The 60,948-nt window shown below is 45.6% G+C and overlaps 1 protein-coding gene across 2 annotated transcripts; it reads left to right on the top strand.

Moving 5' to 3' along the window:
- The first annotated feature begins 1,802 nt into the window (after positions 1–1,802).
- Positions 1,803–38,812, top strand: mrpl23 (mitochondrial ribosomal protein L23). Of its 2 annotated transcripts, none has more exons than XM_041196595.1 (5): positions 1,803–1,914; positions 14,660–14,782; positions 15,498–15,580; positions 16,848–16,921; positions 37,997–38,812. In XM_041196595.1, the coding sequence occupies exons 1-5, from the start codon at positions 1,898–1,900 to the stop codon at positions 38,159–38,161; spliced, it is 462 nt and encodes a 153-aa protein (XP_041052529.1). In that variant the 5' UTR covers positions 1,803–1,897; the 3' UTR covers positions 38,162–38,812. The 2 variants fall into 2 exon arrangements, with proteins under 2 accessions (XP_041052529.1, XP_041052530.1); XM_041196596.1 differs by lacking the exon at positions 1,803–1,914 and adding an exon at positions 1,932–2,075.
- Positions 38,813–60,948: the final 22,136 nt, after the last annotated feature.

Raw genomic sequence — 60,948 nt, 5'->3', positions numbered from 1 at the left:
GAGAAAGCGGGCATATAGCATTGAGATAGAGGATCAGCCATGATCATATCGAATGGCATTGCAGGCTCAAAGGGCCTAATCCTCGAATGGCCTAATCCTGCTCCTAGTTTCTGTGTTTCTATGTTTCCTCCACAGTTTCTAAAATAATGTCAGGCTCTATCAAGCCAGGTTTCACTCTGGGATCTGACTTGTTCAGTATTAACGTCAGCTGGGATCATAACACAAGCAAGTCAATTGCTTTGCTAAGATCCTCCAGTGTCAGTTTGATATCTAGCTCTGCCCAGACAAGCAGGCTTTCCATGGTGTCTAGAGTTTCTTCGGTGACAGCATTCTCCCTAGAGTACAACTCAAGGTAGTGTTCCACTCATCTCTCCGACTGATTATTAAAGCTGGTGATGACTTCCCCTGCCTTTAATTTCAACTGAGCTGTTTTATTTGCTGATGGACCTGTTGTCTTTCTGATCCCTTCAAACATGCCTCTGACATTTCCTGTGTTGAAGGACATCTGGATATTCTGGCAAGTATTAATCAGTGATCTTGGTGCACTGCCTAGCATCCTGTTGGACTTTACTTTGAGTAGCTCTTAGTGCATTCCGAGTTTTCTCACTCAGGTCTCTCTTTATTAATGAGAGCGGACCTTTTAGCTTATATGACAAGCTCCATCACAGTGATGTTAACCTTGAACGAGTCAATATTTTTCTGTTTTTACTTCCTATATATTGAGATGCAGTATTATAGGTTATGTCTTGAAGTATGTTCCATTTTCCCTCTGCACTCCGTGTGGGAATGCCAGATAGCACCATTTTTATTGAGACAGGGAACTGTTGATTTTTATCCGGGTAGGCATTATGCCTGACATTGATACAAGGATGGCACATCTACTTTGAATGAAAGGCTTCGAAGGTTGGATCCTCACCTGAGTGCACACCTGTCTATTGCAGTCAGCGATGTGGTAGCTGCCTATATTGAGAATGCTGTTCAGAAAGTTATGTCTGATAATGATCAGGTCCAGCCGGGGCAGATTGCTTGATCTTGGATGTCTCCAGGAAACCATGTTCTGAAAGAAGCTGTTAGTTACACAAAGCTCATGGTAGCAGCAAAACTCAAATAATCTCTGTCCTTTCTCACTTATCTTTCCCAGGCCATGAAGTCCGAGGCAGGATGGCTATGCCTCATAATCTGTGCCCACTCTTGCATTAAAATTCCCCCAGCAAGTAAAGATATTCTGACATAGGAGTCCTAGCAGTGTCAAGCTCCTCAACGGACAAATTATTCACCTGTGTAGTGGAGCACAGTGTTGGACCACAGATACTGATTTGGTCCAGTTTGAGTTGAGAGGTGGATGGAAAGAATGTCAATGGGTGCTGAGAGCTTAACAAATAGACATAACCCATCACACCAGGAAAATGAAAGAAATAAAAAGATGCCAAGTTTTGGGTTGGTAAGCTGGAATGTCAGGACCATGCACAGAGGTCTGACCGACGACTTGCAAGACACTGATTGACAGGATAATGTGCTCCAGACCGAATAATGTAGTCAAGCATGTCAAAAGCTGCAGACAGTTCCAGGAAGACTATGAGGGAAAAAGGAAGACATTTGTGACATTTGTTTGGTAATGTAGCAGGGGGAGAAACTTGATGAAGGGATTCAAACAAAACATTTCGGGAAAGATGGGCATGGATTTGGGAGGTGACTACATGTGTAAGGATTTTGAACTGTGCCAAAATGTTACAGTGTTTGTAAACATTGTTGAATCGAAAGAAATAGATTGGTATATCTTTGAAGCTAGAGATGTAATGCTACCTGGTGCCGCCAGGCTCCGCTGCGTAGGACGGGGGCAGCGGCTGAATGAGGACCTCGAAGCTGCAGCCAGAGTGCCGGGTAGAGAGAGGGAGAGATGGCGCGGAGAGTGATGTGAGTGAGGGTCTGAGGACGGGTCAGAGAGGGGTCGGCGTTGGGTTTCCGAGGTCACCACACGGGTTACAGTTCCAAATCCCGGCCGGTCGATATCCCCTACCCGGAGCTCGGGATGCGGAACGGAGCGGCCCTGGATCCCGAGGCCCAAAATTCTGAAGGTGGCGAACAGTCTGTCCTCCCTCCAACCCGGTCCTCCACCACCCCACTCCCCCCCCCCACCCCCACCGTCCACTAACCCCCCCCCCATCCCCCCTCGCCCCCGTCCCCCCTCGCCCCCGTCCCCTCTCTCCCCTCGCCCCCGTCCCTCTCGCCCCCGTCCCCCCTCGCCCCCGTCCCTCTCGCCCCCGTCCCCTCTCGCCCTCACCCCCCGTCCCCTCTCGCCCCCGTCCCTCTCGCCCCCGTCCCCTCTCGCCCCTCACCCCCCCGTCCCCTCTCGCCCCTCACCCCCGTCCCCCCTCGCCCCCGTCCCCTCTCTCCCCTCGCCCCCGTCCCTCTCGCCCCCGTCCCTCTCTCCCCTCGCCCCCGTCCCTCTCGCCCCCGTCCCTCTCGCCCCCGTCCCTCTCGCCCCTCACCCCCGTCCCTCTCGCCCCTCACCCCCGTCCCTCTCGCCCCCGTCCCCTCTCGCCCCTCGCCCCCGTCCCCCCTCGCCCCCGTCCCTCTCGCCCCCGTCCCCTCTCGCCCCTCGCCCCCCGTCCCCTCTCGCCCCTCACCCCCGTCCCCCCTCGCCCCCGTCCCCCCTCGCCCCCGTCCCCCCTCGCCCCCGTCCCTCTCGCCCCCGTCCCCTCTCGCCCCTCGCCCCCCGTCCCCTCTCGCCCCCCGTCCCCTCTCGCCCCCCGTCCCCTCTCGCCCCCGCCTCCGTCCCCTCTCCCCTCTCGCCCCCGTCCACCCTCGCCCCTCACCCTGTCCAATCTCGCCTCCGTCCCCTCTCGCCCCTCGCTCCCGTCCCCTCTCGCCCCTCGCTCCCGAACCCTCTCGCCCCTCGCTCCCGTCCCCTCTCGCCCCTCGCTCCCGTCCCCTCTCGCCCCTCGCTCCCGTCCCCTCTCGCCCCTCGCTCCCGTCCCCTCTCGCCCCCGTCCACCCTCGCCCCTCACCCTGTCCAATCTCGCCTCCGTCCCCTCTCGCCCCTCGCTCCCGTCCCCTCTCGCCCCTCGCTCCCGTCCCCTCTCGCCCCTCGCTCCCGTCCCCTCTCGCCCCTCGCTCCCGTCCCCTCTCGCCCCTCGCTCCCGTCCCCTCTCGCCTCTCGCTCCCGTCCCCTCTCGCCCCTCGCTCCCGTCTCCTCTCGCCCCTGGCCCCGTCCCCTCTCGCCCCTGGCCCCGTCCCCTCTCGCCCCTGGCCCCGTCCCCTCTCGCCCCTGGCCCCGTCCCCTCTCGCCCCTCGCCCCTGCCCCCCCCTCGCCCCCGTCCCCTCTCTCCCCTCGTCCCCTCTCGCCCCTCACCCTGTGCAATCTCGCCTCCGTCCGCTCTCGCCCCTCGCCCCCGACCGCTCTCGCCCCTCGCCCCCGTCCCCGCCCCCCCCGCCCCCGTCCCCCGTTCATCCTCGCCCCCGTCCCCGTTGCCCCTCGCCCCCTTCCCCCCTCGCCCCCGTCCGCTCTCGCCCCTCGCCCCCGTCCGCTCACGCCCCCGTTTGCTCTCGCCCCCGTCCGCTCTCGCCCCTCGCCCCCCGTCCCCTCTCGCCCCCGTCCCCCGTCCCCTCTCGCCCCCGTCCCCCGTCCCCTCTCGCCCCCGTCCCCCGTCCCCTCTCGCCCCCGTCCCCCGTCCCCTCTCGCCCCCGTCCCCCGTCCCCTCTCGCCCCCGTCCCCCGTCCATCCTCGCCCCCGTCCCCCGTCCATCCTCGGCCCCCGTGCCCCGTCCATCCTCGGCCCCCGTGCCCCGTCCATCCTCGGCCCCCGTGCCCCGTCCATCCTCGCCCCCCGTGCCCCGTCCATCCTCGCCCCCGTGCCCCGTCCATCCTCGCCCCGTGCCCCGTCCATCCTCGCCCCCGTGCCCCGTCCATCCTCGCCCCCGTGCCCCGTCCATCCTCGCCCCCGTGCCCCGTCCATCCTCGCCCCCGTGCCCCGTCCATCCTCGCCCCCGTGTACCGTCCATCCTCGCCCCCGTCCCCCCTTGCCCCTCGCCCCCCCTCGCCCCTTGCCCCCGTCCCCTCTCGCCCCTTGCCCCGTCCCCTCTCGCCCCTTGCCCCCGTCCCCTCTCGCCCCTTGCCCCCGTCCCCTCTCGCCCCTTGCCCCCGTCCCCTCTCGCCCCCTTGCCCTGCCCCCTGTCGCCCCCGCCCCATGTCGCCCCCGCCCCCTGCCGGCCCCCGCCCCCTGCCGCCCCCTCTCTCCCCCCGTCCCCTCTCTCCCCCCGTCCCCTCTCTCCCCCCGTCCCCTCTCTCCCCCCGTCCCCTCTCTCCCCCCGTCCCCTCTCTCGCCCCGTCCCCTCTCTCGCCCCGTCCCCTCTCTCGCCCCGTCCCCTCTCTCGCCCCCGTCCCCTCTCTCGCCCCCGTCCCCTCTCTCGCCCCTCACCCTGTCCAATCTCGCCTCCGTCCCCTCTCGCCCCCAACCCCCGTCCCCCCTCGCCCCTCGCCCCTCGCCCCGTCCCCCCTCGCCCCGTCCCCCCTCGCCCCGTCCCCCCTCGCCCCGTCCCCCCTCGCCCCGTCCCCCCTCGCCCCGTCCCCCCTCGCCCCGTCCCCCTCGCACCCTCGCCCGCTTCCCACCTCGCCCCTGTCGCCCCTCGCCCCCGTCCCCTCTTGCCCCTCGCTCCTCGCCCCCGTCCGCTCCTCGCCCCCGTCCGCTCCTCGCCCCCGTCCGCTCCTCGCCCCCGTCCGCTCTCGCCCCCGTCCGCTCTCGCCCCTCGCCCCCGTCCGCTCTCGCCCCTCGCCCTCGCCCCCGTCCGCTCTCGCCCCTCGCCCTCGCCCCCGTCCGCTCTCCCCCCTCGCCCCCGTTCGCTCTCGCCCCTCGCCCCCGTTCGCTCTCGCCCCTCGCCCCCGTCCGCTCTCGCCCCTCGCCCCCGTCCGCTCTCGCCCCTCGCCCCCGTCCCCTCTCGCCCCTCGCCCCCGTCCCCTCTCGCCCCTCGCCCCCGTCCCCTCTCGCCCCCGTCCCCTCTCGCCCCCGTCCATCCTCGCCCCTGTCCATCCTCGCCCCTGTCCATCCTCGCCCCTGTCCCCGTCCCCGTCGCCCCTTGCCCCCGTCCCCCCCGTCCCCCCTCGCCCCTCGCCCCCGTCCCCTCTCTCCCCTGGCCCCTGTCCGCCCTCGCCACCGTCCGCCCTCGCCCCTCGCCCCCGTCCCCTCTCGCCCCCGTCCCCTCTCGCCACCGTCCCCTCTCGCCCCCGTCCCCCCTCGCCCCCGTCCCCTCTCGCCCCTCGCCCCCGTCCCCTCTCGCCCCTCGCCCCCGTCGCCCCTCGCCCCGTCCCCTCTCGCCCCTCACCCCCATCCCCCCTCGCCCCTTGCCCCCATCCCCCCTCGCCCCTTGCCCCGCCCCCTGTTGCCCCTGCCGCCCCCTGTCGCCCCTGTCGCCCCCGCCCCCTGTCGCCCCTGTCGCCCCCGCCCCCTGTCGCCCCTGTTGCCCCCGCCCCCTGTCGCCCCCGCCCCCTGTCGCCCCCGCCCCCTGTCGCCCCCGCCCCCTGTCGCCCCCCGCCCCCTGTCGCCCCCGCCCCCTGTCCCCCCGCCCCCTGTCCCCCCGCCCCCTGTCCCCCCGCCCCCTGTCCCCCCGCCCCCTGTCCCCCCGCCCCCTGTCGCCCCCGCCCCCTGTCGCCCCCGCCCCCTGTCGCCCCCGCCCCCTGTCGCCCCCGCCCCCTGTCGCCCCCGCCCCCTGTCGCCCCCGCCCCCTGTCGCCCCCGCCCCCTGTCGCCCCCGCCCCCTGTCGCCCCCGCCCCCTGTCGCCCCCCGCCCCCTGTCGCCCCCGACCCCCCTCGCCCCTCGCCCCCGACCCCCCTCGCCCCCGACCCCCCTCGCCCCCGTCCCCCCTCGCCCCTCTCCCCCGTCCCCCCCTCGCCCCTCTCCCCTGTCCCCCCTCGCTCCTCTCCCCCGTCCCCCCCTCGCTCCTCTCCCCCGTCCCCCCTCGCCCCTCTCCCCGTCCCCCCTCGCCCCTCTCCCCCGTCCCCCCCTTGCCCCTCTCCCCCGTCCCCCCTCGCCCCTCCCCCCCGTCGCCCCCCCGCCGCCTGCCGCCCCCTGCCGCCCCGCCCCCTGCTGCCCCCCCCGCCCCCGCCCTCCCCGCCCCCCGCCCCCCGCCCCCCCCGTCCCCCGCCTCCCCCCGTCCCCCGCCTCCCCCCGTCCCCCGCCTCCCCCCGTCCCCCGCCTCCCCCCGTCCCCCGCCTCCCCCCGTCCCCCGCCTCCCCCCGTCCCCCGCCTCCCCCCCGTCCCCCGCCTCCCCCCCGTCCCCCGCCTCCCCCCCGTCCCCCGCCTCCCCCCCGTCCCCCGCCTCCCCCCGTCCCCCTCCACGCAGCCCGCCCCTCCGCACCTCCGCCCCCTGCACCTCCCCTCACTTGCCCTCCCCTCCTCTCCCTCTTCCCTCCTCTTCCCTCCCCCCTTGCCCCCTCCCCCCTTGCCCCCTCCCCCCTTGCCCCCTCCCCCCTTGCCCCCTCCCCCCTTGCCCCCTCCCCCCTTGCCCCCCAACCCCTTGCCCCCTCGCCCCGCTCCCACCTTGCCCCCTCCCCTTTTGCCCCACTCCCCCTTGCCCCCTCCCCTTTTGCCCCACTCCCCCCTTTCCCCCTCTTCCCCCCACCCCTCCCCCTCTTCCCCCACACCTCCCCCTCTTCCCCTCTTCCCCCACCCCTCCCCCTCGCCTCTGCCCTCCCCTCTGCCCTCCCTACCCCTCCGTCCTCCGCCCTCCGTCCTCCACCCTCCGTCCTCCGCCCTCCCCCTCTCCTCCGCCCTCCCCGCTCCCCCTCCCCTCCGCCCTCCCCCTCCGCCCTCCCCCTCCCCTCCCCTTCCCCTTCCCCTCCCCTCTGCCCTCCACCTCCCCTCCCCTTCCCCTCCCCTCCGCCCTCCCCCTCCCCTCCCCTCCGCACTCCCCCTCCCCTCCCTTCCGCCCTCCCCCTCCCCTCCGCCCTCCCCCTCCCCTCCGCCCTCCCCCTACCCTCCCCTCCGCCCTCCCCCTACCCTCCCCTCCCCCCTCCCCCTACCCTCCCCTCCGCCCTCCCCTACCCTCCCCTCCGCCCTCCCCTACCCTCCCCTCCGCCCTCCCCCTACCCTCCCCTCCGCCCTCCCCCTACCCTCCCCTCCCCTCCGCCCTCCCCCTCCCCTCCGCCCTCCCCCTCCCCTCCCCCCGCCCTCCCCTCCCCCCCTCCGTCCTCCCCCTCCCCCCTCCGTCCTCCCCCTCCCCCCCTCCGTCCTCCCCCTCCCCCCCTCCGTCCTCCCCCTCCCCCCCTCCGTCCTCCCCCTCCCCCCCTCCGTCCTCCCCCTCCCCCCCTCCGTCCTCCCCCTCCCCCCCTCCGTCCTCCCCCTCCCCCCCTCCGTCCTCCCCCTCCCCCCCTCCGTCCTCCCCCTCCCCCCCTCCGTCCTCCCCCTCCCCCCCTCCGTCCTCCCCCTCCCCCCCTCCGTCCTCCCCCTCCCCCCCTCCGTCCTCCGTCCTCCCCCCTCCGTCCTCCGTCCTCCCCCTCCCCCCTCCGTCCTCCGTCCTCCCCCTCCCCCCTCCGTCCTCCGTCCTCCCCCTCCCCCCCTCCGTCCTCCGTCCTCCCCCTTCCCCCCTCTGTCCTCCCCCTCCGTCCTCCCCCTCCCCCCCTCCGTCCTCCCCCTCCCCCCTCCGTCCTCCCCCTCCCCCCCTCCGTCCTCCCCCTCCCCCCCTCCGTCCTCCCCCTCCCCCCCCTCCGTCCTCCCCCTCCCCCCTCCGTCCTCCCCTCCGTCCTCCCCCCTCCCCCCTCCCCCCTCCGTCCTCCCCTCCGTCCTCCCCTCCGCCCTGCCCTCCCTCTGCCCTCCCCTCTGCCCTCCCCTCTGCCCTCCCCTCTGCCCTCCCCTCTGCCCTCCCCTCTGCCCTCCCCTCTGCCCTCCCCTCCGCCCTCCCCCCACCCTCCCCTCTGCCCTCCCCCCACCCTCCCCTCTGCCCTCCCCCCACCCTCCCCTCTGCCCTCCCCTCCGCCCTCCCCCTCCCCCTCCCCTCCGCCCTCCCCCTCCCCTCCGCCCTCCCCCTCCCCTCCCCGTCTCGCCCTCCCCCTCCCCTCCCCGTCTCGCCCTCCCCCTCCCCTCCCCGTCTCGCCCTCCCCCCCCCCTCCCCGTCTCGCCCTCCTCCTCCTCCCCCCTCCGCCCTCCTCCTCCCCTCCCCTCGGCCCTCCTCCTCCCCTCCCCTCGGCCCTCCTCCTCCCCTCCCCTCGGCCCTCCTCCTCCCCTCCGCCCTCCTCCTCCCCTCCCCTCCGCCCTCCCCCTCCCCCCCTCCCCCTGCCCCTGCCCATCCCCCTCCCCCTTCCACTCCCCTCCCCCTTCCCCTTCCCTTCCCCTCCCCCCCTGAAAAGATCTCTAACCCAATTGAGAATGTGTTAAGGCCTCTTGAGCTTAGTTCACTTCCTGATATCTGATGTCAACATAGATGTGCCATTTGATTCCATACTTTGGATGTAAGGGATGTGTAGCTGGGGAATGAAGCTCCTTATGTCAGAAATGCATTTTTTGTTTATAGCATAAAATTTTATCTTCAAAGTGCACCAGATGGTGTGCATACATATTTGGATGGGCGCATATGTGGTTCTCTATGAACTGGCTGTGACTTTATGAACTGGCTTGTGGAAGCAGACAGTGTGAAGGAATTAGATTAAAGCAGTGCTGATTTTTGTTTAAAGATTTGGAACCATTTTTGCCCTTGGAGCTATACAAATTTGAACTTTTATGGTATGCTTTTTGTGAGGTTTTGGTTTTAAAGATTATAATTTTTCTGACAGCATGATTGATGACACTAATATATTACACTGACCATTTACAGTCCTTCCCGTAACTCTGAACTAACTGAATTAAGATTAGCCACAAGTGCCTTTGAGCAGTTGTTACTAAAGCTCTTTAACATCAGTAGATACTTTGTTGATGCAAATTAATTTAGTGCCCTCAGTAACTTTGATAGCCATTTTGGCCCCCCCAACCCCCACCCCTTGTATGTTGTCTTTTAGGTGAAAAATGATTGCTGAAGTTAATAATTAAACAAAGGATTGACTTTTTTTTTAAAGAGTCCAGATGGTGAGAGGCCATTGCTCTAATTGGAACATTGCCAACAAAAGCTCTCTGTCTGCCAACTGTTCTGAATTAAACTGTGTGTGAACTGAACCCAACTGGTCTCAGCATGTCCTAAAACTGGAATTGGGCCTATGCTGTCAGTTCACAGTGTACCCAATCTGCACTCTTCTTGAGTCATAGTAGTTGGGTCAACTGTCGATAAAGGTAAAAATAAAAAATGCAGTGTTGTATATTATAATCTGGAATGTGCTGCCTGAAAAGGTGGTGAAATTGGATTTGATCTTACCTTAAGGGAATTGGATAAATACTTGAAAAGGAAACACTTGCAGGGTTATGGGTAAGAGAGGAGTGCAACTCATTGGATAGCTTTCAAAGAGCTGGCACAGGCACGATGGGTCACATGGCTTCCTCCGCTTTGCAATTATAAAAGCTGCAAATTCTCAAGTAAATGGAGCAAATATTGGAATTACACAGTGGCTTTGCCAGTATCTGAAAAGAGAGCAGTTAGCCATTTCTTCTTTTGAAAGTTTATTTATCTGCATTCTTAGACTGTCTACCTGCATTGTTAACCCATCTTTTCTCCCAAAGTATTTTCAACATTTGCTATTTTTAGTAGTGGAATTTGAATTGGTCTTGCAACTTTAAGCAAAACCCAAGAAGTCTGTCCATTTTAAATACTTTTTGCAAAACTTCTGTGAATAATTCCCAAGGGACTATTCCTAATGAACTGGCCAGGCCTCTGCCTCAGCCACACATTTACTTTTTCCATCCTCTCAGCAGCTGGCCAACTTCTGTCAAGGGCACTGAACAGCAGGACTTAATGTAAATCTATAAATTTCATCTTGTTTAGAATGGAATGCGGGCTGGACTATGCTCTGTGAGGCAGGAATATGCTGAGAGATTGATAAATTAAAGCAATATCATTTGAACCTGGAGATGTGTCAAGTTCTTGGAAATCAATTCACTATTGTAGAAATGAAGGAGTATGTGTACTTGTTTTCAGCAGGTGAATGGGACACTCCATTGTACTACTTGGTTTGAACTCAAGTGCAATAATACTGGGCTCCAAGAGTTACTTTTAGTAGGAACTTCTTGACATATGAGAAAGGCCACATTAGCATGTTAATCATCAGACAGATAAAATTAGACCTGCTGCACAAAATAAAAAACTTTTAAAAATATTTTTCATGGGATGTGGGCATTGCTGGCAAGGCAAACATTTGTTACCCATCCCGAATTGCCCTTGAGAAGGTGGTACTGAGCAGCTTTCTTGAACCACTGCAGTTCATTTAGTGCAGGTACACCCATGGCCCTTTGGTTTTGTACAACTGAGTAACTTGCTATGCTATTTTAAAGGGCAGTCAAGAGTCAGCCACATTGCTGTGGGTCTGGAGTCATATGTAGGCTAGGGCAGGTAAGGATGGCAGATACTGTTTCCTAAAGGACGTTAGTGAACCAGAGGGGTTTTTACAACAATCGACATGGTTTCATGGTTGCCATTACTAAGACTAGCTTTTCATTTGCAGATTTTTATTATTAATTGAATTTCTAAATGCATTGAATTTCAATCCCACCAGCTACCGTGGTAGGATTTGAACTTGTGCCGAGAGCATTAGCCTAGGCCTCTGATGTTACCACTAAGCCACCATCCTCCTGTGTTTGAATTTATATAGCCTCTTTCACAATCTTAGGATATACCAAAGCACTTTACATCCAATGAAGTGGTGTTCTCAAGTGTAGTCACTTTTTTAACCTAGGACATGTGGCTTCTAATTTACACACAGCAAAGTCCCATAAACAATTAGGATTGTGACCAGGTAATCTGTTTTAGTTATGTTGAATGAAGGCCAGGATGTTGGGTCAACCCCGCTGCTCTTAACTAATCCAATATTCTGTGCTTTTCCAGAAAGTGTTCAGTCAAATTGGCTAATCTATATGTGTTATATTGTGCATTAGAATAAGAATGAAAGCCCTGACCTAAGATTAGTTTCCTAATTTAAACAGTACACCTTGCATCTTCTAGAGATTGACTGACGTGATCCTGCAGGTTCACTGTGAATAGATTCAGATAAAGTCAATGTTCTTTGGCTCTACCAAGATGGTCTTTAGATTTGAATTAAATGCAGAAAGAAGTAAATGATAAGTGAAGTGCAAGTTTATTTCCAATGACATTAGATATTAAATTTTCAGACCAGGCTGGGTTAGAGGATGGTAGTGCTTGTGGGGATTTGAGGGGGAGGGGGTGGAACAAGGAGGAATGAAATCAGAGCAGGAGATCAGGAAGGAAAGGATGATGAAAACATGGAGAGGCAGGGTAGAGGGAAAGGAGTGAACCAATGAGGGTAAAAGCGTAGGCATAGAATAATTAGCCATCATACTAAGAGAAACCTAGCCACTGGGAGGTCGGGGGAGGAAGTTGAGCAGTTGATTGGGCATATATTTAGGATGGGGTGAGGGTGGAGATGTTACTGTAAAAGGGATAAACTGTTGGTAGAAACTGTAAGCAAGGTGTGGTGGGTAGGAATTAATAGCTTGGGATAGGATTGGAATGAGAAATCCTATTGGGTGGTGGGGGACAGGGGTCAAAGCCTTGCTCGGGTCGAGCCGGGTAATGAGTTGGCTGACACCTCTGATTTGGTCTGAAATCAGAGAGGTAAGGGTGAAATCTTGGTGGGAGGAGCAAATAGTTTTGAGGGAGTCTCAATCTGGTTTGCTTCAGAGTCAGTTCAGCTTTGACACCTGGTTTACAGACCGCAAGTTCAGTCTCGGCAAAACTGTCACTGCTTCACTAACTAAATTTGTTACGTAAATGCAGAATGTGTGAAGCTGGCTCCCCCTCCACTATGTATTACAAATATGTAATCTAATGGATTTCCTGTTGTTTTAATCACAGCAGGTCAAAGGAAATGCATTATTGCTAACTTATGTATGTAGGACGGACTGTCTCTATCTTTTAGTTGTATTCTGATTTGCTGTGGCCTTCTGCATCTTGCTTTGTGTTTTTATTTTTTAATTTAGCTGCAAGATGTTGGGTGCATAGCGTGGCAGCAAAGGAAAGCTCAGGGCCACATAATTTCCTATTAGGAGATCTGGGATAAATGCAGCTTGTTACTGCTTAATGGTCCCCTTCTTCAGTACTGCCCATTCACACCATTTGTTTTGGTGTTGCACCCATCATTTGCCCACAACGTTGATATTCCCACTGTCTAATCATGTTCGATCAATGCTGTTGCTTCATTGCTTTATTTTGCTCTTCATATAAATAGGAAAGTCTGAAACTGTGTCTGCTTCAATTTTACTATGATTTTCTTCTCTGGCACCTTGCCATTTAGTGACCTGCTGCCTGCCTAACTATCTCCTGTCTCGGGTTGGTGCTCTCCCTTGCAAACCCATAACTTGCCTCATGAGCCAGTTGTATTCCCTTGCAGAGTGGGAGCAGAATCAGGTTGAGGGATGGGCTCAGACCCATGCTGGGAAATTAGCAGCTGGAAGGAAGGAGCATGTCAAGATTAGGCTGAGACAATGTGACAGGTGGTGTTGTCACTTGAATTATTTAGCATTGTGGTATAAATACATTCCATTAACTGGGAGGCAAAGGCTAGTGACTTGGAATGTGTGATGGTTTGGGAATGAGTGGGGAAATAACAGAGTTGGGACTAAAGGAGCTGAGTAACAAAAAAATCATGACATGCAGGAATGGGCCAGCCTGCCAACTCGGGGATACAGTGGGGCACATTGGCGATAGGTCAGACGGAGCATGGGAGAGGCACTGTGGAATCCGACAGTGGAAATCTTTTGGTTGCAGACTTAAGTGGGTTCCTGAGAGGATCCTCTGGTTGGAGTCATATGTAGCACAAAGGAAGATGGTTGTGGTTGTTGGGGGTCAATCATCTCAGTCCTAAGACATCGCTGCAGGACTTCTTCAGGGTAGTGCCCTAGGCCAACCATCTTCAGCTGCTTCATCAATGACCTTCCCTCCATCATAAGGTCAGAAGTGGGAACTTTCGCTGATGAATGCACAACGTTCAACACCATTCGTGACTCCTCAGATTCTGAAGCAGTCCATGCCCATCTGCTGTGAGACCAGGACAACATTCAGGTTTGTGCTGATAAGTGGCAAGAAACATTCCTGCCACATAAGTGCCAGGCACTGACTGTCTCCAATGAGAGAAAATCTAACCATCTCCTTTTGACATTCAGTGGCATTAATATTGCTGAATGCCCCATTATCAACATCCTGGGGGTTTATCATTGACCAGAAACCGAACTGGACCAGTCATATAAATACTGTAGCTACAAGAACAGGTCAGAAGCTGGGAATCCTGCGGCAAGTAGCTCACCTGGCTTCCCAAAGCTTGTCCACAAGCCAGGAGTGTGATGAAATACTCTCCATTTGCCTGGATGAGTTCTGCCCCAGTGACACTTGAGAAGCTCGTGACCATCCAGGACAGAGCACCCGCTTGATTGGCATCCCATCCACCACCTTAAATGATCACCTCCTTCACTGATGCACAGTGGCAGCTGTGTGTACCATCTACAAGATGCACTACAGCAACTCACCAAGGCTCCTTAGCACCTTCCAAACCCACGACGTCTACTACTCGAAGGACAAGGGCAGCAGATGCATGGGAGTACCACTACCTGCACGTTCCCCTCCAAGTTGCACAGCATCCTGACTTGGAACTATAATGCCTTTCCTTCACTGTTGCTAGGTCAAAGTCCTGGAACTCCCTTCCTAACAGCACTGTGTGTGTATCTACATCACATGGCCTGCAGCGGTTCAAGTAAGCAGCTCACCACCACCTTCTCAAGGACAATTAGGGATGGGCAATTCAAATGGTGACTTAGCCAGTGATATCCACATCCTGTGAACATAAATAAATAGAGCAAAGAGGTCTAAACTGTCATGGAATGGGGAAAAGTAGATGGCAGGGACTGGAAGAAAAATGAAGAGGAATAAAAAAAAACAGTTGGAGGAAAGAAATTTTATATAAAATTAAGCAGAATGTTAAATTTAAAACTTGGTTACCCTTTCCTGAATTGGGAAATGGTTAAAAAAGCAAAATGGCAGGTGGCATCAGGAGAGTTTTCTGAAATTGAAATTTGCTCCACTGTGCCCTCCGATGACCACAGGCTGCAACTACATCATTACAGGACATATCTTAGTTATAAAAGAAAGAATGTAGATGTATAATGCATTTCACTTCCTTTGGTCATCCCAAAACACTTTGTAGCCAGTGAAGAATTTTTGAAACATAGCTGGTGTTGTGAAGCAGAGAAAGACAGCAACTGATTTTTGCACAGTGAATCCTCGTGATCAGCGGTGAGCTAAATGACCAGGTAATTTGTGGCATCTGTCATGGATAAATGTTGGCCAGGACAATGTTTGGTGGGAGGGATGATGTGGCCTTAGTTTAACATTTCATTGGAAGTTAGAGAATTTCAGTGTGAAATGTTAATGCTGAAATGTCAGAAAAATGTGACAACAGGAAGAGAAATTCTTGAACAAGGATTGTGCACATGCACAAGATTTTTTAATATATGAGCTCAATGGCAACATTGTTCAGTATTAAATATATATATATTTAAATTTCATCTCTCATTTCCCTACAGCTATCCGTTATATCAACTTGGGAACCCTCAGCTTCGGATATTTCGAACCAACTTTTTTATGACCCTAGTGAGGCCTGGAAGGGAGCAGCCAGAGAATACAGTCCAGTTCAGAATTCCTATGGAGTAAGTATGAAGATATAGAAATGAACTTGGCAAAATTGAGTGTTGTTAAGACTTTAAGTGAAATCGAGTGGGCCTGATGCACTTTGTCCTAGTTTAAGGGCATCAATATTCGGCTTTCCTGGCCATCCTGTAGTGAGAGGTTGAGCTAGTCCTTAACCTCCACCGGTTCTGTTCTGTGCTAGCTTCTAAGGAATGTGACATTGGCCCCGATGGCTGTTCTAATGTGTTGTGACGGCTGGATCGATTACACCTGAATTTTTGGGAAGTCCTGAGAGACCTGTGCAAAAGGCATACGTCTTGATGGCTAAAATGTGTGTGTTTTCAGACATTCTTTTAATATTCTCCCATTATTGCTCTACAGTACTAGGTTTCTTCCACTAGAGGCCCTGAGTGAGCTGTGCAGGTACATTGGACATTTCTGAATTTGAAAGTTGGAAAGTTTAAGCCTCAGTTCTTGAGAGTTTGATACTGGAAGCCACTGTGGAAGATCTTGGGTAGAAGCTTTTCGCCATCATGTAATGACACAACAATGTATCGAACCAGTAGTTTGCTGTCAGTCACTGCTAGTCAAAGCCGTGAAACTAGTTTGAAGCTACATAATGGTTAGACTCTGATTCCTAGGTATGCAAAAACATTTGGTCGTTTCTTTATGTAAACCTTAATATTTTAGGATTTTTGTTTCATTTGTCTTAGATTTCTAACCTGTATTTTACAGGATGACACAATTTGACGTGAAGAATTACCTACAGAGCATCTACAGTGTCCCAGTGGCTGCAGTGAGGACCAGAATACAATACTGTAAGTATTTGCCAATGCTGGTTAAAAGCACAGCCTGCATGCTATTACAATAAGCCTTGCTTTGACATTGGCCACAAGACATGCCATTTCCTGATTAGGGAGAAATTTTGTCAGTTGTCTTGTTTTTCTGGGTGAGTGAGCTAGTGTTTGGGACAAAGGGTTTGGTAGGGATAGGACATTATCCTAATCCACTTTACATGCGGGCTCCTAAAACTCTCTTTCAGTTCAAGTCACTGGATAGAACTCAGGGGTGAGAACCCATTTTATTTTTTTAATCCCCTCCTTAAACCAGAATATAGAGGTCAGTTTTAGCTTGTCTGCTGCTGTGGTCAGCTAACTTGGTAAGGGGTAGGGATTGAATCTGATATCTTCCTGCTCTGTATAGTTTAGTTCCACACCTGACAATGAATTAGCTATAAGAGCTACTGAAAGTGATTTCTTTCTTCCTGTATCATTACTGAGAATACATTTCAGTTGTTTAAATGTTGAGGAAAGAGGGATGGTAATTTCAGAACATTATAGGGAACAAACTAATTGTTCAGTTTGAACCAGTATCATTGAAGGTATTCAAAAAATAATTTGTACACAAATTTTCCTGCAGGATATGAAAGGTTTCGTGTGAAGAGTGCTACACAGTGGAAGTTTGTGCAGAATTTATTTTGTGAAGAGCGATGTTATTGGAGGACTTCACAGCACACTTCAGTCAGAATTTTAGTGACACGGCTAACGATGATGGCTGGGCAGGCTGGGGAGCTGGGGACATAAAGAAAAGAAAACAAGAGTAATAGAGGTTTCAGCACTGAATAAAAGTGAGACTGAGGAGAAAGCACCCTGCTTGAATTGCAGAGGACTGGAAGATGCTGGGAAAGGTGTAAAGGAATGTTGTAGAGGTTGGTAATTTAAGGAAAGGAAGTCAGAATGCCGAAGGAGCCTGTTGGTGAGAGAAGAGGTCTGAGGAGTATAAGGCAGGCAAGACAACCAGATTGTAATGGTCATCCAAGTGTTTGGCATCACGAGGCAGGTTAAGTTGAATGCTGGAAGTCTGTCTGGAAGAACGGACGGCTGAATGAGAGTGATGAAACGGTGTGATCACAAACCTGATGAGAGCAACATATTTAGCGTGGCAGGGACAAAGATCCTGTCGATTTCATCAACGTGTTGTTAGAAAGCATATTGTATAATACTAAAAACTTCTCTTCAAATATACTGCACTGGGACAAGGCCTCTGATTTTATATTACTCATGGCCACTCAAACCTGTTGTTTAGGTACTAACAAGAAGAGAAATCATAAGAATCAAAGAGTGAAGCGCCCTGATTATAAAGTCGCTTATGTTCAGCTGGTAAGTGCAGGCCAATTTCTTTCTATTTTATTTGCTACAGCTCTCAAGTACTGTCCATGATTGGCTTCTCTTCTGCTTTTAACCTAAGTTACAACTCCTTTGTTTAATTGCCTATGTACAGATTAAATGGTTACTGGACATCAGGAGCAGCTCTGTTACTTGATAACGAAAAAATACTTTGTGTTTTCCTCCTTTAGAAGCAAATAAGCTTGCTGTAAATTCCATGAATTCTTTCGCATTCATCCTTTTGTAAAATGCATACAAATGATTAAATAAAGGCATTCCAGTGTCAACTGTGATATGTTTCATTTTAGCTGAACATTTTACTTATCATCAAAGGAGCTAAATTTGCTTTATTATCTAAGGCGGCACCCTGTGCTGTGGAGGTGTTATTTGTAATGGAAATGCTGGGAGGTGCTTGGAATGTGCCTTGGAATTTTAGGATACTTCTGTTTAAAATTTTTTATTTTTTTTTATCATCCCTGGTTGCCCTTGAGAAGGTGGTGGTGGGCTGCCTTCTTGAACCGCTGTAGTCCATGTGGTATAGGTACGCGCACAGTGCTGTTAGGAAGGGAGTTCCAGGATTTTTACCCAGTGATAGCAAAGGAATGGCAATATATTTCCAAGTCAGGATGGTGAGTGATTTGGAGGGGAACTTCCAGGTGGTGGTGTTCCCATGTGTCTGCTACCCTTGTCCTTGGGCTTGGAAGATGCAGTTGAAGGAGCCTTGGCGAATTCCCGCAATGCATCTTGTAGATGGTACACACTGCTGCTACTGTGCAACAGTAGTGGAGGGAGTGAATGTTTGTGGATGTGGTGCCAATCAAGCAGGCTGTTTTGTCCTAGACAGTATCAAGCTTCTTGAATGTTGTGGGAGCTGCATTTACCCAGGCAAGTGAGGAGTATTCCATCATACTCCTGACTTGTGCCTTGTAGATATTCGACAGGCTTTGGGGAGTCGGGGTGAGTTACTTGTCACATGATTCCTAGCCTCTGACCTGCTCTTGTAGCCACGGTATTTATATGGCTAGTCCAGTTCAGTTTCTGGTCAATGGTAACCCCCAGGATGTTGATAGCGGGGGCTTCAGTGATGGTAATGTCATTGAACATCAAGGAGCAATGGTTGGATTCTCTCTTGTTGGAGATGGTCATAGCCTGGCACTTGTGTGGCACAAATATTACTTGCCACTTGTCAGCCCAAGCCTGGATGTTGTCCAGGTCTTGCTGCATTTGGACATGGACTGCTTCAGTATCTGAGGAGTCATGAATGATGCTGAACATAGTGCAATCATCAGCGAACATCCCCACTTCTGATCTTATGATGGAAGGAAGGTCATTGATGAAGTAGCTGAAGATGTTTGGGCTGAGGACACTACCCTGAGGAACTCCCGCAGTGATGTCCTGGAGCTGAGATGACTGACCTCCAACAACCACAACCATCTTCCTTTGTGCTAGGTATGACTCCAACCAGTGGAATGTTTTCCCCTTCATTCCCATTGTCTCCAGTTTTGCTAGGACTCCTTAATGCCACTCTTGATCAAATACTGCCTTGATGTCAAGAGCAGTCACTCTCACCTCACCTCAGGAGTTCAGCTTTTTTGTCCATGTTTGAGCCAAAGCTGTAAATGCTTAACAGTATCTGGTACAGACTCTTACTTGCCAGTGTTTGTGAATCTGGATCTTGCCAACACCTTTTGAGCTCATTGCAAGACATTCCTGTTCGCATGGAATTGCTTTTATTGGATCAGTTATGAGTAAGCGGTTACTGTCATTTACACCTGACATCAAAGAATAAAACTTGCCTTGGTAATGGAGAGTGACACAAGATGCTCAGGTTCATAAAGCAGTCTAGGCTCCTGAACTTGAGAAAGCCAGACACCTTCACAATTTCCAAAATAGTGGGTAACTCTGTCAGGATATGTCCCAGAAAAGTGGACCTTTGGAGTATATTCCAAAGAAGTGCAATGCTGTCAAACACCAGATTTTAATTCATTCCAAGATATTTCCAGAAGTTGGTGGATAATTTGTACATCACACACTGTGTTGGATAGTGGGTGGGAGAATTCTGGTTAATATTTCGTTGTTCTTGGGGCGACATGTGGCAGATAAAACTTCTTGGGTGAGGAGCTAGGAGAGGCAATATTGAATAAAGGTTACAATTCAAAAGGGGGTGCAGGAGCAAAGAGGCCTGGGGGGTTTTTGTGAAGGTGGCAGGACAGGTTGTGAAAATGGCTAACAAGGCTTACAGGATCTTGGGCTTTATGAATAGAAACACTGAGTACAAAAGTAACAAAGTTATGGTGATCTCCATTATAAAATCCTAGCTCAACCCCAATTGGAGTATTGCATCCAGCCCTTTAGAAGGAGGTGAAGACATGAGATTAGAAAGGATGCAGTAAAGATTTACGAGAATGTTTCCAGGGATGGGAGACTTCGGCTATGTGGATAGATTGGAGAACCTGGGGTTGTTCTCCTTAGAGAAGAGAAGGTTGAGAGCAGATTTGATAAAGGTTTTCAAAATCGTGAGGAGTCTGGACAGAGTAGATAGAGAAAAACTGTTCCCATTGCCCAAAGAACTAGAGGACACTAATCTAAGGTGAATGTAAAAGAACCAAAGGTGACATGAGGAAAAACTGTTTTACACAGTGAATGGCAAGGATCTGGAATGCACTGCCTGAGAGAGTGGTGGAGGCAAATTCAATTGTGGCTTTCAAAAGGGAATTGGATAATTATTTGAAGAGAAAAAAAATTGCGGGGCTACGCCAAAAAGGAAGGTGGTGGCATTAGTTGAGTTGCCCTTTCAGAAAGCTGGCAAGGGGCACAATGAGCCTAATGGCTGCCTCCTGTGTTGAACCATTCTATAATCCCTATAGTGTCTGGATTTGAGAGGATTGATGGAGTAGATGGGGAGAAACAGTTTCAGGAGGGTGGGTAACCAGAGGCCGTGTATTTAAGATAATTGACAAGAGAAGCTGTGAGGGAAGTTGAGAAATGTTTGTACATAGCACATTGTTGTGATCTTGTGAAGATTATTGTCCTCTCTATACAAGCAGTGCTAGAGAGAGCTGAACGTGGGTGGTGGTTTGCAAATTCTGTATTTCAAACGAGCAGTAATTGAATAAGAGAGAAAATGTCCAAAGAATGTGTTGGGTAGTGCTGAAAGCTGTTTTGCTGGTTGCAAGGCAGTGGTAAAAATGTTTGGCAGATGATTCAGATGTAAATGAGTGGCTGGGGAAGAGGAAGGTTAAGGTTTCCCTGGAGCAGCTTGTTCTTGGTAAACAGGAAACATTAATTTTTATTTCAGCAATTATTTTTTTAATCCTCATGAGCTAGTTGGAGCAGAGTGTCAGATCAGTAAGTGTTGAGTTTGCTCGCTTGTTTACAAGCTGCCAAATGATGGAGTGGGACAGTTTGAGACCGCTAATTGGCAATAAAATGGGAAAGAGGTAAAAGATTTTTTAAAGAAGCAAGTAAGCCTTGTGAGGCAGAAGTTCTCACTGACTGTATTGGGCACACATTTTCCCATAACTTCCTGATTTAAACACCTAAGTAGCTCTCTTGAGGGAGCAAAATCAGCCAATTAATTCCAGTGAGCCGCTTGCCTGCTCTCTCGGCTGTGGAATGGTACATTATTTGGTGAGAAACTGCATGGTCAGACGTATACACAGTTGGGGAAAGTAGAAGAACCTGCATTTTTATAAGCTTTTTATATTGTCTAGCCTGATGCTGCAAACCACTATGCATAGGCTGCTTTGAAGTTCCCAGAATGACGTCCTAGCCCACTAGAGAGTATGCATGTGAGAAATGGAAAGCACGTTTATGTGGTGCTTTTCAACCCTCAAAATATCCCAAAGTGTTTCACAGTCACTATTATGCAAGGAACTATGGCTGTCATTTTGTGCTTAGTGAGGTCCCACACACATACTTGAGCTAAATGATACTTAATCTGTTTTGGTGTTGGTTGAGGTATAAATGTTGACCAAGTGATGGGAAGCTCCATGGATCTTTTATGTCCACCTGAATGGGAAAAATGAACCTTGTTTTAGTATCCTGTCTGAATGATTACATCTAACAGTGCAACACTCAATACTGGTCGCTGAAGTTAGGCTTAAACACATGAGCTGACTAAATTGACACTTGAAGTCTTTCACATATGCTGCTTACCCTTTTTAATTCCATGTCATAAGGCAACATCCTTGAACACCTTGACTAGCTCCCAGGAGAAGGATGCAGGTTAATATGGAAAGAGAATATTAATCGATGTGTGACAGCCTGTTACAGGACAGTGATCTGTTAGGGAGGCTTGAGTGCTGCCTCTTCTTTCTCAGCCTAACTGTACCTCAGGAGAAGTGAACAATGTGCCTCTGTTCTTGATTCGTGCTCTGTCCCTAATGTTTGGATAGGCACACCAGAAAACCAGGCACACCAGAAAACCCAAGGTTCCAGAATATGACGCACAATGCAGATTGTCTACTGAGCATTCAAAATGGTGACGTGTGTAATGACTTCCCGAAACTTGTAACAATATCATTTGCTTCTCAAAAGATTAAAAAAAAAGACCTTCTGGACACCGATCCTCTGTAGTTAGGTTGCATTTCATGATTAAGTATTATTTTGGCATAATATATGTTGTATTTCACTCATCTGCAGCTTGGATCCCAATGGAGAAGAATGTGGACATAGCCACAGATGCTGACCTTTTTGGGATGTCACCTTGTTCCTCATAAGTCATGATATTCTGGTTTGGAAGGCATATTTCGATTCATTTTAATAGGTCCAAAAAGGACTGTGCCTTATGAAAAACAGTATAGTTGAAACACTTGCAGCATGTTAATATTTCTGTGTGGCAGCTGAATACTATAACTTGTCAGGCTGCATAATAGTTTAATTATTTTGACCCATGCTAAAATGAATAAGATTTTACTCTGATGCCTGCAATATCCTTAAGTGAAACAGTGTTAAGAATCATATGAGAATCTTGGTGTTAGTAAAAGAAAACACATATTTGCATAGCCTCAGGATGTTGCAAAAGTGCTTTATAGGCAATAAGTTATATTTGACATGTGGTCAATGTTGTAATGCACCCAGGAAAGCCCCACAAATTGCAAAGAAATGAATTGTGGAATGATACATTGCAGGAGGCCATTCAGCCCATCATGCCTGTGCCAGCTCTTTGAAGAAGTTATCCAATAAGAGTGGTTCTTTTACCATAATCTGCAAAATTTCCCCCTTCAAGTACTTAGGCAGTTCCCCTAAAAGTTGTTAAATTAGCCTCCGCCATTATTTCAGGCAGTACGTTCCAGATTCTTATTCTTATAACTTGTTGAATAAAATAAACTCTTCTTTTGTCAGTTTCCTTAAATCTATATTGTCTGGTTACTGACCCTGCTGCCAGTGGAAACACTTGCTGTATCAACTCTCTTTATTTACACTATCAAAGGCTTCATAACTTTGAACAGTTTGATCAAGCCTCTCCTCAATCTTCCCTACTTTGAGGACAGCCCTAAATTCTCCAATTTCTCCACATAACTAATATCATCCTAGTGAATTTTGCTTGCAACCATTGTTGAGGTCTTGACATTATTCCTAAAGTGTGGACTTCAGAATAACCAGTTATCTGTTTTTGGTGGTGTTGAGTGATGGAGAAAGTTTAGTTTGGACATCGGAACTGCTCTGCTCTTTGAATAGAGCAATGGGATTTTTTCTATGTCGTTCTGATCAAGCAGACAGGGCATCAGTTTAATGTTTATCCAAAAGACAACACCTTCAATCACACAGTATTTGTGTGCTGGAGGTCAATCTATATCATATATCAAGCCTTGGGGTTTAATGCCACAACCTACTAACTCAGGCATGAATTCAACCACTGAGCCAAGGCTGACAAATGGCACTGATGACCAATTTTTACTGGTTGGTGATTTGGAGCATTCATTTGAAGGCACTCTTTTGTTTGTTCTGGCTTCTCTTGGGGCATTTGGAGGTCAATTACAAGACTGCAACCTGTTTTTCGATTTGTCCAGCCACTGTTGATGGGATTTAAAAACTATTACACTCTCAAAATACTCAGAAAACTATGCACTATGCTGAACATGAACATTGCCCTTAAATTTCTAGAGTTGAGAAACTGTGTTCTCTTCACACTTTTATGCGGGTTCTGTTTGGAATTGTGGAAATAAGACATTTACTGCTGTTGCTGCTCCGTTCCATGATAGTAACACTGGGGCCTGGAGCATTGTTTCAGTGGAAACTCTGAACTATTACAACTCCCGTTTGTTGAGATGGTCTGTTCCTTGTGAGTTGGATTTGCATTCAAAAACTTTGTACCATAATTAATTGATTGCTTAATTCTTCTCGTGATGAGCAGGCCAGTTTTCATCAGAATGGAGTTGGCATCTAAAGGGAAAATGTGATGGATCTTGTAAAGCAGCAGATGCACCACTTCATTTCATGATGGGTTCTGCAGTCCTCATTGCCTCCTTATGTCTCCTGATCTCTAAGTCGATCCTTAGACTACTATAAAAGAGGGAATCTTTACAGCGTTATATCTCCATATCATAATCTTGCTGTCTAAGAGTGGTACTCATCTCTTCCCAGATCTGATGGCACAGTTCTGTCATAGCCACATCATAAAGTTCCAGGTGTTGTAGATTCAGATTCTCAAAACCCACATTCAGTCATTTTGTTTGTTCTAATCGTTGCAGTGTCTTTTCTGGTTTAATACAAATGTGAGCTGATCTCATTGAAGTGTACAAATTCTTACAGGGCTTGACAGGGTGGATGCAGGAAGGGGGTTTCCCTTGGTTTGGTGGGGGGAGGGGGAGTTGGTGGTTTAGAACTAGGGTACACAACCTCAGAGTAAAAGGCAGGTCGTTTAGGACTGAGATGAGGAGGAATTTCTTCAGTCAGAAGGTGGTGAATCTTTGGAATTTTCTACCCCAGTGAGCTGTGGTGGAGGCTCAGTCATTGAGCATGTTCAAAGCAGAGGTCAATGGATTTCTGGATACCAATGACATTAAGGGCTGCAGGGGTAGTCTGAGGCGATGGCGTTGAGGTAGATCAGCCATGATCTAATTAAATGGTGGAGCAGGCTTGAGGGGCTGAATGGCCTACTCCTCTATATTCTTAAAGGCGATGTAGAGTTTAGGATAGAATTTTATGGGGCCGGGGCTGGAAAACCCCGCTGGCGGGAGGGCATGCAATATTCTACCCATAGTAATTGTTCATGAATTATTTGTACCACATTATGCAATGTTGTTTTTAATGTGTCAACTTAAGTGTTTGCTCATGTTCCAAATGTGGGAGGCTTCTTATTGGAGTTCGTGGTTCATTTTCAAATCAATTTCTATTCATTTATCAAAAGGACGTCTGAAAATATCAGTGTATTTTCAATGCACAATTGTATGTATTGGTGACTGAGATCAAAAAGCTATTATCCTCTAGATGGCAGTATTGCCTTAAAACAAATTCCATTTCCTGCTTTTCATAAAGTAGACTGTTTCTCTCGCTATGTTAGATGGCAGCACACCATCTTTCCATATTTATATGGTAATGTGTAACCCTACCTTAAATCCCCTTGCACTGTCAATACCCACGGCCGCTAGTGCTGACACCGTGCTGAAAGATTCATGTAAGCTTTCCTTTAGAGTATACAGCTGCTCCGTTGGGAGTGCCTTTGAACCTGTTGACCATTGCTCAGTGCAAATGATGATCAACCCTGTGGTTACCGGGTGGAAGATCCATTTTGGGGGATGTGTCTGAGAGTTACTCCCTCACCCTGATTTTGTGTGTTGTCTCTGTGAAGTGGGAAAATAGCTGTTATTTTGACTCCTCGATGGGGGATTTAAGTATGACTGAAAAGGCTTTGTGGTTGGTCTTAACACTAGATGACAGCATTAGGATACTGCTGAGTTTCATTGGGTGAGGTGTTAAAGAACAGTGCATCCCTAACTGCACTAGTGGAAAGTAGCAGAGCCAAGGAACTGTGTCTTACCCATCTCTCCTTTCCCCAAAACACCATTTTAGTAACTCGATTCTCTACTCCTTTGCCATCGCTCCCTGCTCTCACTCAGATATAAGATGTAGCACCATATTAGTTTGACATTCATAAATTAATGCACTTAGAGGGAAAAACCAATGCTTGTCTTGCCAGCTTCTAGTTGTTTATACTTTGGAAGCTGACTATCTGTTCCTGTGTGAATAATTGACTCTAATTCAGTTAGGTGCTTGGAACTTGCAGTGGACCCACTGAACAATGTGAAAGAGAGGTTCTTATTCAAATGTGTGACAAATACAATATAAATCTCAGTTCTGTTCTGTCACAGACCAAGGAAACAGAAATAAAACAAGTTCCACGTGAATGGGACGCATAACATGTGCCACCTCCACAGACGGTGCTTCCTCCAAGCTATTGCCCCACTGGGCTGACTGATGCATCACGTTCTAATGACTGGAATTATTTTCCTTTTGAAAGTGCTTTTAAAAAGCATAATCACTCTATAATCATTCTAAACCCACGCCAATAGCATAATTAGCAATTGCATTGTCTTCAGCTGAGCTGAAACCAAAGCACAAAGGCAAGATAGTACACCATCAAACCTATTCTTTTAAGATGCACACTTACCTAATTCTTCACTGCCTTTGTGTTAATATGGAGCATAAACAGAGCATATTCTGCGAACTAGAGATGTAAGTTTTGATCTGAAACATAACTTTGCTTATAAATTACCAAGTCAACTAACTCTCAGATATCACAGCTGTTTCTATTTTATGGTTCTTTAATTCCCTTTCAAGCACTGAAATTCTGTGGTTAAATGCAGGTTTTCTTTGCACCTTATGATTTTTCATTTAAATATTTTTCCTTTGGAGCAATATCTTGCACAAATTTTAATTTTTATGTACTGTATCAGCGCAAGTATTTGATTCAGCTTTATGCATTTTAAATTGTTATGGAAAATTGACTTATTAAAAATACAGCAGTCCAGTCTTCCACAACCACGCTGTCCATAAAACTGGGTGAGGGGGGAAATATTTTTCTTATTGCTAGAGTGGGGACCATCACTTCAGGAGTTGCATACTATTAGTATGCTAAATGTTTGGATTGTGAAAGATCTTTATTTTCAAGTTTTGAGCCTTTTTTGTTTAGTTTTGACTTGAGCATTTACAATTAAAATATAATACAGGCTTCTATACTTGTGAAGATTCATTTGTCTAGCAGAGTCTGCGCAAGAGTATTGATCTGTTTTTTAAAGAGAATTTCTTGTTATGATAAAATGTCTTTTTGGCAAAGGGAAACTGAGAGCAGCTTTTTCTTGTTTGTTTGAAACATGGCAACAGTGAATTAGTTTAAAATTATAGTAAAGTTGTCAACTGGTCAAACCCATCAGCAGGTCCTTTCACTGTAGCAATTGTTTATAGTAACAGAGGATGTTTTCAGTAAATGTCATTGGAGCCTGCATCTTATTTCCTGGTTTTTGCTCCGTGTCCTTGAAATGTAATTGGAAAGCCATTTTCAGTTGTACAAGTGTAGAGAATGCCTAGGAGGTGTGCGGGAAAGTGTGGTATGGTTTGCAGTGATGTTCCTATGGGCTAATACAATGATTGGAATGCTGCATTACAGACCATAGCACTCTTTTATGAATTTTTTTCCATGCTAGGCTACATGTGTGACTGGAAAGCAAAAGTGTTTATGCAATAATTTATTATTCTTCTGGGGCTATTTTATCAGCCTTCAAACACTGCCAGTTATGACGGTCAAGCCCACTTTTGGCTCCTGATGGTTGAAGCGTTGACATGAGTGAGGAAAAGGAGCAGCAGAACGCAGTATTCCCAATAGTACTCAGTACCAACACATTAAAACTAATCTTGAATGCCAGTAAAAGAAAAAAATATTCCTGTTATTGACTTCCATTTTTCTATTTATTTCCCCTCCTTGGGTGTGCTGTATTCCTCTCTGGGTCAGTTTCTCTCTCTCTCTCTCTCTCTCTGCTGTCTGACATTCCGTGCATGGTTCTTGCATCTTGCTTCCTTCTTGTAAGTTTTCTCTCACCGTTGGCCTTGTACTGGCCTATACCGGCTTTTCTGTGGGGTCTCATTCTTTTGATTGAGACAGTGTACTGGCATGCTGCTGATTGATGTTAAGTGCCTTAAATATCCTAATTCCACTGAATTGTACAGAACTGTGATTATAGAGAAAAAAAGCACATTCAACCTGCATTTATATAGTGCCTTTCACAACTTCAGGATGTATCAAAATGCTTTGCAATCAGTTAAGTATTTTTGAAGAGTAGTCACTGTTGCATTGGAGTCAGTTTGCACAAAACAAAGCCCCAAAACAGCAAAGGGATAATTACCAGATCATCTGTTTTAGTGATGTTTGTTGAAAGATATATATTGACCAGAAAACTAGGGGAAGCTCCCCTGCTCTTCTTCAGGAAAAGTGTTGTGGAATCTTCTACATCCATCTGAGAGGTCAGCCGGACCTCAGTTTAATGTCATCCAAAAAGCAGCACTTCTGACAGTGCGGCACTCCCTCAGCTTAGATTCTGTGCTCTATTTTGTGGAGTGGAAATTGAAGCCACAGTATAAGTGTTATCCGTTGAGCCACAGCTGACTCTTTGTGACTATTATTTGTGGACTCTGTATTTGTGGTTTATTTTGCTGAGTCCCATTCTTGTATTAATTTCCAACTGAATGGCTGCTTCGCTGGTAAAGCTTACAAAACCTTGCTTTGAGTCTTTTTCCCCTCGGTCCCCTTGAACTAAGCCATTACACATTCAAAGCCGTGCACAGACAAGGTAGCTTTACCCAGTGCCCAGATTACCATGTGATGAAAAGAGTTTTTTTTTATTCATAAACAGGCATTGGTGATGTTAAAATACCACCTGTGCTGTATACTATTGACTAGGGAAGAGCATATATGAGGAATGATGCATTGTTCTCTGTGGAGACTTCTATTTGGGTGCGTACAGGATTTTTGATATCAGTATTTGGTTAAAATAAGGAGTCAAGTGAAAAAATGAGATGTGGATGAACCCTGTCTCTTTGCTTTTGTCTCCCCTGGTTAGATGCTGCATCTTGCTAGAGCTTTTGTTTATTCTTTCATGGGATGTGGGCATTATTGGTTGAGCTAGCATTTATTGCCCTTCCCTAATTGCCTTTGAGAAGGTGGTGGTGAGACACTACTCGAACCGCTGCAGCCCAAGTTGTGTAGGTACACTCAGTGTTCTTGGGGAGGGAGTTCCAGGATTTTGACCCAGTAACAGTGATGGAACAGCTTATGAGGGGAACTTGCAGGTGGTGGTGTTCCCATGCATCTGCTGCCCTTGTCCTTTTAAGTGGTAGAGGCACAGGTTTAGAAGATGCTGTCGAAGGAGCCTTGGTGAGTTGTTGCAGTGCATCTTGTAGTAGTGCACACTGCCACAGTATGTCAGTCGTGGAGGGGGTGAATGTTCAAGGTGGTAGATGGGGTGCCAAGCAAGTGAGCTGCTTTGTCCTGGATGGCATCAAGCTTCTTGGGTGTTGTTAGAACTTCACTTTTCTAGGCAAGTGGAGTGTATTACAACACAATACTGACTTGTGCTTTGTGGATTGTGGACTTGCTTTGTGATTGCACTGGAGGGGGTGCAGAGGAGATTCACCAGGATGTTGCCTGGGATGAAACATTTAAGTTATGAAGAGAGGTTGTGTAGACTTGGGTTGTTTTCGTTGGAGCAGAGAAGGCTGAGGGGTGACCTGCATGAGGTGTACAAGATTATGAGGGGCATGGACAAGGTGGATAGGGAGCAGCTGTTCCCCTTAGTTGAAGGTTCAGTCACGAGGGGACACAAGTTCAAGGTGAAGGGCAGGAGGTTTAGGGGGGGATGTGAGGAAAATCTTTTTTACCCAGAGGGTGATGATGGCCTGGAATGCGCTGCCAGGGAGGGTGGTAGAGGTGGGTTGCCTCACATCCTTTAAAAAGTACCTGGATGAGCACTTGGCACGTCATAACAAGGCTATGGGCCAAGTGCTGGTAAATGGGATTAGGTAGGTGGGTCAGGTGTTTCTCACATGTCGGTGCAGACTTGATGGGCCGAAGGGCCTCTTCTGCACTGTGTGATTCTGTGATTCTGAGAGTCAGGAAGTAAGTTACTTGCTGTGGAATTCTCACCTCTGACTTGCTTTTGTAGACAGTATTTATATGACTGGTCCAGTTCATTTTCTGGCCAATGGTAATCCCCAGGACATTGATAGTGGGGGATTCAGCAATGATAATGCCATTGAATGTCAAGGGGAGATGGTCATTGCCTGGCACTTGTGCGGTGCAAATGTTACTTGCCACTTATCAGCCAAAGCCTCAATGTTGTCCAGGTCTTGCTGCATAGGGACATGAACAGCTTCAGTATCTGAAGAGTCGTGAATGGTGCTGAACATTTTGCAATCATCAGCAAACATCCCCGCTCATGATTTTATGACAGAGGGAAGGCCATTGAAGCAGCTGAAGGTGGGCCTAGGATACTACCTGAGGAACGCTTGCCGTGATGTCCCAGTGCTGAGATGATTGGCTTTCAACAACCGTAACTATCTTCCTTTGAGCTAGGTATAACTCCAAACAGTGGAGAGTTTTCCCCCAATTCCCATTGGCTTCACTTTTGCTATGTCTCCTTGATGCCACACTCAGGCAAACCCTCCTTGATGTCAAGGATAGTCACTCTCATCTCACTGCTTGAGCTCAGCTGTTTAGTCCATGTTTGGACCAAGGCTGTAATGAGGTCAAGAGCTGAGTAGCTCTGGTGGAATCTAAACCGAGCATCAATGTACAGGTTACTGCTGAATAAGTGCCACTTGATAGCACTGTCAACACCCCCTTCCATCACTCTGCTGATGATCGAGAGTAGACTAATGGGGCAGTAATTAGCTGGGTTAGACTTGTCCTGCTTTTTGTAGACACGACTTATCTGGGCAGTTTTCCCACCTTGTTGGGTAGATGCCAGTGTTGAGGCTGTACTAGAACAGCTTGGCTAGGTGCATGGGTCATTTTGGAGCACAAGCCTTCAGAATTGCTGTAATGGTCTTAAGGCCCATAGCCTTTGCAGCACCCAGTGTCTTCAGCCATGTCTGGATATTGTGGAGTGAATCAAATCGGCTGAAGACTGGCATCTGCAATGTTGGGGACCTCAGGAGGAGGCCGAGATGGATCATCCACTCGGCGCTTCTGGTTGAAGATGGTTGCAAATGCTTCAGCCTTGTCTTTTACACTAATGTGTTGGGCTCCCCATCATTGAGGATGGGGATATTTGTGGAGCCTCCCCTCGGCTTGTTTAATTGTCTTGTTTACTTGTTTAATTGTCCACAGTCATTCATGACTGAATGTGGCAGAAGCGTAGAGCTTTGATCTGATCTGCTGGTTGTGGGATCGCTTAGCTCTGTCTGTTGCATGCTGCTTCCACTGTTTGACATGCCACATGGTATGTGTTGTAGCTTCACTAGATTGACACCTTTAGGTATGCTTGGTGCTGCTGGTGGCATGCCCTCCTGCACGCTTCATTGAACCAGGATTGATCCCCTGGCTTGGTAGTAATGGTGGAGTGGGGGATATGCCAGGCCATGAGGTTGCAGGTTGTGGTTGAGCTCATTTCTGCTGCTGCTGATGCCCACAGCACCTCATGGATACCCAGTTTTGAGTTGCTAGATCTGTTCAAAACCTATCCCATTTAGCACACAACACAACGTGAAGACGGGACTTCGTTACCACCAGGATTGTGTGGCAGACACTCCTACCAATACTATCATGGGCAGATGCATCTCTGGCAGGAAGGTTGGTGAGGATGAGGCCAAGTATGTTTTTCCCTCTTGGTGGTTCCCTCACCATCTGCTGCAGACCCAGTCTAGCAGCTATGTCCTTTAGGACTCGGGCAGCTCGGTCAGTAGTGACGTTACCAAGCCAGTATTGGTGATGGACATTGAAGTTTTCCAAATAAAGTACATTCTGTGCCCTGGCCACCCTCAGTGCTTCTTTAAAGTGGTGTTCAACATGGAGGAGCACTGATTCATCAGCTGAGGGAGGGTGTAATGTGGTAATTTACAGGAGGTTTCCTTGCCCATGTTTGACCTGATGCCATGAGACTTCATGGAGTCCAGAGTCAATGTTGAGGGCTCCCAGGGCAACTCCCTCCTGCCTCTATAGCAGTGTGCCGTCACCTCTGCTGGGTCGGTCCTGCCGGTGGGAGAGGACATACCCAGGGATGGTGATGGTGGTGTCTGGGACATGACCTGTAAATTACGATTCCGTGAGGATGACTATGTCAGGCTGTTGCTTGACTAGTCTCTGGGACAGCCCATTTTACATCTGTTTCCACAAGCCCTTGCAGCCCTCTAGTGCCATGCTTTAAGTGGCTATTAACAATTTGTGACTTGGACAGTCAAGTTGACAAGTTATTTGGTTATAGAAGGTGTCACAATCAAATGAAACCCTGTCCTCACTAGACATCCACACAAGACCACTTTCCAGCATTCATTGTTAGGTTGCTATCAAAAGCAAAACCTGTGGCTATCTTTTCCGCCCTTCCTAGCACGGGGCATCAAGGCTAGTAATATTATTGTTGTTGGCGTCTCTGAACTAACCTAGTACAGATTAGGAGTTGAATTTGGGGTTTGGTCTTTGTGGCTGTCTTTACCTACTAAACTGTTTGTGGAATTTCTCTGCATGTCTATGGGGTGACCATGTGGAACTGATAACTACCAATTGTATTATACAGAAATATTGAAGAATCTGCAGTGTGGCATGGACATCTAAACTGGGTAGCTAATCACACACATTTGCTGACCAGTTGGCTTAGGTTGTTGCACATATTTAAGTATAACCAGTTTGTGGTCTATATGTTTAAATCTGTTGTTGTTTCTCCTCTTCTACCTCATATTTTACCTTTTCAAGCAGCCCTTCATGTTCCTAGTTTTATTTTGTGCCATGGCAGGCCTGGGCTTGATAATGGTTATAATGGCCTTTGGCTTATGTCCATTTTAAGTAGCTGTGAACTTTGAAACCTGTTGTTTGTTTTTAAACTTTTATGCCCAGGTTCATCTTGGAAAATGTCGTGTGAGAGACTAATTTTCTTCAAACATTGTGTTGTTTGAGACAAGCATCACTTCCTGGTGTAAAAATACAATGTTTTCCCTTTCATAATTATAGATCCTGCCTCAAGGAGACTGAAGGCAAAAATGTAATTTTAGTTTCATTGTACATCTGTCTTGTTAAGTGCTTTAGGAAATGTAGCAGACAGCCATTGATCTTGTTCACCATCGATCTGTGGGCATTAGTCCTGTGCTTAAGACTGTCATGCAATTTCCATTATCTTTCATTGCCAAATATAGCACCCTCTTGTTGCAAAACAGGAGTTCAGTTAGCGGGGCAATATTCCACAGTAGATCTTCAGACTGAAAATCTTTTTGGTTAGACATAACCATTTCATGCATCTCTAGTTGTTGAAGGTGCTGTTCTTTCAAATGATACGTTCTTCAAGGGCTGCCAATTTTTAGATTTTGATGTAGGTTGTAATTGTATGAGAGAGCAGTTATGGTTTTGGAAGGATATAGTAACAGAATAAAGGCCAGGCAGGATGTGAATGATTTGTATGGCTGATGTAGTTTTTCCCCCCTCTCTCTGTGCTGTCCTCCCTCCCCGCCTCCTTGACTGCACCCCTCCAGTTCTGGCCTCCTGTGCAACCCCATTTCCATCACTCTGCCATTGGTGATTGAGTCTTCAGCTGGCTAGGCCCGAAACCCTGGAATTTTCTCTGGAAACTTCTCTGCCCCCTCAATCTCTCTCCTTTGCTCTCTCTCATTTCATTTGAGACCATTTTCAAAACCTACCTTTTTGACCAAGTGTTTGGTCACCTGTCCTTGTAATTCTCTATGTGACTGGATGGCAAACTTTGTTGAATAATGCTCTTGTGATGCACTTTAGGTTGATTTATTTCAATAACGGTGCTATTTAATATCTGTTGTTATTGTTATTTTTTAATGACGTGGAACATGCTGCCTATGAGGATGGTGGAAGTAGGAACCATCAATGATTTCGAAAGGAAATTGGATTGGCACTTGAAGGAAATAAACCTGCAGGGCTATGGGGATCGAGCTGGGGAGTGGGATTAACTGGATTGCGCTATGAAGAGCTGGCATGGACTCGATGGGCCAAATGGCCTCCTTCTGAGAATTTCTTTCTTAGCTGCATTTCTTAGCTTAAAAATTGAATCTGTTAAGAGAGATACCATCTTAAAAATGGTTTCTGAAACTATCCTAGGAGAAAAGCTCCTTTTGGCTTTGCAAGAAATATATAAAAACAAAACAAAAAACAGAAACAAAAAAGTCAGTCAAGTAAGTACAGTTAATTGTTTACCCAGATTCATATCTTGTTTAGCAATCATCAAGTGGTAGAAGTTATTAATGTGATTCATTGAGCTTTGTTAATCTAATCGGGAAATAACAAAGACAGCACTTGTCTAACATGAAAGATAAACATCATGCTTTCTGTGCTTATTATGAAACTTGCTGTCTAGTTTTCAAGTAATGTACCACTGTCTTGCAGACTGACTTAAAGGGTTTGTGAATTTAACAATCAGACTTTCGATGCACCAGTTCGTTACTGTTTATATCTAGCTTCAATGGTTGTGGAGGCAAGATGTATTTCTGAAGGTAGCTGTCCCTACATAGCTGCACGAAAGACTAACCAGTATTGATCAGGAGGCTGCTCCCATATTGATAGCTTGAAAGATCTGTGAAGAACTTACCCAATGGATTTGTCTGTTTGACCATTTCAAAAAGTGATTCAAGCTGCTGTTATTTGGATTGACTTCAGTAACTTGCTCTCACTACTTGTTTTTTGCATAAAGTTTTGTGTGGTTTAATCTGTTAAAGTGTCTGGAGCACGAGATGTTTGCTTTCTGTAGTGATGCCATATAATGGAAATTCAGCATGCAATTTAGAGACAAAAAACATTCATTCATAGCACACTATTACTGGCAACTTCTGCACATAAAATCTCACTTCAGTCCCTAAGTGGTGTAGGCTAGCCTGTGGGAGCTGACCTTTGTGTTTGGCTCGTGAAAGTTTACCAAAGCTTGAATTGAAACAGTACTGTCACTGTTAACTATGTGTTGTTGGAGCATTTGAAAAGGAGTAGGCCATTCAACCCTTTGAGCCTATTTCGCCATTTAATTAGATCAAGATTGGTCTGTTTCTTAACTCCATCTACCCACCTTGGTTGTACAGTCCTTAATATCTTTGCCTAATAAAAATCTATTAATCTCCATTTTGAAATGGAGATGGCATCTCTCAAATGACCTAGCCTCAGCAGAATTTTGGGAGTGAGAGTTCCAGATTTCCATTACCCTTTGTTCAAAGAAGTAGAGAATAACTTTGCAAAGTTTTAAAATATCTTCATTTATTGTGCTGCTCTGTGGTTTCTTTACAAACAGTATATTTATTTTAGGACAAAGTGGAACAGACACTAATATTAAGTGGGGTGAGTTGATCTCTTGACAGTTGTCTGTACTGAGGCATTAATGCATATGGGAAAGATTGGTTTGGAATTTATATCCAGAATAAATTGCTCTCTGCCAAACTTTGGTTCTGAGACATCCCTAGACGAAAACAGTTCAAATACAAAAGAAGATCACAGCCAATAGTAGTTAAAGCTTTTTGTGGACAAATTAGAATTTTCACTTAACCTGCAGCTGACTGTAGAGACTTCAAGGACCTAACACCAAAAGCTGTGTGCTGGTAAACAAAGCTAATTTGTTTGGCATTATAGAGATGTGAGAGTTGGCCAGAATTCCTGCTGCTGATTGTGTCTGATCCCAATATCAGGGCAGGATCAGGCTTGGCTACGATGTTGTACTGTGGCCCAAAGAGCCTGCCAATGTTCACCAACAAGACTCTGACAGGAATAAAGACCAGTTGGGCAAGATACTGGAGTGTGGCCATTGAAATTAGGATTTTAAACCTTCAACAGAGGAAGGTAAATGAGAGAAAATTAGAAAGTGGGCATTGTTAGTGGTGGGAAAGAATCTTACAATGTAGTGTTGTAGATGTGATCATCAAAATAGTTATTCAACCAATCTTTCAGACTTAACATGATCTTTCAAAATTAATATGATATGGCACGAGCTGTGACCAAAATCATAGCAGCATGACATGCAAATCTCGTAACCATCAGTGTTAAATCTTCAATGGTATTAAATGGGAAAATATCATTTAATAGACTTCAATTGCCCCTCTGACCACAAAAAGTCTGCCTTCTGGTTCAATGTGTTGATTCAAATATCTTTAAGCCTGTGACTAAACCAACTCATCTAAGCAGTTATTTAAAAATTCGTTCTTGGGACATTGGTGTCAAAGGTAAGGCCAACATTTATTGTTCAATCCCTAACAACTGAAGGACGGTTATGAATCTTCGTGTGGGGCTGGAATTAAGTAAATTATAAGAATGGCAGGTTTCCTTCCCTTGGGTTGTTAAAACAATGCAGCATTTTAATGGTCACTTTAACTGGTACCAGTTTTTTTTAATTTATGGAATTCAAGTTCTCAATCTGCCATGGTGGGATTTGAACTCTCATTAATTGGATTACTAGTCTAGGCCTCTGGATTGTTAGTCCAGTAACATGACCACTGCATTGTCACACCCTTGAAGATTAAAAATATGGTTGACCTTCTCTTGAAAAGAGTGTTGCATCAGCTTTGCAGCCTCAGCTGCTGCTTCTTAGATCTCAAGAGAGCTAGATGTTGAGCTAAAAAAAATGATAAAAATGCAATTTGCTCTCCAGGGACCATCTCTCTTTTGACAAGTTGCAATGCATTATTTATCCAGCCTTGAAAGAGGGGAATGCAGCTTGGAACCTGCAGTATGGAATCTGGAATGCTTGGTCCAATGTTAGCTTTTGGAAGCCTTCACTTTTATACCGGACAATAATTACATTTTACTTTCTGATTGTCATAAAGGTCAATTAAATATGTTGAATGATTAATATAACTCACCATCTTGGAGTTTCTGAAACTTTTAAGTAGAATTTTTTTGAAGTGAGTTGTGGGCATCCTCTCAAAATCTTAAGAAAACCTCACAATTTTGATATTTTACTTAGACTTTGTGAATGAGAGAATAAACACTGGCTCTTAACGTCTCTAAATTTATTGTGTAGTAATGTGATAGAGTATGAACAGAATCCCATTTTCCAGCTCTTGGTCCATTGCCCATAGTAGGAGTAGAACCATTGATTCCAATTGATAAGAACCTTCTTCAGGCCATGTCTTTAATGGTAAACCTGAACATAAATCTATTGTTTTATTATAAGCATTCTCAGCTGCCGCTTTATATTAATGTTGGCGAACATTGGCAGGCTCTTTGACCACAGTGTGGCATCACAGTCAAGCCTGATCCTGCCCTCACCCAGCACTGACATGGGACTGTGAATCAGCAGCAAACTTCTGGCCAACTTTCACCTCTTTTTATAATGGCAAATAAATTAGCTCGGTTTACCAATACACAGTGTTTGGTATCAGGCTCTCAACATCTCTGCATTCAGCAGGGGGTTAAATTAAAATTATAATTTCAGAAAGCTCTAACAAAGAAAGATTTAACATATATGGCACAGAAGGAGGCCATTCAAAATATCACGTCTCTGCCGGCCAAAAAGGAGCTCGCCAGCTTAGCCTAATCCTATTTTTCAGCTCTTGGCCCGTAGTCTGTAGAAGAAGTAAAATTATTCATTTTCCATTGATAAGAACTTTTGTAAGATCCTGCCTTTAATGGTAAATTTAACCATAACTTTGCTGTTCCATTTTAAACATTATTCTCAGTTGCCACTTTGTTTGAATAAGGCAACCCTGTTTCATTGCAGGCTGGTTCTGTAGGTTCTAACAAAGTGTACTTATCACACATATAAGAGCTCCCAATTAGTTGCTTGACTGAAACAAAGAAATTGAATTAGATAAATGGAAACCATTTCAGATGTCAGACTTTTGTGTGACATAGCATTAATAATGAAACAGCAATGTAAGTAACATAAATGGAACAAATGCATTCTGTATTGAAATTAATTGTATTTTAATATGTGTACAGTTACAGTATAAACTATTGTTGATTTATAGATATTAATGAAGGCTATTGGTTGTTTACTTGAAAGAGAGAAACCCATTGACTATGAAAGTTGATGGGCAAGTTCTGTTCTTCATTGAAACATGCCTTCCTCTTTATTGCATCAAATGATGTAAATTTCCTGAAACCAGTTTGGAACAGAAACAAGTCATCAATTACGAATGAATAGAAACATGATTGGCAGAAAAAAGTATCTAAGTACTACAGCATTACACTTTGCATCGCACATCTGTTGGTTTACCTTGGTGGTGGGAGTATCTACAGGTGATTATTTGTCAGTTTAACATCTTTTAGGTCCAGTCAGATCACACCACCATAAATTATTTTGTTCTAAGTACCATAGAGACATATTGTAAATCCAACAACTACCATCTTAAAGAAGAAAAACAAACCACTTTGATACATAGTGAGACTTTTGGAGATGAAAGATATTCCAGTCACTTGGTTGGGGAGGCTGGATATTACACAGTATATGCCATCTTAATTTGGTCCATTCCCAAGTTGAACTTCTCAACTAAAGAGTCTCTCTCAGTGAGTTACCTGTGTAGTGGTTCATTGCAGAGTTTTGTTGTAGCTCATTGCCCTTGCCTATGCTTTCCTGCACTCTAACTGGCTGCTAGAAGGCATGCAGGAATGATTTAGCTTTAAAAATTAATTTTCTCTGTTTGCCCTCAAAGAAAATATGGTATGTACTGTGCTGCACCTTAGTACCTCCTGTTGCAACTGGGAACTTGCCATGTTGGGAATTGCAGGTGTAGCTGCAACTTTCAAAACTCTGCAGCATTGCATCACCCGCATGTGAGCCCCTTTTGTTAATTACATGTGAGTGTCTAATTTGCTATGTATCTTTAAAATGTCAGCAATCTAAACGTTAAATATGTGTTGGATGATTGCCTCCACGCAACCGTTTAACATTTTTAATGCATAAAAATGTTCTTTTTTGTTTCATTTAGGCCCAAGGTCAGACTTTCAATTTTCCAGACATTTTTCCTCAAAAAGATCAAACTCCTGAACCAGGCTCTATGGAAGAAATCCAAAATAAGTTTCTGGAAGATGAGAAGCAGAAGCAGAAAGCTGACCCGCGGCGAGGAGGCGTCACTGAATGGTTTGGACTTTAGGAGAAACAACTTTTCAAAAGTTGTATGTGCATTTTTAAAAAAAAAAAGAAAATATTTTCTAGATAGCTTGCTGACCAAGCATGAACCAAGTGTTCTGCTTTGAAAGAGCGTCTGTTTGGTAGGTTTCAGATGCTTCATATTATTCATTGTGAGGGGTACCCCCTGTGGACATTTGCTCATCTTGTGTAACATTTACTGAATAACAGCTGTTGTTTAACAAGTGATTCGAGCAGCCTCTTGTAATCCATCACGCAGTGCTCTGTTGTAAGGTGGGCTTGGAGTGAGCTTTGACACCTGATGATTGGAAACCTGGCTTCCAGTAACTGGCGCAAACTGCTGGGTGTTCTTATCTGGACTTGGAGCTAAGAATCCTCTGGGAACTGTGATTTTGTGAATGTATATGTAAACATGTGATGGTAGCCCAACAGCTTAAATTACTTTGTTGCGAGGTTAAATTCAATGTTGGTGGAGCAAAGTGAAGCTATTCTGAGGCCAAAATTCATGGTAAAAGATCACGCTTTTCAGGGAATTTGTTGGGTTACTCTGTACACTATTTTTGACAAATAATCCAAATTGTAACTGTTCATTCTAGTTCAAGCAACAGTCTAATATATTATGTGATGATATTTGAATAAAAAATTTAAAGAATTATTGCATTAGCCGGTTTGTACCACATCCAGGAACCATGAAAAACTGAAATATTTCATGAATTCCCAGCACAAATTGTGAGAAAAGACAACTTTGATATGTTCCAATCCCTCAATGCTGTGTTTTCAGACTTGTGTGTTATTTAAGGTGGAGAAGAGGCTAAAAGTTTACTCAAAATCATGGTGTGACATTAGTACCAACCACTTACAATCTAGCATAGGTTGGGAAGGAGAAAACCAAATAGATTATCACATAAATCTTGCTATTTAAGAAAAATCTGATGTGATAAGGCTACGTCCTGATGTTTGTTCAATGCATGCATCAATTTATGGATATATATTGCAAAGCATTCCATTTTTATTGTTAAATTCACAACTGATCAGGCACTACATTAAGAGCTTGAGAAACCTCTCCCCTCTTAACAAAACTGAGAACTGGTGAATAGGAATCAAAACTAGCAACCAGTTCTCCAGTTGACTGCTGAAATAAGTGAACAGTTAAAGAAACAGAACACCCAGTGCCTTTAAGGAGAGGGGATGGTGAGTGGAAAGTTAGCAGGAACAGTACCACCCATGACCTGATCAGTCATCAGAGAGGCTATTAATGGGCTTCATTAGAAGAACATTGTTCTAAGCTCTTGGCTTGGAATCAAGGTGTGGTGGCAGGCAGTAACGTTTGGGGAGTGGGGTGGGGTGGAAGGGAAGTGCAGTGTGGCGTAAACCGATAATGCAGTGTATCATTTTTGCCAACTTGAGATTTAAAATTCCGTCAGAACTTTGGATCCTGTGACTTTCCTGTCCCCTTAAATGTAGTTGCTTCTATTTGTGATGGCTTCTTTATTTTCATATGCAGTCTTTTACAAATATTAAGATGGCTTTGCACAATTTCTTGCTAGCTGTAATAAGCAGTTCACAGAATCACAGTGCAGAAGAGGCCCTTCGGCTCATCAAGTCTGCACCAACATGTGAGAAACACCTACCTACCTACCTACCTAATCCCATTTATCAGCACTTGGCCCATAGCCTTGAATGTTATGATGTGCCAACCGCTCATCCAGGTACTTTTTAAAGGATGTGAGGCAACCCGCCTCCACCACCCTCCCAAGCAGTGCATTCTAGACCATCACCATCCTCTGGGTAAAAAAGCTTTTCCTCACATCCCCCTAAACCTCCTCCCCCTCACCTTGAACTGATGCCCCCTTGACCCTTCAATTAGGGGGAACAGATGCTCCCTATCCACCCTGTCCATGCCCCTCATAATCTTGTACACCTTGATCAGGTCGCCCCATTAGTCTTCTCTGCTCCACCGAAAACAACCCAAGTCTATCCAACCTCTCTTCGTAACTTAAATGTTTCATCCCAGGTAAAATCCTGGTGAATCTCCTCTGCACCTCCTCCAGTGCAATCACATCCTTAAAGTTACACACGGTTGCCATTTTTCTTTTGATTACAGCACTTAACTTTGTGGAAAATCTTAGCTGTTGTTAATTTATCAATGAGATATCAATGTGTATCAAGTATGTCTCAATTATGGGGTTAGTTAGGTGTCAGAACTCATGGGTTTGGTAGATACCAAAAGTCATTATGGGTCTAATTAAATCATTTCTGTAGAGAAAGAACATTGGTGAGCAGTTCTTTCATGTCTGTTTGCTTGGTTGTGAGCAACTGCTTGCTCTAATATGGGGAAGACTGCTGTCTTGTGGCATTTTATGTAATGCAGCTATATGGCAAGGGAAAATATCGGATCTGGGCTATAAGTTTGTTGTGCCAGTTACAAACTAGGATGGCTTGAGAGGCCGAAGACTGGTATTTTATTGCTAGGCAGAATTCCAGTTTTTACTTGACTTTGTTCTAGAGAGCAGGACTTAATCATACTTTCAAATATAACGTCTAGTTTCTCAGGAAACACTTTCACCTGTGGAAGCTCAGGACCTCTGTCAGCAAAAGTCAGATTCAATGGACTGAATTTTGGGGCCCCACCGTAGACAGGAATGGAGGCGGGGAACCCCGGAAATACTGGTGCCGGGTAACATGCCGATTTTAAGGTACTGATCTTGGTGCCGGCAATAATAAGCAGTGCAGGGAGATGTGCCATCTTTCATATGAGACACTAAAAGAACAAAAAGGCATGCATTTGTATAGTGCCTTCCATGACCTCGGGATTTTTAAAATTCATTCATGGGATGTGGGTGTTGCTGGTCATCCCTAATTGCCCTTGAGAAGGTGGTGGTGAGCTGCCTTCTTGAACCACTGTAGTCCAGGTGGTGTAGATACACCCACAGTGCTGTCGGGAAGGAAGTTCCAGGATTTTGACAGTGCTTTACAACCAATATAGTACTTTTGAAGTGTAGCAGCTATGGTAGTGTAGGAAATGTGGCAGCTGATTTGTGCACAGCAAGCTCCCACAAACAGCAATGTGATGATGACCAGATAATCTGCTTTTAATGATGATGATGATGATGAGGGATAAATGCTGACCAGGGCACGGGCAGAACTCTACTAGTCGGCTTCAAAGTAGTATCATAGGATTTTTTATATCTTCCTGAGAGACCAAATAGGGCTTTGATTTAACATCTCATCTGATGTCAGCACCTCTGACAATGCAGCACTCTCAGTATTGCATTGGAGTGTCAGCCTAGATTTTTGTGGGCTCAAGTCTTTGGATCTTTAACCCAGGGATGACAGTGCCACTAAATCAGATACCATCTACCTTCCCAAGTGAAGGATCCCATGGTACTATTTTCAAGGAGAGCAGGGGGATTTTCCCCAGTGTCCTGGCAATACAGTCATCAGTAAAACGGATTATCTGGTCATAATTGTAATGCTGGTTATGGGAGCTTTGACATTGTCTGCTGCATTTCCTACATTACAACAGTGCCAAAAGTATTTCAAGGGCTGCAAAGGGAGTGGGGAGGGAGGTGGTGGTGTAGTGGTATTGTCACTGGTCTAGTAGCCCAGAGACCCATGGTGAAATTTGAATTCAATAAAAATCTGGAAGTCTGATGATGACCATGAAACTATTGCTGATTGTCGTAAAAACCCATCTGATTTACTAATGTCCTTTAGGGAAGGAAATCTGCCACTCTTACCTGGTCTGGCTTACGTGTGACTCCAGACCCACAGCAATACGGTTGATTCTTAAATGCCCTTTGAATAAGGGCAATTAGGGATGGGCAATAAATGCTGGCCTAGCCAGTGACACCCACACCCCATGAACGAATATTTTTTTAAAAAAGCACTTTGTGACCTCTTGAGGTTGTGAGGGGCGCTGAATAAATGCAAGTTCTCTCCTGTATCTTGGCTTGTTTGTTGCATGGAGTTCTGTTCAGTGCCTGCCTGTGATTGAAATTTCTGGTTAGATGGATGGCCCTTTCCTATCAGTTGAAACTTAAAGGTTGTCCAGCATTTTCAAAACAGCTTTTCAATTATTCTGCAGCTAATGCTAAGAGGCTAGCATGCCAGACTCCATTAAAGTGAATTTTCCCTGTCATGCATCATTGCTCAACTCCACTTCTGCCTCAGCTTATTTCTGCTAAAATCTTCATCCATGCCATTCCTACCTCTAGTTTTGACTATTCCAGCACACTCCTGGCCTGTGTTTTACCCTCCTTAAACTTGAAGCCATCCAAAACTTTGCTGCCCATGTCCTAACACAGCACCAAGTCCCGTCCATTACCTCTGTTATCGGTGACCTACTTTGACTCCTGGTTAAGCAATGCCTCAATTTTAAAATTCTTGTATTTGATTTCAAATATCTCAAGGTGTTTTATAAATACAAGTTGTTGTTTTGTTGATGATGCAGCACTAAGTCCTTTGAAAATCACTATTAAAGCATGGCAGAACTTTAGTCTGTGGGAAGTAATGTGAAATACTGAATGTAGAAGATTTACCCAAGATTGCATTATAAGAGATTTTACAATAAAGATTAATTTTTAGTGTCATGTTCAACTGTCTTTTGAAAATACGATTTTTATGAAATTTAAAGAACCAGATCTAAATACTTTGAAAAGTGTTTAAACATGACATACGATAACCAGTCTCTCTGTAAACTCAATTTTTTTTTAGAAAAAAATATTTTGACTCAGTTGGAGCTCTGAATATAGTTAATGACTCATGCAATCTTCCAATGGCTTATCAAAGATTCCAAAATGTTTTTTACATGGTTGAGATGATTGCTGGCTGCATCATCCATGACTGTTAGAATTCCCATACGCCCATAATTAGGGCTGAAGGACTAAGGAGTAATTGTGAAGTGATTGATATGGTGCGTTGCCATGGGAATACACAAACACAAACTCTAATAGATCATGGTGACCGTCTTCTCTCATTACAAAGGATTCCCTCTTATCAGTCCTCAATGTTCCGACCACCGCAGCAGCTACCAAAGCTGACCATATGGATTATGTTATAGGGCTGAGCGGTCTGGGGATTTTGACGTGCAGCCTGACACCAGACAGTCTCAGATGATAACCCCCAGAGTTTTGGGAACAGCTTGACTTTACAAGTAATGGTCACAGAACCTGGCATGTGCTTGTGATCATTGCAGAAAGCAGATTAACTAATGATCTGTAAATGATGTCGTTAGATAATTAAATGAATGCTGGCCTGTTTTGATTGGTCAACAAAGTCGAAGCCATAACTATTTAGCAAAGTAAAACTTGACATCAGGGAAAACATTCCTTTTTTTTTGTACAATTCTCTGCTGCAGTTTGTTGCAAAGCTGCCACTTCAGGTGAAAGGTCAACTGGGCTATTTCTCATCTGTAGGTCTCCATATCACACATCGTTCTAGACAGATTGAGGGGTTCCTGTATCTAAACTGCCCCCGATCAACAGGCCTTGAGATTGGCTTTGTATGTTTTCCCTATGAATCACAATCCCCCCACAGTTCCCACACCCCCCCCCCCCCCCCAAACCTCCGTTGAGGAGTCATGTCGTGCCAGTTTGCCATCTGTACAGCTTGATGGGTACAAGCCTGTGTTAAAGCTGGCCTATTCATTTAAAGCCAAAAAATATGTTTTTTGAAAATAAAACTTGTTGCTGAGTTTTGAGTAGAGAATGTTAGACTGTAATGCTGTTGACAGTTCAGGCTGCAGCTGAGAAGGACAGCAAGTACTGGATCTTAATAAAGTGTAATGCCTGCTTGTGCTGATGTCATGCTCAAGGTGTGTCATGATCCATTGTTTTTTAGCAACAGATCCTGTGTCATGATAATGTACATTGCACTGGTACACTGATTTATTGTACAGTATGTTAGCCTTTTTTATTATAGTGTTGCGGAATTTTTAACCACTGATTAGGGGAGTGAATTTCAAAATGCTCCTTTTTCCATTATGTAAATAAGTAGCATTGATTATTAAGTATACTCAATGTTTTTACTCTTTCCTTAAAGCCATGTTACAGAATGAGATAGTGGACTGGGTTGAAGGTAGTTGAGTGGCATTTCACAACGGTGGGTGAAAGGCACACACTTTGATTTGGTAAAATTGAAGGGGGAGTGCTAGATACAGCAATATTGCAGTTTTGAGCATGGGATATAATTCCTGAGCTTTGGAGATACTCTGAGTAGAAGGACCCTGAGTTGGCACTGTTACACTGGAGTCTGGTTTTGATAGAACTAGGGTGAAAGTCTTGAGATTTGACAAAGTTTTGCATGGGGTGACCTTGGGAATTAGTAATGATGTGGGGGGTAGGGGTGTTGAGTGGGAAGAATTCTTAAGTTTAAAGGCTACCTCTCTTTCCTCCTCTAAGGCGTCTTTAAAAGCTACCTCTTTGACAAAGCTTTTGGTCATCTGGCTTAGTATCATCTTATATGGCTCGGTGTCAAATTTTATTTGCAATAAACTTCCAAGTATTATTGTTAGAAGTGCTACACAAATGTAATTTGTTGTTGTTAACCGCAAGGGGGTAGCCTTTATATTTGGGCCCTTTGTATCAATATAGGAAGAGCAACCAAATGAATACATAAATTAGAAACAAACTTGCATTTATGGTGTCTTAAAAAATATTGCATTGCTGTGATGAAGAGCACCTCAATTAATACTTGAACCAAAATATCTGCAATTTCTGACTGACTTTATCAACAACACAATATGAGGAGCCATCCAGAATCTTGACATGCAGCTGGACTCATCTCATCCAGTGAAAACCATATTCTTGATTGGCATTAAGCTTATGTTTAAATGCATTCTGCACATTCATCATGATGGTGAAAATGCAGAAAGCAAGTAAAAAATACTTAGAAGCCCATTGAGTCTTGGAAGCAAAAGACCAGATCATGGGTAAATAGCAAATACTGCCTTGGAAAGTAGAATTGGGGGGGTGGGGGTCAGAAAGGACAGCTTGTGGCAGCAGGGGGAGCCATTTGGCAACAGGAGAAATGTAATAAGCCTGAGGCAGGTGGCGTTGTGAGGATTGATTTAGAGGTACCGGTAACTATAATGTAAAAGTGTTTAAGCATGAAAAGCAGGCTTGACCAGAAATTAATTTGCCACTTAGGGGAAGTGTACATTCTAACGTGTGCACGATAAAGGATCAAGTGAGGTGATTCAGTGAAATTGTGATATTTATCAAAATAATCTGCTTGAAACCATTGCTTAATAGCATTTTCCCTCCTAATATCAATCAAATAGGAAAACTTTATATCATGGACTATGGAGCTACTTGTGTGCTAGAGTAGACAACTCATTCATCCTTCAGTGCTTGTATTTTGACATCAGTTGGATTATTTTCCATGCTCCACTCTATTATTTATTTTAGTGCTAAACATAACTAGCAACTATTGGGTCAGAGACTGCAGCCAGCTATAAGTTTGAATGGGCATTTGTCATGGGCTACTATGGACTCATTACCTAGACTAGGCTTGTATTTCCTCAAGTATATTAGATTAAAGGGTGATCTAATTGAAGTGCATAAGATGATTAATGATGATTCCAGAGCAGGAAGACATAACCTTAAAATAGAGCTAGACTGTTAAGGGGCAATGTCAGGGAGCACTGCTAGTAGAAACATGGAACTCTCTCCCAAAAAGCTGTTGAGGCTAATTCAGTTGATAATTTCAAAACAAGGATTGATAGATTTTTGGTAAGCAAGGGTATTAAGGGTAATGGAAACAAAATAGGTGGATTAAGTTAAGATAAAAATCAACTATGGTCTGACTGAATGGCCGCATAAGCTCAAGGGACTGAATGGCCACCTCCTGTAAATATATTATCCTGTCACATGCAATTTTGAAACTGATGAATGCATCGGCTGCTAATATTTGATATTTTGCATAAGAAATGAGGTGGAGAATTTCCCTGATGGTCAGTGGGCAAAGGCACTGCCTGACTAAATGCAGAACCATGCATACCTGAATAGTACTAGGTTTAATTTCCTGGCTCTGCTGATTGTATTTTTAACTCCCCATTTTCAGATGGTATGATGCATGATATTTATACCATTCATTAATGCCAACTGCTGTCCAGCCTTCATTCCAGTTTTCTGCCATCTATTTGAATTCTATCCAGCATCCATGATATAAACTAAAAACATGCCCATAATCTGTTGGATGTGACATTGGGCACTTGACAGACTAAATGCTCAAACACATTGGAGTTTTTATTGCCTGTGCAACTAAGCTTAACTTCTGGCCTGGAGTCCCCTTCCAACCTGCCGAGGTAGAAAAAGGAACGCGTTAAGACCCTGAAGGTCAATCTTGTGCTTTCATTTGTAGAGCTTGTCTGCTGTTGTTTGAGTCGTTCTTTGGGAGGTTATTACCTCTGGGATTGCGAGTAAAGTTTGTCACTCAGAAGCCATCCACTGGCCTGATTTTCTCCTCTACAAAAAAGTCAGGGAGCGCTGAATTTCAAAGGGGAAGCAGCCATCAGTAACTTTCAACCAATCTTTCATTGATATATCAGATTCACATTTGGTCATGCAAAACCTGTAGAAGGAATAGAAGGCCTTCCTACAGAGATAGATGAGAGGTTTCCGTGCAAGCTTGCAAAATGACGCAACTACCATTAATTTTACCCTGCACCGGCAGGGGTGGGTGGGGGGGCTTTGTGGGGAGGGGGAGCCAGTAATGCTGTGAAACTGATTTTCCCTATCACACTGCAGCCTTACTTAGAGGCCAAAGGTGATAGATTCCCCTGTTCTGTTGAAAAGTATGCCGATTTCCTGATGAATATGCAGCCTGGCTCATATTACATCTGAAATCAGCCTGTGCCAGAAATGTGAGACCACATTGCATAGTTGTGATTTGGCCTCCATTCCCAACCCCTGGGTGTTCTGCATAATATTAAGTAAAAACTCATCTTTTTTAAGCACCTAGAGGCATCATCCCCACTTCAAAATTATTGGCAAAGCTAATAAGTTTGCTTACAAGCTCATTGTGTCATTTGTTTGTGATGTTGATCATAAACACACAATGAAAATTAGACTTTTATACTGCAAAATCCTGTGGCGTAGGGTTTATAATGCGTGGAGTTGATATACTATACGTGAGTGCTTCTCTACTCTTTTGGGCCTCATGGTGTCTGGTCTTCTTTTAGCTGGCTCCAAAATGTTATGGCAATTAAAAAATGGTCCCATGAGTGTGGTGTTGCACTGATCCAATAATGCAAATAATGGAGCTTTTCCCTTCAGCTGTAAAGCACCTTTTGATTTTGTGAGAGGACAAAGGCTAATGAGCAAATTCCTCAAAACAGCCCAACACTAACAACAAACTTCCAACCAATGCTATTACGAATGAAGCTACTAGTAATTCATGTTCTTTGCAACCAAATTAGCTTTTGCCAAATTATATTATTGTGATTTGGCTCCATACCCACATTGCTCTCTCTGAGACTAGGCGAGTTTGGGTGCAGACTCTCCTGCAGTAGATGATAGAGTACACTATTAACTTCTTTGGTGAAGCACGTTCTTCTTGTGCTGAGGCCATCATTTGAGGTGTGTTACCTGTGTAATCTTTGGGCAAGGTAACATCCAATAGCATCCATGTTCCTTCAATGCTGCCTGACTCTCCTTCATTCAAGCCTTCTGCTGCTCCTCTAAGGTCATGACATGCAACACTATGCCCATAGGGAGTGCCACACCTGTTCCTGGGAAGCCTTCACTGTGGGTAATGGTTGTTTGAGGTGAAAATGTGCCGACCGATTGTCAGATGCAATGAGAAGCAAGTCCTGGTCTGTGTTGGTAAAATGGTCAAAAATAAAATCTGCCAAAACTTTCTCCCAACTACACAAGCCCTCCACACTGTTCGGGCTCTGAAAGCCCTTACTTCAGCATGTCTCAGCCAATGTATAATTCTTGGCAAAAAAGTGCATTACAAATGCACGTTCAGGAAACTCAAGAAACCTGTGCCACTGACTCTCATCTTATTTAAATGAGGGTCCCTGGAATTGCCAGGCCTGTCAAGGGAAGGGCCAAAAAGCACAAGGGAATTCAGTGTATGACGACGGGGGAGCCATTTTGTCGTGGAAATCAGGTGGAAAAGGCTTCTGCCCCATTTTCCTGCAGTACGATTATTTGCCTCAACTATGCATCGGGAAACGATGAAAAAAGCAAAGGAATTCACCCACGGCATAAGTGCAACAAGACTATAAATGCAATCAGATGAAAATTCTAGAAAGAGCCATTGAAGCAGAAAATCTAGACTTTGGTGTTCACCTTTTTCCTAAATGTGTTCCAACCTTAGTATAAAAGTCTCATTTTCATTGCGTCTTGTGTCTTTGTGATCAATATCACAGACAAATGACACAATGTGTTTGTAAGTAAGTTTATTAGCTTTGCCAATAATTTTGAAGTGGTGATGATGCTTCTTCTGAGTGCTTATAAAATATAAGTTTTTACTTAATATTATGCAGAACACCCAGGGGTTGGGAATGGAGGCCAAATCACAGATATACAATTTGGTAAAAGCTAATTAAGACTAGAATCTAATTTGGTTAAAAAGAACATGAATTACTAGTGGTTTCATTCATAATAGCATTGGTTGGAAATTTGTTTTTAGTGTTGGGCTGTTTTGAGGAATTTGCTCATTAGCCTTTGTCCTCTCACAAAATCAAAAGGTGCTTTACAGCTGAAGGGAAAAGCTCCATCATTTGCATTATTGGATCAGTGCAACACCACACTCATGGGACCATTTTTTAATTGCCATAACGTTTTGGAATCAGCTAAAAGAAGACCAGACACCATGAAGCCCAAAAGAGTAGAGAAGCACATCAAGCAACCCGTAAAGCAACTCCATGCGCTATAAACCTTACGCCACAGGATTTGCTAAACATATGTATCTTTCAGACAGAGCATTCTTTGATTTTTTTTGTGTGTGTGTTCCTAGCTGAGTGACGCAGCTCGGCAGATAGTTGGGTTCACCTGCTGTTTGCTGCTTCAGACATCTTGGCAATCTCGTGAAAGTCTGTAATTTATTTTCCTTGTTCACATCAGAGGTAGAAAGATCTGTACTAAAGCAGTATATCTAAGCAACAACAATGACAGCCTGCCTTTATATGGCAGTCAAAGTAGGAAATTGTCCCAAGGCACTTCTTGGGAGTGTAATTGGGACCAAAAATTACACTGAGGCACAGAAAAATATGTAAAAGCTTGGTAAGAGAGATGGATCTTAAGGAGGGAGGAAGAGAGGTATGGGGAGGAAATTCACATGTTTAGAGCCAATAGATGGCTGAAGGCTTGTGTAAGAGGTCAAAGTAGGAGGTATGCAGTGTTCTTGGAGGGTTGTAGGGCTGGAGGAAGTTACAGAGAGGCAATAGAGGGCTATGAGCCTGAAGATGTGAATTTAAATTTTGAAATGTTAGTGATCAGGGTGTTTGGTGTGCATTGAGCTACAAGCAACAGAGCTTTTATTAAGGTCAGTTTTATGGAGGTTGGAGGATGGGAGGCGAGCCAGGAGAGTCTAGGGATAATAAAACCATGGCTGACAGTTACAGCAGCAAATGGACTGAGGCAGAGATGGGGAAACAAACCATGTTATAGAGGTAGAGGGTAGGCTGTTTTTGTGATGAAAGGAGATGGGGTTGGAAGCTTAGCCTGGGTCAAATGGGATACCAATGTTGCAAACAATCTATAAAAACAAAAAAACTGGGGATGCTGGAAATCCAAAACAAAAACAAAAACAGAATTACCTGGAAAAACTCAGCAGGTCTGGCAGCATCGGCGGAGAAGAAAAGAGTTGACGTTTCGAGTCCTCATGACCCTTCAACAGAACTTGAGTTCGAGTCCAAGAAAGAGTTGAAATATAAGCTGGTTTAAGGTGTGTGTGTTGGGGGTGGAGAGAGAGAGAGAGAGAGAGGTGGAGTGGGGGTGTGGTTGTAGGGACAAACAAGCAGTGATAGAAGCAGATCATCAAAAGATGTCAACAACAATAGTACAAAAGAACACATAGGTGTTAAAGTTAAAAGTTGGTGATATTATCTAAACGAATGTGCTAATTAAGAATGGATGGTAGGGCACTCAAGGTATATCTCTAGTGGGGATGGGGAGAGCATAAAAGATGTAAAAAAAAAAAAATTTTTTTTCTTTTTTTCTTATATAATGGAAATAGGTGGGAAAAGGAAAATCTATGTAATTTATTGGAGAAAAAAGAAAAGGAAGGGGGAAACAGAAAGGGGGTGGGGATGGGGGAGGGAGCTCACGACCTAAAGTTGTTGAATTCAATATTCAGTCCGGATGGCTGTAAAGTGCCTAGTCGGAAGATGAGGTGTTGTTCCTCCAGTTTGCGTTGGGCTTCACTGGAACAATGCAGCAAGCCAAGGACAGACATGTGGGCAAGAGAGCAGGGTGGAGTGTTAAAATGGCAAGCGACAGGGAGGTTTGGGTCATTCTTGCGGTCTGTCTGCAAGAATGACCCAAACCTCCCTGTCGCTTGCCATTTTAACACTCCACCCTGCTCTCTTGCCCACATGTCTGTCCTTGGCTTGCTGCATTGTTCCATTGAAGCCCAACGCAAACTGGAGGAACAACACCTCATCTTCCGACTAGGCACTTTACAGCCATCCGGACTGAATATTGAATTCAACAACTTTAGGTCGTGAGCTCCCTCCCCCATCCCCACCCCCTTTCTGTTTCCCCCTTCCTTTTCTTTTTTTTCCAATAAATTATATAGATTTTCCTTTTCCCACCTATTTCCATTATATAAAAAAAAGAGAAAAAAAAAATTTTTTTTTTTTTACATCTTTTATGCTCTCCCCACCCCCACTAGAGCTATACCTTGAGTGCCCTACCATCCATTCTTAATTAGCACATTCGTTTAGATAATATCACCAACTTTTAACTTTAACACCTATGTGTTCTTTTGTACTATTGTTGTTGACATCTTTTGATGATCTGCTTCTATCACTGCTTGTTTGTCCCTACAACCACACCCCCACTCCACCTCTCTCTCTCTCTCTCTCTCTCTCTCTCCGCCCCCCACACACACACCTTAAACCAGCTTATATTTCAACTCTTTCTTGGACTCGAACTCAAGTTCTGTCGAAGGATCATGAGGACTCGAAACGTCAACTCTTTTCTTCTCCACCGATGCCACCAGACTTGCTGAGTTTTTCCAGGTAATTCTGTTTTTGCAAACAATCTAGTTCAGCCTGAGACAGTGGTTGGGGCTGGGATCAAATTGTTGGCAAGGGTATGGAGTTGGTGGAGGGGGAGGAACACCGAAAACAATGGCTTTGGCCTTCTCAATGTTTATTGGAGGAAAATATAATTCATCAGGCATAGATGTTGGACAAGTCATCTGACAACACTGAGACAGTGAACTTCATGTGCATTACCACATCTATTATGAAATGTATTAGTCAAGGTTAGAATTTCATTATCAGTGGCATTTCTGAGGAGTCTCAGTGTAACTTATTAAGGGAAAATGATGGAAAACAAAGCATTGTGCTTTTAATATGGAAGGCTTTAAAAACAGTACCATCAGTGCCAGTCACACAAGCTGTATCTCAGCAGAAATTGAAAAGGACAATACTTAACCATACATTCAAATAAAAGATGCTCTGCCTTAAAGATAGTTTTTCAGGTGTGAAAGAATTCAGTGTTAAAGGAAAGAACTTGCACCCACATTTCACTATTTAATTTTCAAGGTGTCCCAAAGTACTTCATAGTCAATTAATTACTTTTGAAGTGGGTCAGTGTTATTTACATCGGCAAACGTGCAGCCAATTTGCATACAGCGAGGAGCTACAAATCACAATAAGATAAATGATTGGCTTTGGTGTTGTTTACTGAGGGATAAATTTTGATTAGTGATTTTCCCAACTGGTCTTCGAGTAGTGCTATGGGGTCTTTTCCATTTCCCTGAATAGGCAGGCATGGTTACATTTTAATGTTCCATTTGATAGATGATGTTCATCTACTGAGACTTCTGGACTAAAGTTGCTGGAAATATCATTGTTGTTATTTATGGTCATTACTGGTTGTAGTATCTTTAATGTGAAAAAACTCCTTTTTAATTCTTTTTGTGATGGGGAGATGTTTTTTCAATGCATTTATATTCTCCATTCCCTTCCTCCTATTGCTCCATGTCACAAACTCACTCACTGGTGAAAGTGCGGGTAGGTGATATGCTCCCAGATTTATGCCAGCGCTCCTTTCAAACCAGCTGCTGGGAAGAATACAAAAGAAGCCTGTAGTGTCACCGTCTTTGATTTCCCCTTCCACACCCCCTGTTTCCTGTGGGTAAGCATTCGGCCTCCGCTCAGCACCATCCTATGGTTTTGTTGCTTAAGAGCAGGCACTTCAGTGTGGGAGGGGGTGAAGGGTGTGATCTGTGGGGCAGCATATTATAACTGCCGCATGCTGCTCTGCCCTTTGAGTAAGTTATAAAAAACACTACAATAGTTGACCTGCAATGATCAATTTATTTTTAAGATCAAATTTACTCCTAGTGAAACTCACTGGCCAAATGTTTCCACTTTGGGCATAATGACCAATCTGGGCATTTTTATGTTCAAGTTTCTGCTCTGCATGCTGTTGAACGTGGAATCTTCCATGAACCAGCAGAATTGCACATCATTTTAGGATGCAATTTTTTTCAAAATATGTTTTGCTATAAGAAATGTTCCTTGAGATTTTTATTTATATATATATATATATATATAACCTGTCTGTGGGGGTTACCATCCCATAAAATCTTGCAAATGGTGAAATTGCGAACAATGAACATACTTTTTAATGGGAGAAAATTAAATAGGTTCCAGCAATGCGAGGGTAGCATTGATTTGTGCAGTTTCTCTACAGCAAATTGTGACACAGTACCTGTATACAACGGATGGGGGGAGCCTCTGAGCATAAAGACGTATTGAAAATTTTAAAAAAAGAGAAAAAATAAATCCCTTCAAAACCGGCAGACAAAATTGGCGAACATTTCAGAATTGAACAGAGCCATTATTGCAGCTCAGGACAGAGAGATTTGGATGTTTCCAGGTTAATCTCTCAGTTCTGCACTTCAGCTGCAACCATTCCAGGCACCACTTCTCACCCCAGTCGGAAAGGTACTTAAAAAAAAGAGTATTAAATGTCCACAGCCAGGACCAATGGAAGGCATCCACTTCCAGAGACTTTGACCCATTAAAATGTGTTGAGGTCGCCGCTCTGTCATGGCTGCCGTCTCCCCAGGAGGAGAAAGGGGAAAGAAAATGTAGATAAGCAAACATTGCTCACATGATGGGTGATGAGGTGTACAAAGTACGTGTGGTAAATATGTGAACGAGGAAGTCACAAAAGCAGGGTTTTAATAGGATTTTTAATCAGACCATTGGCCAACATTCCCTTTAAGCTGCACATCCACGGCTGTGCAACAGGCAACAATTTACCACATGGACAAGAAGTTGCGTACAAGAAATGGTCCCTTTAAGATGTGCACTTGTGCGGCTGCATAGCAACCTTAAAGGAGCTGTGCAGTTTAACAAATGGGCCTCGCACAGTGAAGGGAAATTACATTGTTCACCACCTGTGAGTAATTTAATTTTAAATAACAGAAGATTACTTTAAATAAGCTACACAGAACCTTTTACTAGTTACATTGGTTTAGCGGTCAGTTACTTAGTAAGTTTAAAACAATAAAAGCTTTCGACATGCTGTCATGCCTGGTACAGGCATGGAAATATTACAAATTTTAAAGTTGCATTTGTTTTAAATGGACACAATAGTTTTTAAGATGGCTGACAACACATCATGTGACTTTGGCAATATTGGCTCCTGACAAGATTTGAAACTCAAGCAAATACCTCATTAAAATGTGAACAATCCCAGCCACTTGTGAAACTCACAAGTCCTTCCGTTAAAAATGAACTGTAAACAAACAGGACTATGATACCAGCTGATTCATCTTCCAGTGTTACCATATACAATAAAGATGTCGAAACTCAATGGGTGTTAGACGAATATGAAATGAGTCTCATCAAAATTTCACTGTATTTTTTAAAATTCATTTATGGGATGTGGGTGTCACTGGCTCGATCAGAGTTTATTGCCCATACCTAATTGCCCTTGTTCAGAGGGCATTTAAGAGTCAACCACATTGCTGTAGGTCTGGAGTCACATATAGGCCAGACAAAAAATCCTTAATTCTACGAACATCTTCAAAGGCCTGTCTGTGGGCACAATTTATGGAAACTGGTCATGGTGATTAATTAGATTCAAGGGCATGGCCAAGATTGTGGACATATCTGGTTTCCAGTGCGACCTTTGTTCCATCAGCAGAAAAGATATTCAGAAACACAATTTGAGATGAACATAATTTATACTTGATATTCCTCTATTTTTGTTTGACCGATTTTGGGAAAATTTATCAGTGCAACCCAGTGGAAACCTCTGGGCCTCCCCAAATTCATTTGGGTAATGCTGCTCCTAGTGACACCACGGACGCTAACCCTGTGTCTGCCTGAACATGTTGAAACAGTTCTCTCTTGCCATCACATAAGCCAAATCAGCTGATGTGTCACCAGGATCCTGAAATTGAACAACACAGGTGCTGGCAACACTGACAGGTTTGGATAAGGTAGACAAGGGAAAACTGTTCCCATTAGCTGATTGTACAATGACCTAGGGGCACAGATTTAAGGTTTTGGGTAAGAGATGCAGAGGGAATGTGAAGAGGAACTTATTTATGCAGCGAATGGGAAAGACCTGGAACTCGCTGTGCACAATGGTGGTGGGAGCAGAAACAGTCAATGATTTCAAAATGAAATAGGAATTGCACTTGAAGGAAATAAACCTGCAGGGCTACAGGGATTGAGCTAGGGAATGGGACTGACTGGACTGGTCCATGGAGAGCAGCATGGACTTGATGAGTCAAATAGCCCATAAATAGCTGTAAATGACCATGTGCAGGTGGAAGTTTTTGTGTGTCTGAAAGCAGAATGTCAGAAAGGGAGGGTTGGGATAAGGGGTGAAAGATGGGATGGAAAGCAAGAGCTCTGTGGTCACGCCAATTACAGCTTGCCCATCATGCCAAGTAGCAGGATATTGGTGAGCTAATAGTTGAGAAGGATGCATAGCAAGAACATATTATCATCCAGAATGTTTTTAGTGACACAGGGCTTTATTGCAGCCAGTCCCATGATGCAGACACCATAGGGGTCAGGAGATGCAGGTGCCCTTTTCCCCTGGCAGCCCTGCCCTGCTCTCCTATTGTGTCACCTTGTCCTGCAAGAGAGAAGGCGGAATGTCGGTAGTTGTATTGCACTATATTTGGGTGATGCACCTGCCGTAGCCAAATAGCTGGAGGTTTATGGAGGTGACAGGTGTAGATGTGAGGCTGGTCACATTCATAGATGTATGAGGATGAGTGTCTGAATGTTAGGCCTGAATGTCGAGTGCTAGGCAGTGCTGCTGAGTGTTGGGTGGTTATGGAGGAGGGGGGTGTGGTGCATTGAGCAGTGGAACACCAGCGGCAGTGGAATTAGGTCTTTAATTGCTACTTACGAGCCTCAGTTGGGCCCAGGGCAGGAAGGTCGGTCTTGATCTCTGACAATCGGGCAGAGTTGGGAAGGTGACGGAACCTCTGAGATCTCCACCATGCGCCCTCCCATCCAATTGAACACCCCCGCCTCACCTCCCAGGTCTCTCCCAAGGGGCATTAAATTCCTCTCTATGTTTCAGATTTAGTTCTGAACCGATGAAACTCATAACAGACAGCAAACATTAAGGGGTGCTGGAACGTAATGCTGGCAGTGCAGGCAGGCCCCACGTATAGGAACTATCTGATATTCCTTTCCATTGATTTGAAATCGGGTGGTTTCTATAATGGGCCAGTTTTACACCCCAGTGCCAGGTCAAAAATTAGTCCTGAAGAGATGCAAATTATTTTTCAGCATTTGAAAGCGAGAATGGGTTAATATCTTAGGTGGGCACTGTCATCAGTGCCCTGATATATTAACCTGTCTTTCCCTTTTAGATGTTGGCGAACTTGCAGTGCAATTCCATAATTTTTTGTGTTTGTTTTTGATTTCCAGCGTTTGCCGAGGTTTTTTTTATCCCCAAAGGAGGTAACATTTCACCAAAATTTTGCAAGACAGTGTAGCTTTATCCTTTGCCAGGAAAGTACTGTAAAGAAGGAACAGAAAGTGATGGTAAATTACTCCAACCAGAGACCCTGTGATTCCTCAGGAGACACATCAGGACTGAATGGGCAGGCTGAACTATCCTGTTTTTGACACTTCCAGCAGGTTTCTGAGTGTGCCTTTACCAAGATTCCAGAGGGCCTGAATCACCTTAAATCTCAAGTCTTGTGCTTTATGGCTGCAGAACAAGCATGAGCTGTTAACTCTTCTATGAGTAAATTCTACCTCATGAACAGTGGTAGATTTCTCCTCTGCATTTTGATGTGCTATAACTAAAATAACCCATGACCACGGGTGTGCACGAGTCACTAGACAAATAACACTCAATAACTTTGTTGTTGCTGTGTCTCAGTCAGTCCATTTGTGTAAATATGCTATCACCATTGGTAAAGCCACAGTGTAACCTTAATTAGTCTTATTTCTGCAGTTCTTCCCCCAGTCCCACCCAGGAATGATCAGCTATGCAATTGACCTCTCAGACAAATAACATTTAGTATTTTTTTCTGGACTGGAAAATAAAGTCAAGAGTCTTTAACTGAACTGTTTCTGCCTCTCATAGGACACTCGTCCAAGCCAGTGCACCCTGCACTGAGAAATAATTGTTAACATCCTATCCATACCTTTGATATGCTGATGTGTTAATATTTAAGACCATTTCCAGACTGCAACATAAACATGTCTCAAAGACCTGACCCAACTGATCACAGCAGATGAGACTGATGTCCTCAAATAACTCGGCTGAGGTTTTTTCAGTCATTGATTTAGAAATGTGGAGAACAATGTGATGCTTTCATAGTGATTGTATCTAGATCAGTTTGTGATACAACACTAAAGTGCTGTGTAAGGGTTATGTAATCAGTGCACAAACATGCTGAATCACACCCCATTAATATTTCTTCCAGTTTTTGTTTGTGGGAAGGGAAGATTTAAATCTGACCGGAGTTTGCATTTGCTCTTTTATTATTTAAAAATCAAGAAGAAGGGACAGGAGAGCATTACCACAAATTAAGTGATACCAGTTGGAGATCAATTGCCTATCGCCAGATCGAAATTTAATTCTTTGTGTGCTGTCCACTTCTGTAAGCAAATGCAAACAGCAAGGTCCACCATACAAAAACTATGTTTCTTCCTTCCTCCAACATACCCTATCCCATCCCCTTCCCCACATAGGTGCCCATTTCCTTCCTCAACTGCATTCATTTTAAATAATAGAAAATTCTAATGATATATAATAGATCAAGCAGTGCCTTTAGTTCCCACAACAAACTCTGTTCCCTAGGCACTGACTCCATCTCCCTTTCTGGCATCTGCCTGAGGCTGAATCAAACCATGTTTCACCTTGCAGCCTGCAGCTGGGCGACCAAATGTTCTGTATTTTAAGGGATTGTTCCGTGTTTCTGCCTTTGGTCCCTCGTCCTGTTTTATGTCTCCCCGTATTTCTAGGAAAAGACGGTAGGAGACTGCTGGGAGTTTCCTTTTGCCTCTGCCTTGGTGTCTTTGTCTTTTGTGCAGGTGCATAGTGCCCCCCTCCTGCCTTTGACCACAAGGTGGAGAAGGAGTGTGTGGAGAGTGGGACTGCTAGATTGATGGTGGACAGTACTTTCTTTCAGTGAGGTGGGACAGGCTCCTTCCCTAATCGCTCTCATCATCACCTCCCCCTCTCCCTGGCCCCACAGTCGAAGTGTTCCTTATTTTGTTTCTTATGAGTTTCTCACCTTGCCTTGGTGCGAGATGAGCATTTGACCACATAACTGCTCCAAAATTGGCTAATTCCATCTCTGAAACATTGCCTGACTCTGTCCCTGCTCAGCTCCTTTATTGCTGAATCCCTCATTCATGTCTTTGTTACTTCTAGACTTGACCATTTCCATGCTCTCCAGCCTTCACATTGAGGATACCCTCCATCGTGCTGTGTGCCACTACCACCATTCTAAATGAGATAGATTTTGAACAGATCTAGCAACTCAAGACTGGGCATCCATGAGGCGCAGTGGACCATCACAGGCAGCAGAATTATACTCAAACACAATCTGTAACCTCATGGCCTGGCATATCCCCCACTCTACCATTAACATCAAGCCAGGGGATCAACCCTGGTTCAATGGAGAGTGCAGAAGGGTATGCCAGGAGCAGCACCAGGCATACCTAGAAATGAGGTGTCGACCTGGTGAAGCTACAACACAGGACTACTTGCATGCCACACAGCATAAGCAGCAAGTGATAGACAGAGCTAAGTGATCTCACCACCAACGGATCAGATCTAAGCTCTGCAGTCCTGCTACATCCAGTCGTGAATGGTGATGGACAATTAAACAACTCACTGGAGGAGAAGGCTCCACAAATATTCCCATCCTCAATGATGGAGGAGCCCAGCACATCAGTGCAAAAGATAAGGCTGAAGCATTTGCTACAATCTTCAGCCAGAAGTGCTGAGTAGCTGATCCATCTCAGCCTCCTCCGGAGGTCCCCAGCATCATGGATGCCAGTATTCAGCCAATTCACACCATGTGATATCAAGAAATGGCTGAAGGCACTGGATACTGAAAAGGCTATTGGTGCTGACAATATTCCGGCAATAGTATTGGAGACTTGTGCTCCAGAACTTGCCACACCCCTAACCAAGCTGTTCCAGTACAGCTACAACACTGTCAATCACCTGGCTATGTGGAAAATTGCCCAGGTATGTCCTGTGCACAAATGCAGGACAAATCCAACTTGGCCAATTACCGCCCCGTCAATCTATTCTCGATCATCAGTAAAGTGATGGAAGGGGTCATCAACAGTGCTATCAAGCGGCACTTGCTTAGCAATAACCTGCTCACTGATGCCCTGTTTGGGTTCCGCCAGGGCCATTCAACTCCTGACCTCATTACAGCCTTGGTTCAAACATGGACGAAAGAGCTGAACTCCCTAGGCGAGGTGAAAGTGACTACCCTTTACATCAAGGTTGCATTTGATTGAGAATGGCATCAAGGAGCCCTAGCAAAACTGGAGTCAATGGGAGCCAGGGGGAAAACTCTCTACTGGTTGGAATCATAACTACTACAAAGGAACTTGGTTGTGATTGTTAGAGGTCAGTTTTCTCAAATCCAGGACATCACTGCAGGAGTTCCTCAGGGTAGTGTCCTTGGTCCAACCATCTTCAGCTGCTTCATCAATGACCTTCCTTCCATCAGAGGAATACAGGGGAAGATCAAACAGAAGAAGAAAGCGTACGATAGGCACAAAGAACTAAGCACTGCAGATAGCCTAGACGAACATAGGAAATGCAGAGACGAAGTAAAAAAAGAAATAAGGAAATCAAAGAGAGGGCATGAGAAAAGATTAGCAAGTAAAGTTAAAGATAACCCAAAGATGTTTTACCAATACATTAATGCTAAAAGGTTGGTTAAGGAAAAAGTGAGACCTATCAGAGATGAAGATAGAAACTTGTGTGTAGATGCAGAGGCTGTGGGAATGAATATTTTGTCTCCGTGTTTACAAAGGAAAGGGAGGATGTAGATATAGTAGTCCAGGAGGAACACTGTGAGATATTGGATGGGATAGTCATAAAGAGAGAGGAAGTACTCGAAGTGTTGAAATCCTTGAAAGTTGATAAGTCACCAGGGCCAGATAGATTGTTCCAAGGCTGCTGAAGGAAGTCAGGGAGGAGAAAGCAGATGCTCTGAGGATGATTTTCCAATCTTCACTAGATACAGGGGAGGTACCGGAGGACTGGAGAAGTGCAAACGTAGTTCCACTATTTAAAAAGGATCAAAGGAAATGCCAAACAATTATAGGCCAGTTAGTCTTACATCGGTGGTGAGCAAATTAGTAGAATCATTCCTGACTGTCATGTGGAAAGGTATGGACGAGTCAGAGATGGTCAGCATAAATGTGTTAAAGGGAGGTCTTGCTTCACAAATTTGATTGAATTCTTTGAGGAAGTGACAAGAAGGGTTGATGAAGGTAGTGTAGTGGATGTTGTGTACGTGGATTTTAGCAAGGCATTTGACAATGTCCCACATGGTAGATTGGTCAGGAAAGTAAAAGCCCATGGGATTCAGGGTAATGTGGCAAACTGGATAAAAGAATGGCTTTGTAACAGGAAACAAGAGGTAATGGCTGATGGATGCCCTTGCGAATGGAAAGTTGTCTCAAGTGGTGTTCCACAGGGCTCAGTGTTGGGACCCTTGCTGTTTGTGTTATGTATTAACGAGTTGGACATGAACATGGGGGACACGATTGGGAAATTTGCAGATGACACAAAGATTGGCCGCGTAGTGGAGAGTGTAGAGGATAGCCATAATCTCCAAAATGATATAGATGGGTTGGTGGAGTGGGCGGTAAAGTGGCAGATAGATTTTAACATAGAGAAGTGTGAGGTCATACATTTAGGGAGGTCAAACAGTTACAGGGATTACAAAATAAATGGGAATATACTAAGATGGGTAGATAAAGTGAGAGATCTTGGCGTACAAGTACACAGGTCCCTGAAGGCAGCAGTTCAAATAGACAAGGTTGTAAAGGAAGCATATGGAATGCTCTCCTTCATTGGCAGAGGTATAGAATATAAAAGTAAGGATACAATGTTGGAATTG

The sequence above is a fragment of the Carcharodon carcharias genome, chromosome 10, assembly GCF_017639515.1.
Source record: "Carcharodon carcharias isolate sCarCar2 chromosome 10, sCarCar2.pri, whole genome shotgun sequence".
NCBI classification, from domain to species: domain Eukaryota; kingdom Metazoa; phylum Chordata; class Chondrichthyes; order Lamniformes; family Lamnidae; genus Carcharodon; species Carcharodon carcharias.
Note: the sequence above shows the minus strand (reverse complement) of the source record. Positions and strands in the feature narration are given on the sequence as shown.

Coding starts and splice junctions, on each gene's coding strand:
- mrpl23 (XM_041196595.1), top strand. Junction 15,581..16,847: donor GAGGACCAGAATACAATACT/GTAAGTATTTGC, acceptor CCTGTTGTTTAG/GTACTAACAAGAAGAGAAAT. Junction 16,922..37,996: donor AAGTCGCTTATGTTCAGCTG/GTAAGTGCAGGC, acceptor TGTTTCATTTAG/GCCCAAGGTCAGACTTTCAA.